This window comes from Filicampus tigris, chromosome 16, assembly GCF_054856515.1.
Source record: "Filicampus tigris isolate MCC_2025a chromosome 16, RoL_Ftig_1.0, whole genome shotgun sequence".
Lineage (NCBI taxonomy): Eukaryota > Metazoa > Chordata > Actinopteri > Syngnathiformes > Syngnathidae > Filicampus > Filicampus tigris.
The window spans coordinates 16,203,413-16,265,326 of record NC_141232.1 but is presented as its reverse complement, the minus strand read 5'-3'; the positions used below and the strand labels follow the sequence as shown (position 1 = coordinate 16,265,326).

Below are 61,914 nucleotides of genomic sequence, written 5' to 3'. Positions count from 1 at the left end.
CGTTCTGTACATCTTCAAACCAAGACCAGTGTGCTCGATAGACCAGTGACAAAGACATGGGCTTCTTTCTGAGGCAAATGAGTAACAATGAACACATACTGTATGTATGTTTCTAGAAAATAAAACCAGTAATTTTTGTCTTTTTTTTTTTGTATTTCTCGAATTTGGTTTGACTTTAATGGCTCATTATGATAAATGATTGTGAATTGGTTTGTCCTCTGTCAGACCCCATTAGGGGTGTCGGTGTGTACGAGCCATTTCTGTTATGTCGATTTATTTTTTTATTCAAACGTCCCACCACTTGGGGGAGCAAGAGAGTCAATTTGCTACAGGTCTATATAATCAGTCGAATGATCATGATCAGACCCAAGTGTTGCTAGTGTAGAACATCACGTGTGTAAAGGCAAAGGGTTTTGAAACGTGGTGGTGATCGAGTTTGACAGCAAGTTATCGTTTGTCCATATTGGAAAATAGGGAAAGGACAAAAAGGACTGTTTGGTCCCGTTTCATTTCATATTTATATTAAAGCAGTGAACAAAATCGCAACGAATTGGAAGTAAATATTCGCTATTAAACCGAAACCAGTGGAGTGGACGTTTCCATCATCTAACCACGCGTCAAAACAAGCCATCAGCAACCATGACGACCATTTTGGATAGGCAACGGGGTCACTACACATTTAAGTACAGCTAACTAGCGGTGGGATGGTTTGTGAAAACTGTCCGAACCGTTCGTTTTGACTGTGGCGTTTTCGTTTGCATATGGAAAAGATCCCCCCGCCCTCTTTTTAATAACGAGGTGAAATGCTGTGCACTTCGAAAGTATAGCTTTTATTCATCAAAACATATAAACCGGTGTCACCGGCATGTTGCTAACATAGAGCACTATGAGTCTATGCAGAGTGCTTCTCTGGTCGTGAGCATATCCGCCATATTTTATGTGGCAGCGCCCCCCTAAACTAACGCACGTCAACTTCAATGAACTGCAAAACGCGACAACCTACAAAGTGCGCAAAGTTAATGCCTGTCGTTCACCCATTAACACACACTAATTACTGATTTGGGTAACAAATGAACCTGAAACAAAGTATGTCGTTTTAAAATCTGATTATACACATTTACAGCCTCATTCAGCATATATCAGTATTTATCACCAGTTTCATCACATTAACAGTGTGCCACTCATACTGTATAAACGTTAGTAGGAAAAAATAACAGAAATAACTGTAGATATTAATTTTATGAGTTAGTTTTTCAGTTCATTTTTTTTAATAAGTAAATGTTTATTATTATTTTTTTAGATAATCTACTTTTTGTACTTGTCAATGTCAGTGTTAATCATCAAAGAATCTAAAGGGAAAAGTCGGCAGCCAGTAAAGGAATTAAATAGATTTATGGCCAATAAACAGTAAATATCAAAATAAAAAACAAAAAGGAACTTGTCTCTGAAATTCCCGCTCACTGATAAAAATAAAACACTTCAGTTTCAGAGTTTAAGACAAAAAACAAAAAGACATGATTCAAAACAAAATAGTCCAAAAGGTGTTAATCTATGCAAACTATTTCCTATGGAAAAGAAAAAACAATTCCTTAGTTATAAAAAATTCACTGCTTGAAAGATGAGTCTAATTTAGGTGGAGTATTGATTGATCAGGTCAACAAATACTAAAATATGTGAAATAAAACAAATATAGAAGTTTCTCCAAGTTGGGATATAATCACGACGTGCTTCCTGAGAAAATAGGCCCAAATTAACAAAGGTAGCCTGAAAGGTTGAGAGGTTTGAATTGCTGTGTGGCTCTACTGTTGTCCTTTGGAGGTAGTCCTTCTAGTTACCTTCGCTCATTTTGAAGACTTTCAAGCTTGTCATAAAAGATAAAATTTCCATTTTCAGGCTCTCAGTCTCTTGTACTAAAAGTATCGGTTTAGCTGTCAAGAAAACTTGCACCCTTACAGGGACAACTTTATGATTAGATATGTTAGAGGGACCTTCCTCTCCCTCTTAAAGGTCAACTTCTGAGTGATAGAAAGACTAGTTATCAAACAGTTACCACCCAGCCTTTTGAGAAGTTACATCCTCTTTTTGAGATTTGTAAATTTTCTATGACAGTTTGCTCACAGGCTGCAAGTGCTTTAGTATTGCTTCTTAACCAAGCAACCCCTATACAGAAGGGAATTAACGGGGGATCGGTGGTTTGGGTTTACGCACAAGCAGTCACGTCTACATGTTAAAAGTACTGCATAGAAAAAACATGCTAAAAATGAACAATGGATTAGTCTACACCAAGGTTATTATCGTAAACGAAAACGAACGAAATAACGAAAACTAATATTAAAAAACATTTTCGTTTACGAAATAAAATAAAAATGAAAATGTTTTTTGAAAAACGATCACTAACCTAAACGACATTGTCTGCTCACAAGACTAACTAAAACGAACGATAATCGGAGCAAAAATACCATTCGTTTTCGTCTTTGTAAACTTTTGTGATCATTTACCCGGTTTTACGACAGTTGTACAGCCGTACGGCACCTCGACGTCTAAGTGACGTAACGCGTTTACTATTAGGTCTGATGGTTATAAAACAAAACTAAAACAACATTATAATGGCGAAAGTTGCAAGAAAACGACAGAGCCCCATTTGGGATTATTTTGATTATGATTGCGTCTCGGACAAAAGCAAATGCATTGTCACAGAGACGGGTCTCGTGGGGCATATTTCTCGAGGGAAAAACCTCTCTCTCTCTCTCTTTCTCTCTCTCTTTCTCTCTTTCTCTCTCTCTCTGTCTTAAATGGACTTAAATGTGTTGACATATATTCTGATGTTACAAGTCTGCACTCTCCTGTTCAATTGCCAGGTTTTTATGTTATGTGTTAGGTTGCTTGTTTCATCTGCATTTTCACTTCAGAAGCAGCATTACTGCACTGCACTTTTCTTGGCCTTATTGCACTTAAATTTAAGTGGACAGTGGATAGATAGATAGATAGATAGATAGATAGATAGATAGATAGATAGATAGATAGATAGATAGATAGATAGATAGATAGATAGATAGATAGATAGATAGATAGATAGATAGATAGATAGATAGAAAAACACAGACAGGGCTTGTGTAATAAAAGCAAAATATGTATTGATCAAGTCAAAACTGACCTGACTAAAAGTTTTTTCCTTTTTTTTAATTTTATTTTATTTTTTATTTTTTTCTATTTATAATAATTGAAAGTTCAGTTAATTCTAATATTCTTTTACTGCATGGAGACAAAGTTTTGAGGTGATTTGAAAAAAAAAAGGTAAATAAGAAACGAGCGCATCAGACTCTAATAATGGCGTCTATTGTAGTTTGTCCGATTGATGGTGTCGTAAAATGACGTCATTTGTCACCGGGAGATGATTTGCATTTTGATTGCGAACAGCCAATCAGAATCACTACGTTTTACATATGGCAATTGATGGCACTAAGTTCTATAAATCATATCTAAAAAGCACAGTGACTTATTTTTTTGCAGTTTATTCGCTTCGTTTCACTTAGGTTTGTTGCTGCTTGTATTTTGTCTATGATTTGCATTTTATTTTATAAAACCGTGACAATGATTATTGTCACAAACAGTAACTTCTCAGCCCTTTTGATTATTGTCAATGGTGCAATGTCACTTGAATTGCCTAGCAAAGAGTTAACTCGCGCACCTGCATTGTTACGTAAAGCTCCAAATAGACAAGAACTTTTTATTTGAGTATTGTTGGAAGTAATAGCTTACAATCAAGTGATGTTGTGAACTGTTCTACTTGCTAAATGATGTCAACATATGTATTATGTTCCTGAAATTTGTAACGCGTAACCAGTCTCAGTAACTGTAGTATCCATCCATCCATTATCTGTACCGCTTCTCCTCACAAGGGTCGCGGGGCGTGCTGGAGCCTATCCCAGCTGTCTTTGGGCAGTAGGCGGGGGACACCCTGAACTGGTTGCCAGCCAATCGCAGGGCACACAGAGACAAACATCCGCACTCACAATCACACCTAGGGGCAATTTAGAGTATCCAATCAACTTACCATGCATGTTTTTGGAATGTGGGAGGAAACCGGAGTGCCCGGAGAAAACCCACGCAGGCACGGGGAGAACATGCAAACTCCACACAGGGAGGCCGGAGCCGGGATCGAACCCACGACCTCTGAACTGTGAGGCGGACGTGCTAACCAGTCGACCACCGTGCCGCCATAACTGTAGTAATATTACCAAAAAATTGGTGTAACATGTTACATTACGTTACTGCCTAAATGTAATGTATTACTGTACTGCGTTACTTTTGTAACGAGTTACCCCGACACTGCGCAGGAGTATGTGGGTGAACACGAATGGAGGAGCCTCCAGCAGCGCGTCACACTGGCTGTCGTCGATCCATCCAGCGCTGCCACCACATGCAAGTATTTTATAACATTCTTCGGTATTCCTCTCAGCCGGAACTGGGCATCGATGTGCTGAAATCACTGCCATGGGTTGCATTGCCAAACGTCCTCTGATCCAGAAAACTAAAAGCTATTTTTGTTTTGACATCACGCGAATACTGAGTGCGGTACTGGGAGTGCTCTTGCTGCCCCAAAATATCGAGGTACGGTCGGCGGGGAAGTGGAACAAAAAGAAAAGAGGCAGCATGGAAACAGTTTGTGCTGCAGGGACACAAGTGCGGTCCGTGATAGATGTGCATGACAATGTGACGGACTAATGACGGACTTGCTGACGGTCCTAAAAGATGTTACAAGTCTGCACTCTCCTGTTCAATTGCCAGGTTTTTATGTTATGTTTTAGGTTGCTTGTTTCATCTGCATTTTCACTTTAGAAGCAGCATTAATGCACTGCACTTTTCTTGGCCTTATTGCACTTAAGTTTAAGTGGACTGTTATGTTTTATTTGTTGATAGTTATTCATACATTGTTAGTAAGTTAATACATTTTTCAAATGTTATCTTTATTTGAGTCCGCTGATAGTGTAGTGGTACACACGCCTGAGTTGTATGCGGGCAGCGTGGGATCGATTCCCGCTCAGTGACAGTGTCTATGTGTGCCCTGCGACTTGCTGGCGACCAGTTCGGGGTGTAGTCTGCCTTCGCCCTTTGACGGCTGGGATAGGCTCCAGCAACTCCCCGCGACCCAATATAGGATAAGCGGTTTGGAAGCTGACATGACATGACATGACATCTTTATTTGAATAAATAACACTTGTTACTGTAAAAAAAAAAGCTGCACCTGACAAATACATCAAATTCTAAAAAAACTAAAACTAATAAAAACTAACAAATCTATTCTAATAACTGATTAAAACTAACTGAATTAGATATAAAAAGTGAAAACGAAATAACAACTAAACTAAAATGAAAAATCCCAAACTATAATAACCCTGGTCTACACTCAGTTAATTAAAGATGCTGACTAAGGAGCAAAATGGGTTTTTGCTGAATAGAGCTCAATGAGAGCAAGAGGAAGTAGAACATGCATGTTTACACAACACACAGACATGTACAAAGATGAGATTTGCATTTATTTTGATAATGCCCCAAATATAGTCTCAAGAGCAAGAACATTAAAGTGATTGATTTAAAGCAAGTCACAATGGTCTCCATTTTTCAACATAAATCCTCAAAGAAAATTGCATGCATTCACATGCTAGATCTGTGGTATGTGGTTTAACAACATTTTTATGGTGCCCATTTAAAAACCTAGAGGCACTGGGGCACGGCAGATGTGTAAAGATGAAATAATGTACTGGTAGTACGTGATATGAGCATTGTAATGGGTGCCTTGATCAAACTTAAGGCAATGAAGTTTTTTTTCTTTTAGAATGGATGAATTACAATGAGACGTCACAGTGTTGACTGGAAATGGATGGATAGATTTTACATCAAAGCTGTTGGAGCAATCAATAGTTATGCACAACATACAAACTGATGTTGAATAGTAGTGGTAACCATAGTGATTGTGCTTATTTGTGAAGCCCAAGCAGAGCCCACAGGTGGTGATTTGCCATAAAAGGCTATAGATTTTTGAAATTACTCCTCTCAAGAATAATTTTGATTGACAAAACAGAATTTGTTAAGGGACGTGGAATAGTGGTTACTAGCACATCTGCTTCACAGTCAGGAAATGCGTGTCAGTGTTACTTTCCCACACTGACATGATACTGCAATAACTGTTACAATACAGCATACGGTCATATGCTACACAAAATACATCCCAATGAAGGCAGTCAATATCGGTCGTGGAGTAATCAACTGCCAGTTGACACATTTTCATATAAAAATACTGTAGCCTCTACACCAATGTTGACGTCAATGAACAGTACGTGTCACTTATCAGACGGTAACGCCACAAGTTGTAAGAGGGTGTGCACACTTTTGCAACCACTGTTTTTGGCAACTTTTGCATTCACTTCACAAAAAAGAAGCCTATGCATTGCATAGGTTATACAGTTGGTCACAACAATGGAGGAAAACGTTTTTATACATTTTTTATATCACAAAAAGCTAGCATTTGAACCGTGGTGTGCACTTTTTATGTCCACTGTCGATAGCATGTACCATAAAATAGACTATATCGACCATTCATTTCAAGTGTAAACAAGGGGGATGTAATAATTCCCTGATTCTATGCCTGTTGCCTGCCTTGTGGCTATACTGTATATCAACAGGACTTTTCCTATTTAATTCTTGACTTGGGTGGATATTTTAGTAGTACTGTGGCATTAATGAAACTTTTTTTTTCAGATCATCAAACTTGCATTCAAATTATAAAAGATACTGAAATCTAAGCTACTGTCCATAATATTTGTAAACAATCATTTATTTGTGTATTTTTTCTTACACAAATCAAACAAATGATAACTGTCAAACTTTTTGTACATTTCTAAATGCTCTTCAAAATATTCAACACATTTGAACCACAACAATAATACCATCTTAACTTGTAACTTGTGTAAGTTAGTTGTGGAGGACTGAAATAATTTATGTTGCCAATTTTTTTAATTTGGTGTCTCACAATCACATTGAGGACAACCTACACAATGTTTGATAAAATACAGTATGATTTGAAGTATGATAATACCAAGTACTAGTATTGACCAAATGGTGCCAAAATATTTTCAAATTACACATAAGATCCTTAAAAAAAAAAAAAGACAAAAGAAAAAAAAAAACCCGATGGGGTGTCGGGAATAGTGGCGGTATGTTGTGCAGGGGTCCTCAGGAGTGCCTGGTCAGCCTCCAGGTGATAAAACTTCCTATAGCGAGACCACTGCAGAAGATGATGACGAGGCTATAGAGTTGGGAGTTGAATTCCACGGTCGCCATGGAGGATGTTGCCAAGTCCGAGAAACTGTTTATCTGTTGACAAAAACAACCCTGTTGTTTACCCTGACTACAAACATCGTTGTTTGAACACCAAGTGTAAATACAGAAACTTTGAGGCAATACGGGTAACGTTAGCGCTATTAAATGAGATGGATGAGTAATGGTGATTGATTAGTATATTCAATGGGACTGCATACTTCACGAAATGTGGTAACAAAGGCAGTTTTCTGTGAGAATAACAGTCTAGGCTAAGAAGTGTTAGAAGAGCAGCAGGAGTCCATCTTTATCCAGACAATTTAAGATATTTAGGAAAAAGGTGTCTTGAAAGGCTGCATAGCAATTTGAATTGTAGGAACTTTTTGTTGTAGCAGATTTCCAACACGTCTGCATGGGTTCTTGTTATAAAACTGTGAGAAAAAAAATAGATTATTTGTGTTGAACTAATTTGATGCTAATGACATTGATGTTCTTTCAATTGAAAAACTAACTAGGCAAAAAGAAGCAAAATGGAAACATTTCTTGCATATTACCAATACCGTATTTTCTGGACTATAAGTTGCTCCGGAGTACAAGTCACACCAGCCATAAAATGCATAATAAAGAGGACAAAAACATATGTAAGTCGCACTAGAGTATAAGTCGCATTTTGGGAGGAAATTGTGCGCTTAGTACACATCATTTCCACCGAGCTACGATGGTAACATTTAGCTAACATTCACGCATGTAGCATACAAGAGAGTTACTGTAAGATAACTTTAAACTCACCAAAACGGTTGTAGATCGATTAAATAAGTCTTTTATTTATTCGCGACCATGTAGAATGTTTCCAAGTCTCCAAAAGTATTTATGTATTCGGTCATAATTATGTCTTCGTCTCCTCTGTGCTTGGCTTCTTACGTGTGTGGCTGCATGATGCAATACCCCAGCCAGAGGCAGGCAACTGCCTGTTTGTGGTTCATTCTTGCTCAACCATCGTCTGTAAGTAACTTAGACAACTGTGTGTAATGAGCATGCAACATTTATATAGGAGCTAAATTGTGGATGATTGTAGGTTGTTGACTGAACATACTAATCGCTATCGCTAATGCTAATTGTGATCGCTAATCGTTGGCGTAGGCTCATCTTGTTCATGTCTATGAAAATACATGTGTATGTAATGCATAGATTGATATTATTTTCTGTTTCTTATGCAGTTTCACAATATAAACAGACAACTTCGCTGCACACCAAGAGTCTGTGGCGTTTGTTTGTGAATGTTTAGCTGTTTGGATAAGCTGGCTTCCTCGACTAGCAAGGCCTTAACAGTCAAATTGTCTTTTTATCATACAATTTTAATTACTTATTTAACAAAATAGACTAGACTTTAGACTTTAACCGTTTAAATTATTCATGCATTTTAATAGCTTTTAGGATGTATCTTATGTTTCTTTATGTGGGTTACAAATAACATGTGAAATGATATAGAAGTAATTGTCATGGCTTGTTAGCGCTGACTTGTATTTATGATGTTTTGTAAAGCGCCTGCAGAGGGAGACAAAACATCCTAAATACAAGTCAGCACTAACAAGACATGACAGTAATAATGTGTTAATAATTTCACACATAAATCGCTCCAGAGTATAAGTCAAACTATGAAAAAAAAAAACGAGACTTATAGTCCTGAAAATACGGTAATTATCAGCAGTGAGAGAGATAATAATGAAAATCAGACATGAACACACCCATCCACCATGTTCCCGAATCCAGCTGAGTAGGTTGTTCCGAAAAAAATCCACAGTGCAATTAAGGATCTCCCTCACTGACTGAGGCAGATGAGCCTCCACCATCTGGTGGACACAGAGAGATTGACAAGCATATAAATTATACTTGTTACCAAATTTCAACCGCACAAATGCTATCATTTCCGCTTTTCAATGAAGATCAACTTCAAATATGGGATCTTGTATTGCATGTCTGAGCTCTAAAGTTCACCAAGACAGGTTTATAAGATCAGCAACAGTCATCAACATTTTTAACTATTTTTTTCCTCTCTACATAATCTGATGAGATCCAATACAAATGCTGTATAACATTCTGCTTTTACAAAGATACACAGTAGTAAAGTTTAGTTTTGAAATTTTCAAGTTAAGAAATGCTTCAACAGGAAAATATTGACTCTTGTTATGAAAGAAATTTCAGGATACGAAAGGTAAAAATACAGTTTGGGCTGCTACTCGCAGCTCCAGATTTTCCTGAACGCAATATACTCAAATCTGCTCTGCCATTGGCTATTACCTAGCATCTTCCTGGCATCCGATTGGCTAAGAGGGACCCCTACCGTACGTGTATATGTGTGTAGATAGACAGGTAGATAGACATATATGTGATAAATATGTGATAAATATGTCTATGCAGCGTCCACGTCATTCGCCCCTCAGGCCATGAGGTGTTCAGATAGTTTTACGTGAATTAGAAACGAGGAAAAGGAAAAAAGAAGAAAATGGTTTTTTTGTCCATACCAACAAAGCAAGAGATAATAGAAAAGTATGAAAAGGGGATGCGTTTGGTTGATCTCGCCAAAGAATATGACCGTAATGTATCGACAGTCGCCACGTGATTAAATCAGTTGTTTACAAAACGGCAGGCAAAAACCACTACATAATCTAATTGTAACATGTATTTGTTACATGTTTTGATGTATTTTTATGCTTTATTTAAGATTTATGTCTGAATTTTGGGGGACTTGGAACGGATTATGGCAATTTACATGGAAAACACGTCCCTACTTACAAAATTTTCTAGTTAAGAAATTTCTTCCAGAACCAATTCATTTCGTAAGTAGGGGTACCACTGTACACGTCAACAACACCGGGTTGCTGCACAGTACATTATTTCATCTCAGAGCACACAACCAAAAGTAATGTCACGCCCACTACAGCTCTCTGTTACTCACCAGAGAAAGGAAGAAAAAAATCTCACATTCAGTATACAGCACTACAGCAACACTCTTCAACTGAAGGTATCTAGTTTTGGCGCTTCTTTGGAAAAAGTAAATCCTTACTTGGGGCTGAAAAGTCAGTCAATCTCGCAACAAAGTCATATGGAAACAATGGGCCGCAACATTTAGAACTGTTCTAAGGGAATATGCAATTGGATTGGCAGGTAGTGTCAGTGCTTGTGCTGGCTCAAAGAAGAGATGAAGCAGAAAACTGCTACAGCTCAATGTTGCCCTTTGAAGGCAGCTAAAAACATACATACAGGTACATGTCTGTTTAACCAGTTTGCGTAACCTCACAAGGCAGGGTGCAGACGAGGGAGAAAAACAAATTTTCCATGACAACTCAAGCTTTTCCAGGACATTTTACTTTTTTTCTCATTTTCCGTTTTTTCCAATTGGTCAAACATTTTCCAGGTTTTCCAGGACACATATATGGGGCTGCATGTGAGGTAAAGGCAGCGGGGAGATGGCTGTCATTACATCTTTGATGAATGCACAAGCTAACGTTGACATTTTGGACACTTTTCTTATACCATCAATTGAAATGGCGTTTGGGGATGATGAAATGCTAATGCATCTAACCATCAGAGAAGGCACTTTACCCTATTTTGCCGGTCCGCCCTCCACCCGCGACCTGGGCACCCTTCCACCCTCGTCCCTCCGTCCTTATTCATAAAAATAATCATCCTCCAACCCCGTCCATCATCGTCCTTTTAAAGAGATTCTGTCCTTGTATTCCGTCAGTACACTCCCTTCACCCCCCCCCCCCCCGATAAAAGAAGGCATCCGTGCAGTATGCCGTAGGAGAGATACTAACGGCAGAGGTTTCATAATTCATAAGCATTATTTAAAGCTCATTAGCTGGCTAATTTCCCATTGTATTGCGAGGGGATTGAAATGTTCACAATTGTTTAACCAAGATAGAATTTATCTGCCAACACATCCACGTCGCTCACGAGACCAGAGCCCGCCAGGGAACATCACGAGAATAATTGCGATTGCTTTATAACGCAATACTATTGCGTTTTATTGCCAAACTTTTGCGTTATAATGCAATACGTTTTCAGTTTTTATTACGTTATTTCGCAATAAAATAATTATTACAAAATAACGCAAGGTTATTTTAGGAGGAAATGAAAGACTTCCACTTCCAGGTGATACGGCGGCGCTGACAGAGATATTTACGCTCTAGAGATGTCCCAGTCCTAGAGAAGAACATACTTCGCACGCAAAGGGATAAGGTATATAAATGTAATGTTAACAGTTAGTTAATAAAACAAAATTGATATCCACCAACAAAGCACTAATAGTGTGCTGAAGTATATCTTTTCTTCCTCATGATTCCACTGTTTTTTTCAGTCTGCTTGATCTAAAAATGTAACTGTGACCTACTACTACTTTTGTTTCCCCTTGATTTATTTTATTGTCCCTTAAAGCCAGAAAGTTGCCATTTGAAATCACTTTAGTTTTGTGTCATGTCTGTAATCTGCTGAATGAACACCCTCAGAGTCTAGTGATTCCATAATTTTTGCCGGACATTGCATACAAATCTTTGCATTAAGGTGGTCTTTGGTTTCGTCTTTTTTTTTTTTAATTATAAAGTTTCCATGCTGAAATTAAGCCAACACCCTGACCCACATGGGTGAGCTTGGTATTCCCTTAGGCACAGAAAGGCAACAAATGGCTGCTTTGGTAAACAGGAGACAGCAAAAGTGTGGTGGGGTGAAAAAAAAAATGCAGACCCACCTTGAGTGCTAGCTTCCCTGCAACATAGAAGAGCACAGCTATTCTCTCCCAGGTAATGCCCTGTTCAAAGACTTTATCGGCCACTTTCTTGAATTTCTCCCACTTTGATCCTTCCACACAGGCTACACCATCAATTGCACTGTTACGCAAAATGAAAACATCAATGTGATGATGTTGGAAAAAATATATACAATTTTCAATTTCATAGGCATTTATTCAACAACATGAAAAGGAGAAGAAACTTACTCCTGGAATTCCTTGTCATCTTTGACCCTGTCACCAATTATTCGGATCATTTTGCCCAACTGGGTCACGATCTTCTGCTCCTGACTACTTCTTACTTCCACAGCCAGAGGAGTGAGAGGAGGGATATCTTCTGAGGGAACATCCTTTAGCTCTTCCTCTATGACCCTGGAGAAAGAACATGACGACACCACTGAAGGAGCCAACAACACTTTACAGGATGCAATCTATCCATTAGTTACATTACTTGATGGCCATTGTGGTGGGCGGTGCCAATTAGACAAGATGGATAGACACATACTTTATTCATCCTGTGTGGGAATTTGGATCGTTACAGCAGCAATATCCACAATTAGACCCCCCCCCCAAAAAAAAACGAAAAGTTGGGTAACCATCAAGACAAAAGAAAAAAAAAACAAAAGCAACATTTGAGAGGGACCAAGCAAGAATTTACTTAAACATCAATCTGAGCCAGAAGTAAAGTAGACCGAGATTTCAGGTGTTACCTGTACCTGAATCAAGGCAGTGATATAGAATAAATGTAGTCCAATTGCCACCTCAATGACCAAACTACTGCAAGTATTGTAATTACAGTAAATATGTAATAACATGTTGATCAATTACATACATCTTTAACGTTTTAAACATTAACTTGAGAACTTGTTAATACGCATTGTATGTGTGCATGTATATATTGCACACTGAATATTGATTACACATCTAAAAAGGTATTTGTTTAGAGCTGTCAAAATGTATCGATAACAAATCAATTAGAAAATTCAAACACTATTTTAATAATCACAATCTTTTAGAACCACTGTTTATTGGGGGAAAAAAGTCAAAATCCTGATTTCAGCCTCTCAACAATACTTATTGTCTGATTTCTGTAGTCCTTCACGAAAGTAGACTGATTATATTTTGTGCTCAATCAAAATAAAACATTTGCAAACATCTGCTTTTACTTTGGAAAACAATCACTGAAGCAGTAACTGAATCAATTTCAAAAAGGTTGGCAAGTACAGTGGTGCCTCTACTTCCGAACGTCTCTTCTGACAAAATTGTCAAGTTACGAAAGGCCACAACAGCAAAATATTTCCTCTTGTTACGAAACAAATTTCAGGATACGAAAGGTAAAAATACAATATGGGCTGCTAGTCGCAGCTCCAGAGTTTCCTGAACGCAACATACTCAAAGCTGCTCTGCCATTGGCTATTACCTAGTGGGACCTCTACCGTATGTGTCTATTTGTGTAGATAGACAGGTAGATAGATATATATGTGATACATACGTCTATGCAGTGTCCTCATCCTCGTCATTCGCCCCTGAGGTTTTCCGATAGTTTTACTTGAATTAGAAATGAGGAAAAGAAAAAAAAAAGTAGAAAATCGTTTTTTTTTTGTCCATACAAACAAAGCAAGAGATAATAGAAAAATATGAACAAGGGATGCGTTTGGTTGATCTCGCCAAAGAATATAACCGTAATGTATCGACAGTCACCACGTTATTAAGCCATTAAGTCCTAAAGCGCCTTTCTCAACAGCTCTCTGAAACGGCCCCCTTTGGAATTACCCTTGAAAACCTGAAGTTCTCCCAGAAATTCAACACTTACAAAATGATTAGTATCCCAGCCCCTGTAGCAGACAGAAATATAATTCCAAAAGAACTAAAGAGCTTAGACATGTGGCTTTCACACAGGCAGAATTTATTATTATTTACTGTTTCAATCGAAGTTGTAAAAATAACGTGTCAGTGCAAGAGAAGCACTATTTTATTTTATTTTATTTTTTAAATCGAGTGGTAATTACCATCCTCTATTCTGTTACAAAGATGTCAATATCGTAATTGTCTACAAATCATATCATATCACGTTCGACTGGTTCCACTTCATAAGTAGAGGTACCACTGTAATTTCAAGAATGTCATTATTTTCCACCCGAGGTGTATTTGTATTTGAATTTGGGATAAGTTGTCGAACATGCTGTGTATCGGTTGGCTTCATTCTAACCACAGAGCATTCAGTAACTTTGATGTATGAGGATGTCATCTTTTTCATCATAGTGTGTTGACCTGTTTTTTGTTTTGTATCTTCTGCTGGATGGAATTCATCTGCATCCACGTTGAGTTGCTGTTGAGATTTTTCCTTTTTCAGGTATGAGTTCATTCCATCCGAGGCTTTTGATGTCCTTCCTCCACTTGATGTGCTTCGTGTTTTTAGTATGTTTAATTGTGCCATTTTCTCAGCAATTTCAGTATTCAGTTGTAATTTTTCTTTCCTTCTGCGAAGTTGTTCCTCCTCTTCTTCCAACGCATGTTTCTCGTCCAATAAACTTTGTCTTGTAGCTAAAGCAGCCAGTTCAGCTTCAGTTCTTAAACGTGCAGATGAAGTTGTTGAATGCATGCTTTGAGATGTCTCAGATGATCCAAAATTATTATTGTTTATTTATATAAAAAAAACTTTGTGAAACTGCAACAAAATTGTAAACAAATTAGAACAAAAATATTAAAACTTAAAGAGCAGGTGCATTAGTCCCCTGAGTTGTTCACAAGAATATAACAATAATAACTAAAACGGTCTGTAAAATATATTGCATCCGTGATTTGTCAGTGCTGTTTGGACTTATCATCATAAGGAGTTATGCTGGCGAAGGAGTCTGTAATCGTTTTTCGAGTAGATGAAGTTTCACCTCGGGTCCCACTTCTTAGTTTGAACTGCTCATACAGGTGCTTGTGACGGCGTTTGCAGCAACAACGGCAAGGCACTGTTGGCAAAGGAGGTTTTGTTCTTCTGGCTCTTCCTTTTTATAGCCGAAATACTTTCATATTTTGGATGTTGACTTTCTTTTGGGGACTAAGTGCACTGCCGCTTCTGCCGCTGCTCCATGTCGCCTGTTATTTTCAGAGCAGACAGCAGAGTGGAGGGGGAGGGGCCGGTGACTGATTAGCAGGAAGGGGGGGGGGGGGTGAGCTATGTAAGGGCACGGAGTAGCTTTCTGCTTTTTTGAAGCAAAACCAAAGTTTGTGTGTTCTAAGAAAAAAAAAAAAAGTTAAAACATCGCACGTCCTACGATGTGACTATCGCGCATGCGCACATCGCAATCGCGACGTTCAAAAGACACATCGTGCAGGCCTAGTGCACAGTGTTCCCAGGGTCAGTAGAATCTCTTATAAAGTTCACTGAAAATTTAAATAAATACTTCCTTGAAGTTAACACTGTTTTAAATTGATTTATTATCAGCCATCAGATTTTTAAAAAAGGCTGATACCGATATTCGTCAAAATACTTATTTTCACACAGGGCCAGATAAGAGTGGATTTTTTCGCCCTTTTTTGTACACTGAAATGCAGTTCCTTCGGTTAGGCCTATGTGACCTACAGATTTATGTGATACATTTAAATTAAAGAATTTTACAGTACCTAAATGCCATTAAAAATTTTCTTAATAATAATAAGAAGAACCAACAATTTTGTCTGTGTGGGTATCTCTGGTGTGAGTTCAAGTAAAACCGCAAAGCTGCTTGTGAAAAGTAATTTTACATTTTACAATGATTAAACATTGGCTGGAGTTGACAAAGTTTCTAAATGTGTTTTTTCCCCCAATTGCATGTGAAAACTAGAAAACCTACAGTATGTTACTAGTGGTCCAGATGCTTGACAGCATGATATTGGACCCTCAAATGTTATTTTTTTAATTGACATTACAATGCTGAGAGTCGAGACACCTGACACCTCATTAGTACACCTACCTGTGCACAAAATAATGGAGTGTGTAGTGTGTGTGCAGACCAAACCACCCCCCTTCCAAAAAAAGCGGGGGGACTGTGAATGACAGATTATCAAGGTTGTATATTTGCCAATGGGCGTAGTTTTTGATGGCATATGCTTTCTTATTGCGTTATTTAATCTATGCAACTAGTACAAATATTTCCCTTATTGGCCTGTAAGAGCACGTTGTCAATCAAAACTGATATCATTGTTGAAAACTGTTAACTTTCATTTAATTGACAAACATCACAAATTGGTTCATTTTTCTTTTCTTTCTTTTATCTGTATCCTCTTACATAATTATACTTTTAAAAAGTTTTACTCAGTTTCGTGAAGAGATATGTTTTGATTAAATGTGCTTTGTTAAATGTGAAAATATAATCATCCCTAACAATCATCCGTAACCCATGCATACTGTACAATACGGCTAGCCAAGGTTTAGTAGGGGTGTGTGAATGAACACGGAAGAAAGGCACTTACTCCTTTATCAGGGCTTCTCCGATTCTCTCATCTGTGGAGGAAAACAGCACGTTTAAGTAGGCAATAGTTTTTTTTGTTTTTGTTTTTTAATCTGTCATGAGAGTGTAATACTTTGGGCGGTTCATTGGCACACTTTAATTCACTCTGGTGCCGCTGCTATGCTGTTGTAGTAGTTGGATTGTGGACAACTTTACCAAATAGAAATAATCTAACTTTACACACTGTGGTCTGTCGATATTAAACAGTTTGCGTGTCGATTACAGGCTTACCTGATATACCGTTTCCTTCGCACGCCATCGTACTAACATAAAACGAAAGTAACGATGTTCTTCCCGTTGTTTGGCACAATCACACAAATGATGACTCCAGTCAAGTCGATGATTCTGAAACGAACATATAAATAGCTGCGATTTTCTGTGACACCGGTAACTACTCAAGTCAACCTAACTTTGTCGAGAAATGCCAAAGTTATCTTCTTCGTCCTCTGTAGTTAGAGGTGGTCGACGGATAAACCCACAACAACCTCTACTGCTACCCTGAGGACGGAAGTTGCTACATGTCTCTTGCTCCGTCCTATCGCCTTTGGCTCTTTTCTAGGGTTAGTTTGCAACTGAAGCTGTACTTTAAAATTATTACCAAATTGTGATTTTTGTAATGTGTGTAGAGTATTTTGTGCAGAATTTGCCCCTAATTTTTGAAAAAAAATGGAGGAATGTTTTTTTATGGCAATTCAAATGTGAAGGAAATTATGATTTCTCTACTGCATGTACTGTATTTTGTGCAGACTTTGACTCTTGGCATGCTGATAGTCTGGGCTTTCCGGAGGAACAACCCACTGGAATTATTTTCTACTTATTGGACAATTTTTTTTTTTAGGGCAGTTCAAATGTGAGGGGAATGATGATTTCTCTACTGCAAGTAATGGGTTTTTTACAGACTTTGCCTCTGATTAAAAAAAAAAAAATGTACAGTAAAATCTGTCCGAACTTGGCATGCTGATAGTCTGGGCCCTCAGGAAGAACAACCCACTGGAATGATTGTCTACTTATTGGAGGAATGTTTTTTTATGGCAGTCCAAACCTGAGGGAAATGATAATTTTTGTACTGTTTGTAATGTGTTTTGTGCAGACTTTGCCTCTAATTTTTGAAAAATCTATACAGTAAAATCAGTCCAACCTTGACATGCTGATAGTATTTCTCTTCAGGAAGAAGAATCCACTGGAATGATTTTCTACTTATTGGAGGAATGTTTTTTATGGCAGTTCAAACTTGAGGGAAATGATGATTTGTCTACTGCATGTACTGTGTTTTGTGCATACTTTGCCTCTATTTAAAAGAAACGCGTACAGTAAAATCAGTCCAAACTTCGTATGCATATGGACCACCTGGAAGAAGAATCCACTGGAATGATTATCTACTTAATGGAGGAATCTTTTTCATGGCAGTTCAAACATGAAGGAAGTGATTCATTGTGCACTGTATTTTGTGCACAGTTGTGACATGCGGAAAAGTATTTACCGTAAGGTTTGAAATACGCGCGCACTCAAAAACGTAGGAGCGTTAAGCTTGACTACGGGAAAAAAACGAGAGCGTGATAGCTTGACCGCAGCGTTCACACGGCGTAAGTGGTTTCTCAGAATTAATCTTACACGTGTGTTTGGACCCAATTTAAATCTAAAAAATTAAAAATTACTATGTTAAAATTAAGTCCCAAAAATGTAACCCTGAAATGTTAGCACTCCAATTTTTGTTGTGCAGTTATTATTTACACACTGTTAGGTTTTGAAACTGGTTGAAACATTTGACTTCAGATAGCTCACTTATTTTTCAATATTCTACCATGAGCCAGCTTTCCAATACTGTACTCCCACCTTCACTTTAATCCTGCTGACACTTTCAGTCTAATTTCATGCCTTTTATGAAGAATGTCTCATAGAGTTGCCTTCTCAGATTTTTTTTTATCAGACCTTCTAACTTCCAGCATCTCAAAGAGATTGCCACACATCATACTTGTAGATAAGCACACTAATGACACAGTGTCAGGAAAATTGGTCGAAGTTGTCTTCCTCAAGGATGCTTGTTCAGAATTAAGGCGAACCCAGAATTAAACATTTAACCCTCCCGTTATGAGACAGATACTTTGTTTACATAGGCTAGTACTAAAAGATTAAACAGAAGTGTACCTTCATCTTTAAACACTTGATGGTGGTAGAGTACAAGACATAGTCAAACACTGCACAGTACACAGCTTTATCACAGCTGTCATACAAGCCACAGGAAAACGAATGTGCACAAGCTGTTCAAGCACTAAAGTCATTTAAAAAATGCTTCTTATGCTTGTGCCTTTTGGCCAGCCATTTTTATTGTGTGGACCCAACATATACAGACCAGGCACATTGGTAATCCATTTATGCATGGTATTAGTGATATAAATCATTCATTTATTTTCTACCACTTACCGGTACTCTGTTCAGGTTCACGGGTAAGCTGGAGCCTTAACCTATGCTTGCTGACTGCCAAACATGCATGTTTTGGCAGCAGGCTGGAGTGCCCAAAGAAAAAACAACTTGTGGAATTACACTGTAAGTAGAAGCATATCTAATGGCATGTGACACATTCAATGTATATTCCAAAAAAAAATACCTCCAGAATACAAATAGCATGCTTTTAACTCAGTTTAACTCAGCAGTCACGTTTTTGCATGTAGTGCAACTCCATTATTATCACACCATTCCTTTTTTGCATGATTAGAAAAGACACAAACCTCTAGATGACTTTATGTGTGTATGTTTAAAACACAAATGGGCGCAACAAAGCACAGTATAGACCTACTAAAACATCATCTGTGAGCATATGAATGTGTGTGTGTCTCTGTTTTATATTGTGCTTTTGTTGTCACCACTACCCCTAAAATATTTGTCGCATCTTTAATACCACAAATAGTCGTGTCTGCTCAATCCTCGAACTTCATGACTCCATCAAAGCCATTGTATGTGAAGGGTTCCAGCACAGGGCTGCAGGTCTCTTGAGCAAGGCAGCCCATCCTGTTGTATTCACAGCTTTCTTCACTGCCTGGAGTGAAGTGCACCCCATCAGCTGAGTGAATGGAAGGGTCCTCATCAAAGTAGTTATGGGGTCGAAGCAAGACGCCGCCACCATTGCCCACAGTTACTGTGTTTGGGATATCTTCGGCATGCGGGATGTGGAGAAATCCAGTGGTCACCCAGGCAACAAGATCCTATAATAAACATTGAAATATTTAGGCAAGATATGTCCACCAACAAAACCAGAGCTGCATACTCAATGCCTTAGATCAGGGGTGCAACCACACTTTTTCAGCCTGAGAGCTACTTATGACATGACCGAGTCAAAATGATCTTCCACCTACTAAAAATGCAAAACACATTATTTATAACTATATTGAGAATTATTTTTATATGTACCGTATATGCTGGTGTACCTTGCATGACTGCATCAACCTATATACCACAATACAACAACAAAAACGTTTTGTAATTACTTTACTCTGATGACTTGCACTGAATGGAATCAGCCAGGGACGCATAGTCCGGACAGTAGATGCTGATAGCCAGCCTCAAGCAGATTTGTAGCAACAACAATCCGCCCATTCGCTCCATTCGGCGCATATAAAACAAGTCAACATTTTTGCCATTCCGCCTCGCGGCAGCCAATCACCATCGGGCATACTACGTCTCACACACAGCCGCACAGCGTCCTGTTCACTCTGCGGCTTTTTTTTTTTTTTTTAACAGTTCTTGAACTTTACCAAGACAGCAATATTGATAGCATTAGCATAGTGTGCAAAAAAGTTGACTTGTTTTATACGTGCCGAATAAAGCATCTAGTGGAGCGAATGGGCGTTTTTCCAGTGCTTCGCTCCGCGTCCCACCGCTTCAAATGCATCATTCGCGCCACCCCGCATGCAACGGCGCCCGCCCGCAAGAACTACATTGACTCCAATTGAAACGCATCGCCAGAAACGCTCCCAACGCAGTTGGTGTGAACGTAGCAATACAGTAGTGAGGACGGATTATGGGCTGGTGATCTACCCACGATGCCTTTGTGATGACCGGTCGATCGCGAGCGACGTAATGGGCACCCCTGCCTTAGATGAACATTTCAATCAATATTTGAGAATTCAGTCACAACGTACCTCATCTTCAATGCTTTCATTGTCTTCGATGTACATGCTGAAGTCAACTGCTGGGGTCCATATACTGTTTTGATTATACAAACTGCTGCTGGTCTGCTCTAAGTCTTTATACTTAGTAATGGCAACCTTATACCTGCACACAAAGCAGATGAGGAATGGGTGAACCGGAAATGGGAGAGATAGACAATACAAAACAACCAACCTAAAAATATATATATATCACATTTAATAAATGACGTATTTCCAGAAATAATGGTGGGTTACAGTTTATTTATTTATTTTTACAAATGTATTTTTATAATATAGCATTTCACAATTCTATTAGATACCGTTTTATTATTGTACTATTTTTCATCACATACATAACTATTCAATGATACATATTGAAATATGTAACTATAATAATATACAGTTTTCTATATTATAACGTTCTCATTCCAAACGCTCATAATATAATTTCTGCCCCTCAAGTGAGGCATGCTTTTTTTTTTTCTAAAGTCAAAAAAGGGAGGTACTCATTTGAGATTATAGGCCAAGAGATTCATTTAGGCACGGCATCTATGAAACCACAGGGCACTATTGAACAATGACTTCACTGTTATATCACATTGTGAATTTTTAGGCAGTCCATGTTACATTAGTATTGCTGTTTAAAAAAGGGGCAAATGTGAAAGCGTTTTTTACATCTATATTTAAAAAAGTACACGTAATGTGACACATTTGTTTTTCTCATATTGTTCACATAAATGTCAAGATTTAATTGGAGCTGTTTGGTCTCACCTCGCCCAGGACATGGCTCGTTCCTCTGGCTCACTCTCTGGGAGATGATCTCCAGTGAAGCTTACTACTTGGAGTCTATAAGAACGCTGATGACCCCAAGCGTTGGTTTTGTTGCTTGCAATGTGCAGATAGCGAGGAGTTTTTGTACCATAACGCAGAGCTGCCTCCTGCAGAGGTGGCCACATTAGTACATCAGGTATGATCAAATCTGTTTTGGTTAGAATACTACATTTGACAAGATCTATAGTATATAGTTTATGGAAATTGTCTTTGAGTGCATTGGAATAATTTTATTAAATACACATACAACATTTATCAAAAATCAAAAAATGTTTTGACTTGTCCAACAAATGTAAAGCCTGTAGCCCATGTTATGGCTTTGCTCTGTAAAGCCTTGAATGTAGTCCATCCCTTGAATCATCTTATTTTTGATGATAAAGGTTTACCTTTTCTGTTTTAATTTGCTTCTCCACCAGCTGAGGAACCATAGCAAAGCGATCCGGCATCCATGGTAATGTCACATTCACAAACGCCATATCTTTGGTTTGGAACACATTCTTCACTCCTGAAGAAATTCAAAATTAAAAAAAAATATTTAGGACTAATGCTCCATAATGTGAAAGCACAACATTAGTAATCTCAACATAGTAGGGGAGAGCCTGGACAGTATCATGTAATACTAGCAATTGCTGCAATCAGGAACAGGTTAGGTCACCTGATACAGTACACCTTACACATGCTTAGTTTAGTTCTGTGAAAAAGAAGTGTCATAAAGCAGGCACAGTAAAAATGTGAAGGAAAACAATTTTGAGCTAAGGCTGTTTATTTCTAATTTGTTTATTTATTTATTTATTTATTCGGGGGGCTCAAATTATTTTTTTGACGCACCCGGGGACAGTTGTAGCAAATTTGCCTGGGCTCAATTGTAACATCTATAAAATTACCCAATTTGCCACAAGCTAAATTTGACTGAATGCATTCAGTACAAATTTGACCATACAATTCAGCAATATTTGACTCTACACAAGTAACTGATCCTCCAGTTCCAGCTCCAACCAAGCAAGCTTGTCCACCAAGCCTCTGTCCCAGGTAGCGACCAAGCTTCTGCTCTGACTATCGACCATATCTGCTCGAGCTATGAACTAAGCCACTCAAAAAAGCCACAGTCTCATATGAAGAAACACTGTCTTGGCTAAACTTTAGCTCAACATTTGTTGAGGTCTTACCAAAAGCCCAACAGAAATTCACTTTAACAAAAAGGAAGAGGAAACAAACAGCACCTGTCAAGATAGCGCTGGAAGAGGAGCTGAGAAGGTGAAAATAAGCTTGCCCCCAAAAAAGGCTACATTGTTGTCGCTAGTGCACGGTGGCAATTTTTTTTTATCGTTATTGAAAGCTTTTCAACAGAAAGTTTTCAATAACTTTAGCATCATGGCCTTTATTTCAGAATGTTACATTTGAACCCAAGGTATGTTACAATTGAGCCAGACAACAGGGTCAATTGTATCATTTCACTCCTTGTATTTGAGATGCAATTTCTGTTTGTATTGCACAAGCATTTTTTTTATGCCATTTATTAGTAGACACTTGAAGCTAGTTTACAATGCAGTTTGAAAAAAAAACCAACTGTACATGGCACTTATTTGAAGCCTCTTCGGGAAACACGGTCTCTAGTTCATATTGGTTGTCGAGTTGAGTCTATTGTTCAGATGGCCTCCCATGTATTTCTATTGCTCCATCATTTGTCCTCCCCATAATGATAATGGGCTTTGTGGTTTTTGATCCTCCTTAAATTGACCAAGGAGCACCATGATCTCTACTGATGCCGTTTATAATAGAATACATCCTTCTCTACCCCTCTATCAGTTCACCCTCCAGAAGTTTTCACTCCAGTTTGCGACATCTCGACGACTTAGAAGATAATTAATAATGCATGCAAGGCCAGCCGTTGGTAAAGTTAGTACTGAATCTTAATTATAACCTCCCTCTCGTTATATTTTTTATATGACCTGGCAAGTTATGTCTGCTTTATAAATTAATTCTAAATTTTAAATTCTAAATTAATTTTAAATTCAACAACATCAGTTAATTTTTACGATTTTGATTGAAGAACAACTTTGTGTGGTGAAGAAATCTGGCATTATGGACGATTTTCATTGCTCTTTTTTGCAGTATGTACAATGGTTGTAATTAATGCAGTTTTATAAGTGTTTCCCCAGAATTACGAACAGTAATTTAAATATGATAACAGTAACAAACAGTACAGAATGAGAAGTGATTTCTGGTTGAGTGCATGCTTTGCTTTTGCCAGGACAGAAATGCTTCTTGATATTTTGGATTGGATATGTTGTATGTGAGGTTTCCAACAAATTTTGTTATCAGTTATTATCCCAAGGAATTTTATTTCATTTACATTCTCTATATTTACACACTCTGTTGATATATTTATTGGATTACTTGATTTGACATTTTCAAATACCATTAAATTTGTCTTCCTTAAATGTATTGCAAATTTGTTTTCATCAAATTCTGAATGAATGGTCTCCAAAATCTGCTGCGTTTTCTCACCAGAAATTAGGATGTTTGTGTCATGTCTCTGCTCTCAGGTTTTGTTTTTTTCAGTGCCGAAGTATGTGATGTGGGCGGTTCCTCTTGCAACACACCTGCTGTCTATTTTCAAACAGCTGTCTTCATAGAGCAGCTGTGGCTGCACACTGGTGTCAGATTATTCACTTGCTTGACTCTGTATTTTGCCAGCATTAATTACTCTCAGGTTTAGTTCACACTGCTCCCTGTTTTCATCTGAGTACATTTTATTGCGTTTTCACTAGTTCTCTTGGTTTGTATTAACTCATTCCCTGCCAATGACATATTTATTTTCAAAATAAAAGGCATTAATGTGCATGTATTATTTGGTAAGTTTTTATTTTGAAGTTGGCCTTCAAACCGCATTGCTGGCCTATTGCCAAAATTGTTGCTCTGACTGGCTGGACTTCACTTCCTGACACTCACTCCAAATAAACGGTTACGGTGTAGTGTTCGGCATTCCTGAATGTACGCCTATGTTACGTGATGACGTAATTGAATGTGATGTTGCGTACCCGGAAGAGTGTGGAATAAAGTGGGAGTAAGCACGGTGCAAGTCTGGTCACAAGCACAAGAAGAGTCAATGGACAGTTTTGTGAGCAGATTGAAGAAACTTGTAATGACGTGTGAATTTGGAGACAACAGAGAAGATTTCATTCGTGATCAAGTGATTGATAAATATGCATCAAACACGTTACGTCGAAAATTACTGAGAGAGAAAGACCTAAAGCTCTCAGGGCTTCTTGAAATTGCAATATCAATGGAGGCTGCGTATCATCAAGCTGCGAAAATGGAGAAAGCATCAATTAATGCTGTTGCAACGGCTAAAGGGAGAGGCAAACCCGTGAGAGACAGATTTGATGCAAGTCAGGAACAACCAACCAGTGATTCCCACTACATGAAATGTTACCGTTGTGGCCGTGAAGGACATGGAAGTCGTGAATGTACCGTGGCAAAGGATCAAATGTGTAACAGTTGTGGCAAAGAAGGACATTTTGCTAAAATGTGTAGGACAAAGAAAACACATAAAGTCAATAGGGTTACGACCACAACTACATCCGAAGAAGATAATGACAGTGACACAGATCATGTGTTTGCAATTACAAATAGTGGACAAGATGCAACTCTAACAGTGCTAATAAATGATGAACCGGTCAAAATGTTGATAGACTCAGGGGCTTCATGTAACATCATAATTGTGGCCAGGTTTGATCAGTTGAAGTCTAAATTACATTTGAAATTAAAGCACCCAGAAAAGCAAGTCTATCCTTTCGGCTCAACAACACCCCTCCATGTAAAAGGGACTTTCAGAGCTAATTTGAAAGCAACCAAAGAAAGCGTCTCTGCGAAAATCCAAGTAATCAAAGAGGCACAGATCAGTGTGCTGGGAAGAGAAACCGCTATAAAGTTAGAAATTCTTCACATAGGTCCCATCGAACAGGTTAACACCATCCAACCACAAGACACAGTGGCGTTCGCTGCAGAAATAGAGGAAAAATATAAACATTGTTTTCAAGGCTTAGGAAAACGCAAAGACTTTCAGCTACGGGTACATGTAGACGCCAGTGTAAAGCCAGTGGCGCAGCCCATACACAGACTGCCATTCAGTGTGAGAAAACAAGTAAAAGAGAAACTCAAGGAACTCGAAGAATTAGACGTAATCGAAAAAGTAAGTGGACCAACGCCATGGGTTTCACCATTAGTTGTAGTACATCGTGGCAGCAAAGAACCAAGACTCTGCGTAGACATGCGCAGAGCAAATGAAGCGATAGTGAGAGAAAGACACCCTATCCCTGTTATAGATGAAATACTGGAGGATATGAATGGAGCCACAGTATTCTCCAAATTGGATCTGAGGTGGGGATTCCATCAAATTGAGTTGGAGCCTGAAGCAAGAGTAATCACCACATTTGTCACACATACAGGGCTATGGCGATACAAAAGACTAATGTTTGGGATTTCGTGTGCACCAGAGACCTACCAACACGTCATTGGACAGGTGCTACATGCCGTTCCTGGAGTCCACAATATAGCAGATGACATCATTGTTTCAGGAGAAACTACCCAACAGCACGATGTAAGACTACACCAAGTCATGCAGTGGCTGCAGGAAAGAGGCCTGACATTCAACAGGAAAAAGTGCCAATTCTTAATGTCACAACTTGAGTTCATAGGCCACGGGCTGTCAAAAAATGGCATCGGAGCGACTCAGTCCAAAATTGAAGCAGTAGAAAACACACGTCGCCCAACAAATGCAACAGAAGTCAGAAGTTTCTTGGGGCTCGTCAACTATTGTGGCAGATTCATTCCCAATTTGGCGACGACGTCAGAACCACTGAGAAGGCTCACAAGACAATCTTGTAAATGGACATGGGAGTCCGACCAGGATCAGCGTTTGTAGAGTTAAAAAAGCAGCTTGCAAGTTCACATGTGATGGCATACTTCAAACAGGATGCAAATACACGTGCGATTGTGGATGCTAGTCCTGTCGGACTAGGAGCAATACTAAGTCAAAAACAGACTGACGGGACACACAAACCAGTCTGTTACGCCAGCAGAGCCTTGTGCGATGTGTAGCGTCGCTACTCTCAGACGGAGAGAGAAGCTCTCGCCATTGTATGGGCTTGTGAGAAATTTAATGTATTTCTCTATCGAAAAGATTTCGTGATGGTCCCTGACCATAAGCCACTTGAAACCATCTACTCACCAAAGTCCGAACCGCCAGCAAGAATCGAAAGATGGGCTTTAGCCATATCGCTTCAAAGTTGTGTACAAGCCAGGTCCAGAGAACGCAGCAGATTCATTGTCACGTCTCACAGTCAGCCCGCCAGTACAGAAAGGTACTATGGAGGATCACGTCTACTTTGTGGCCAAAAACGCAGTTCCACATGCGTTCTCTGCACGCCAAATAGAAGAGCTGTCAGCAGAAGATGTCACTCTAACCATGCTGAGGAGATGTATTAAATCGGGTGACTGGAGTAAACGTGAGACTGCTTATAAGACTCTGTACTATAGGAAAAATTGTGTTAAGAGGAACCCGGATTGTTATTCCTCAGGCTGCGAGAAGCAGAACGCTGATGCTGGCTCACGAAGGTCATTAAGGGGTCGTCAAAAAAGCAGAGACTGAGAACAAAAGTGTGGTGGCCCGGTATTGATCGAGAGGCAAAAGAATTAGTCAGGTCATGTCACGCATGTCAACTGAATAGTTGTAATTCACAGAATGTTCCTATCACAAGAACGGAACTCCCCCCTGGGCCATGGCAGACATTAGCACTTGACATGTGTGGGCCATTCCCCACAGGAGACCATCTACTGGTACTGATTGACTACAACTCCAGATGGGTGAGTGTCGATGTCCTCCGAAACCCCACTTCTGTAAACATAATAAAGTGTTTGACACACTCGTTTGCAATTCATGGCATTCCAGAGATGATGGTGACCAAAAATGGCACTCCGTTTTCATCAAAAGAATTCGCACCGCAAGTTCACTCCTTACTGGCCTCAAGCAAATGGTGAGGTTGAAAGGCAAAACAGGACGCTCTATAAGGCCATAAGGGCGGCTCTCGTGGAAGGAAAAGACCGGCGCAACGAACTTGAAGTCTTCCTTTTAGCCTATCACAGCACACCCAATTGTGTCACGGGACGTAGCCCATCGGAGTTGCTGTTCAATCGACAAATCAGGACAAAGCTCCCTGAACTGACAGCGCTTCAACATTCGCATCATTCGGTAGAGGACACTGACGTCCGCATCACTGACGCTGAACAGAAGAAGAAGAAGGGGCGTGTACACGCAAACAGAGTAAGGAGTGCGAAAGACAGCGTTGTGAAAAAAGGAGACAAGGTCTTACTTCGCCAGCAGAAACGGAACAAATTTTCGACACCGTTTGAACCTGAACCTTGCTCTGTGGTGGAAAGGAAAGGACAATCAGTCATTTTTGGAAAAAGAGGGCAAGACAATGATGCGACGTGTCATTTGTGAAGCTGTGGATTCAGCCTGACAAAGAGACATTGGTGCCAACCAACGTCGCTGGAGAGAGTATGAACACTCAACCAGCACAAACAGCACCAAATGAAACCGATCAACAGAACAGTCGACCTCAGAGAGCCAAGAAGTTGCCGAACCATCTTATGGACTATCAGTTAGACAGACGGTGCCATAATGGAGCAGAATAACCTCCGGCACTGGTCTTCCTGGCAGAGTAGTCTACTCCTCGCCAGTAGGTCATGTTTTCACAATGTTTAAAAAATAATTTAAAAAAAGGAGAGAGAGAGAGAAACAGTTTGTATAACAAATGTTTGATTGAAAAGATTTGAATAGACAAAATTTTGGTTGACGTTTGATAAAGGTAAATAAAAGTTTCGTGAGTACGAATGCAAGCTAAGTTAAACGTCAAGTTTAATTTTAAGCACGAGGCTTATGTTAGTGCCACTTTAATAAGAGCGTCATGTGGAATACTAAATGTTGAAAATGTGTGTTATGATTTAATGTGATGGAGGATATTGTCTAAGAAAAGGAGGGATGTAGTGTATGGCACTCCTGAATGTGCGCCTATGTTACGTGATGACGTAATTGAATGTGATGTTGCGTACCCGGAAGAGTGTGGAATAAAGCGGGAGTAAGCACGGTGCAAGTCTGGTCTGCTCAGTGGGGTTAAGAAGAGGTAAAAACACTACACCGAGCCAGAAAAATTCCTTGATCATTTTTTCTTCCAAGGACTTGAATTTAACTTGAGCACTCGTTTCACTCCTTGTTCTTTTAATGTGTCTTTTCACTGCAGTCTTAGATGATATGATATAAAACAGAAAATAGTAACTCAATATAGAATGCAAAATCTGGGGTTGAGGATCAAAAAGAACAGTTTGGCATGTAGCATTGTTTCCAGAATGATTATGGCAGTGCCTGTCTGTTCATTATCCTCCATGAACCGCAAAGTAGTCAGCTACTGCAAACAAATCTTTGGTCAAACTAAAACATGCTTGCCGGTCCACATTTTTTCCTAAGTGTTTACAGAACACTTCCTGAAGCAATGTAGCGAGATTGCAATCTATGCCCCATTATTACTTCTAAGTTCTTACTGTACTTGTTTTTTCATCATCACTTTTGACGTGTCAATAGAACCTGTACAAAATACTTGCTGGCACCATTTGGAATAAAAGACCTGACATCAAGCAGTCTTTGCTTTTTTTTTTTTTACACAGTACCCAGCAAAACTGGGACATTGGAGCAGCCTTGTAGCATGCTGCCCAATATTACCTTATATGCAGGCGACATCCATCTTCCTGACCATTCTGCTACTAACTGTAATGCCTGGAAAATGTCAGGAAGCAACATGGCAGCAACTAAAAGAAGGCAAGACTACTCCATATTAGACTTAGACTTAGTCTTAACTTTATTGATCCCTTTGGGATGACTCCCTCTGGGAAATTTGTATTTCCAGCAGCAATAAGAACAAATAGGCCAAAAAAAAACGAAAAAAAAGGGATAAAAAATAGTCATGTAGACAGGAAGAGGAGAAAATAAGTAAAGAAACACTTTAAAAATTTAAAGGAAAAAAAGGATAAAGTAAAATTTTAAAAATTAAGATAATCAATAAATCACTAAATAGATTTATTACACATTGAATAAGTTAAATGCCCTTTATGTACAGTGTAGTGCAATCTACGCTCTCCTCCCCCCCAGTGAGGAGTTGTATAGTACGCTAGCACAGTGGATAAAAGAGCTCTTTAATCTGTTGGTCCAACACTTGGGGAGCAACAGTCTTTTACTAAATAGGCTCCTCTGGTTTTTAATGACAGTGTGCAGAGGGTGGCTGGTATTGTCCATAATATCCAGCATTTTATCCAGAATCCTCTTCTCTGCCACCGTCATCAGAGAGTCCAGTTTCATGCCAACCACAGAGCCGGCCCGCCTGATAAGTTTGTCCAGTCTGGAAATGTCCTTCTTGGATATGCTGCCCCCCCGCCCCCCAGCACACCACGGTGTAGAAAAGGACGCTGGCAACCACAGACTGGTAAAACATTTGCAGAGGTTTGCAGCAGATGTTGAGGGAGCACAGTCTCCTCAGGAAGTACATCCTGCTTTGCGTCTTCTTGTACAGGTGACTGGTGTGTGTTGTCCAGTCCAGTTTGTTGTCCAGCCACAGCCCAAAGTATTTGTAACTGTCCACCACATCCAACTCAGCTCGCTCTAACAGGACTGGTCGCGGTCCTGGTCTGGACCTCCTAAAGTCAATGACCAGCTCCTTCGTTTTAAAGGTGTTAAGATGTAGGTGGTTGGTGTGGCACCATGTAGCAAAGTCTCTGACCAGTCTCCGATACTCCTCCTCTCTGTCGTCCTGGATACACCCAACAATGGCTGTGTCGTCGGCGTACCTCTGGATGTGATACAGTTCTGAGTTGTGGCAGAAGTCCGAGGTGGACAGGGTGAAGAGAACAGGGGCCAGCACCGTGCCCTGGGGGGCTCCTATGCTGCTGACCACCGTATCAGACGTGGTGTCCTTCAGCCCGACGTACTGTGGTCTGTCAGTGAGGTAATCGGAGATCCAGTTTACCAGGTGGGGGTCCACGCCCATTCTGCCTAGTTTGATCCGAAGCAGAGTGGGCTGGATGGTATTAAAGGCACTAGAGAAGTCCAAAAAGAGAATCTTCACTGTGCCACTTCCCTTATCCAGAGGGGAGATATAGAAGGTGCCTTGAGTTGATAACATTTTAGTGACATCCTGGAAAGGGGATTCTCCCATCTGTGGTGCCTTCTCAAGGTTTCTCATGCACTTTTCCCCAGACGGGGTTTTTTCAGTTTTTCCTTGCCCTCCTGGGGCTTAAGATCAGGGGATGTCGTGTATATGATCTGGCGCATATGTGAAGCCCTTTGAGACTTTCCTCTGATTAAGGGCTATATAAATAAATTTGACTTGACTTGAAATTAACTGAACTAAATTTAAATTACCGTATTGGCCTGAATATAAAACGGCCCTGATTATAAGACGACCCCCTCTTTTTCAAGACTCAAGTTTGAAAAACTTGAACACAACATTTATTTTTATACAGAAACAAATGATTATAACAATATATTTGAGAGAAAAATCATATTATTTTGCCTCATCAAATCTTAATATCTGAACATGAAATAATAAATATGTAAACGAAAGTGCAATCACATTCGTAAATGAATGGCTTCTGGTTTTTGAAATGTAAATAAACCAATCTATTGTGATCAAACAACAAAATTGCAATAACTTAATTAATTAATTTTTATACAGAAAATAATTACAGCACATCTGAAACAAATGATTATAACAAATAGTTGAGAGAAAAAGCATGTTATTTTGCCTCATTCAAATCTTAATATCTGAACATTTAAATATGTAAACTAAAGTGCAAGCACATTCGTAAATGATCGGCTTCTGGTTTTTGAAATGTAAATAAACCAATCGATTGTGATCAAACAACAAAATTGCAATAACTGCATTAACCATCACAGTGAAGTCTAACTGTAACTGTAGTCTTGAAACAAATCTGAATAAAGAAAAACATTGCAATAAAATAATGCAAACTGGTTTAACTTGAGAGTAGCTGAGATCTGTCATGACAGAACATTACTCTTCACAAACATTATCTGCCTCGCAGTGCGCACGTCATCCCCACGTGACAGGGGTTCCTATGCATTCGCTTCAATGATATCTGGCGCCATCAAGCGTCGTGAATGGGTATAATGTCTAGACCCCGAATATAAAACGACCCCCACTTTTTCAGTCTTATTTCAATGCAAAAAACACAGTCTTATATTCGGCCCAATACAGTATCTTTTACAGTCAAACACTTGTGTTTTCTGCCGCTATTGTGTAATGCACCAGCGAGTGGAATGTGGTTAGAACAAAGTCCAAATGAACATACGTACAGTATTGGAACTCTTACTAAAAAACAGATATCACTTTCAAGTTAAATTGTTTCAAAATATTAAAGATGAAGTCAACCCAAGAATGTTCTTTACAAAAATATGTTCTATGCACCTCCACTAGTCTAAACACAGTATTCTGATTAATATTGTGTTTGTGGAATGAGTTACGCAGCAAATTCCACCAGTTTTTAGCCAGCTCAGGGAATTTTGCCACTTTCTGTTGACTGAAAATGACATCACAGTTGCTCAGGGCTCAGGTAACGCCCAATCATGGCTCACCTGCTTTCTAAAGCTGAGTCATGATTGGTCGTTACCTGAGCCCTGAGCGACTGTGATGTCATTTTCAGTTGACAGCAAAAACGGGTGGATTTTATTGCTTAACGCATATTCCACAAACGCAATATTAATCAGAATGCTGTGTTTAGAGTGATGGGGCTGCATAGAACATATTCTTGTCAAGAAAATTTGGGGGTTGACTTCCCACTTTCGGCATGTTATCTTTGTTTCTTTGGTGTGCTAGAATTGTTTAAAGCTCTTTGTGACCCACTGCATGTTTCACCATCAAAAAACGTTTTTAAGAGTTTTTAATCTTCCTTTTTTTCCAATTTTTTTTCTTTTCTCTTATTTAAACAATTTGCAATGGGCCAGTATGACCCACTCTAACAGCAGGGTTAATGTCTGATCATTTTAAGAGCCCAAGGATGCTAACCCTGTAACCTTGCAACAAATGCTTCTGTCAAAAGCTGTTATAAGCATGACAGAGCTAATTCCCACGGTAGGTGAAACAAATACCAATTAATTCATTGACAAGAGAGCAGGGGTTTTCCTTTTACAGTAATATGCGAATTGACAAAACGTGTTCCTTTAACATTGCATATCGAGCAACATTTTGGAATGTTTTGTATTTTCAAAGTAAATGTAGAAAAGGGAAAATGTATGAAACGTTTGCTCCACTGTGACTGCCAGTAGGTTTCACTAATATCTTTCTTTCGACATCAGGCCAAATATAAATTACTGCAGTTATTTTGGACTGGTTGCTCTTGGGAGAGATCCTCTACAAAGCCTAAAAGGAATAAGCTCATGGGAAACCAGGGACCCCCACTACTGTGGGAGGAAAATCAAGAGTGTCTTGAATATCTATTAGACACAGACCATGAGCTGTTACCACTAGCGTAGATGACATGGGGATGGTGGGTTTTGTAAACCCATGGGCCCTCTTGTGGTCGAACTTCTTTTTTTTTTTTTTTTTTTTTTAGGTAATGTTGCCACCGTTGACCCTTGCAGCGGCAGGTAGCGCAGAGTGTAACGTCAGACCGGGTCACTGCATTGTGTTGGGGGGATATGAGTGCAAGATAGAGGACAGTTGCAATTGCAAAGATACTTAAAAGACACACCACCAGAAAGGGAGATATGTGATACAGATAAACAGAGGGCAAAAAAAGAATTAATAATTAATTGAGGATGCGGCCAAATGCACAAAGCTGACGGATCTCTTCTGGCATGGTGGGAGCAGGGACGACAAGGGTCTGCCAGCAGCACGGCCATAGCTGGGAAACAAGCACTATCTGCCTCATAAAATCTAAACAGTTCTTTCACCAACTTTTAATCAGAAGGGTTCACTCTCTTTTGTGTGCTTGTTTGAAGCTGATACAACAAATGGCCCCGGAGGAGATAATGTTTGAAAACAGGCAACACAATTTTTACTTTCTAGGGGGAACTGCAAACTTCCTGTTGAATTTAGCTGTGAATTGTCAATGTATGAAATGTAGGTCTTATCAATACCTACATTCAGGCATTTACCAAAATTTCCCGGCCCGTTCATTGCCTTCCGTCTGCAGCCGGGGTACCCTTCCTCCATCCGTCTATCCGCCTTTTTGTCCGGCCGCCTATCCACTGGTTTTTGACAGCGTTTCCATCTACCAACTTCAACTAACTTCCACTAACTCCCCCCACCGCTGAGCAGTTTTCTGTCCTCTATTTGCGTGTGTAATGTCAGGCCCCTTTGACGTCAAAGCCCTTGTGGAATACAGCCCAGCTACGCCACTAGCTGTTACAGAGTGCAGGCTGCTAAATGTTTGTTTCACTGTTGTCGATATAACTGACAATTAATCCACAAATTCTACATTATAATGATTATATTCACCCCAAATTTGTACAGAACATAAAAAAACATTAAGAAAAAGCAAAAAGCGATATCGTTTACTCAAATGACTCCTTTTTGATTACCATATAAGGCAACTTCAGACTCACCCAACACATCCAGATCCACCTTGAAGTTGATGAAGTGCGTGTGGATGTTCCCTAGGACATTTTCCGCCACCTGGTGGCCGTGTTTCAAACTGCCGTCCACCAGATAAGATGACGAGATGTATCCTGTAGCGTGCACCTTGGTTTCGACAGATCCACTCTGGTAGAAAATGAAATCCCACATGTAATCGTAATTTCCTATCGCAGTAATAGTCCTGAACACCAAAGCGCTGTTCACCATTCCTCCATAACTATTACTAAAAAAGTCAGAAAAATGTCTCCTCAGAGGCTGGCCAAAGTTGTGCTCAAAGATGCAGATTGAATTCCTGTATCTAACCGGTGATTTGACGTCGATGTAGCGGTATGTGTCAACATAGGTGGCTTCATGGGGGCAATCGGTGCCTCGGACAAGTTCATGTGCGAAACGGCCAATTCCGATGCTCGAGTCCAAAAACTTGGTGACAATCATTCCGGGCGTCACTGACCCGTACACCGACATGGCTTCCTGGACGCTCAGCTCATAGGCAATCCGCTCTCCCTTAAAGCGCACGTCGAAGACTCGCATGCCAGTGAGGGAACTCAAGCCAAAAGCAAAGCTCCAGTCCAGGTAGAGGACGTGGTTACCGCGGACGCTGAAGCGTTTTCCCTCTGTGTAGTACTGCAGCGGGCTGAGCTGCAGAGGCTTGTTCCTGGGCTTCAGAGAACCATAATCAGGTGTTTCTTTGTAAATGATTTTTTTAATAGATCCGGCAGCATATTTCTGTTGAAGTTCTTTTACCGTGTCGAAATACTGGCCGTTATACTGCAGTTTCTCCACTTTCCATTCGGATTCATTTACGCTCTCGTGATTGACGAGAACCTCTAAACCCACCGGGTGGATGTACATCCCGCTCATGTTCCTGAAAAGAGACACCCAGGTTTTTCTGTCTCCTGATCGCAGTCCGCGGGGCATTTGCTCGAACGGCTGTAGCTTCTTGTTGGCACCGAAGCTCTCTTTCATGAGATCCGGCAGCTGGGAGAACAATTCTCGCTGCAGAAAAGGGAACAGCAATTCATACTCTCCGATTGTGACCGTGCGCGCGTTGATTGGCAACTCCGTCTTGTACTTCTTCGTGGTGACATCGTGGTGGTATGTGGGGTTAGGGAGTGGCCCCACAACATACTCCTTAATGAGGCCCCTGGAACCGTAGAAGACCACCACGGTGGCTTCGCGTACTGGCTTGGAAGCGCCCCGGTCCAAGTAAGACAACACGTCCATCTTCTTGGGCAGAGAAAGGTCTATTAAGAACAAGTAGTTTTCGGAGGGCTTGGTGAGCTGCCTGGTTGAAATATCCAAGTCCTTCTGTTTGAGCATGTACCGTTGAACCTGCAAGTATTCATCTTGAGTGAGATCAGCGAACACGCGGCTGCGCTCGTCGTGGTTTCCCCTCAGAGGATGCGCGCGCTGAGTGGAACATTTGGGCACCCGGTTAGAATATATTCCAATCAGAATAATATTCAAAAGAAGAGATACTAGGACAAAAAGAAATAGAGCCCATTTCACCAGGGAATTCATCTTTCCTATTAGAGGCAGTGGTTGGAGAAAATGAGAAGTGCGCACTGAGAAAAGTCGAATGGCGAGAAGACTTTGGTGCCCCTCCCCTTCTGCTCGAGACCCTGCCTCCTCATCATGTGGGGATCCGGTGGTATAGCGTGGGCTGCCAGCACCCGAGGCAAAGGAAAAGGAGGAGTAAAGTGTTTTAGTCCCCTAATCGAGGGGTGGGCAAATTATGGCCCACAGGCCACATACGGTCAATTCCCTCCTTTGGACCAGCCCACCGAATATTACACTATCAAGAGATCACGTGTCATGTAATATTGATGGTGTTAATTTTGTAAAAAAAAATCGGCTGTTTTGTACAAAGCAACTCAAGAAGGTGGGTCAAATTGATCCAATTAGTGGATCGGTCCACTTTAAACCCAAAATTGTGTTATTTTTAACTGTTTTAAGGGTGTAGATATTGGAATTAAAGATGACTTTAGTAGAGGTTGAAGTATCAACTACTGCTTTTTACTGAATTAAAAGTATGAAAGTAACAGTTTTAAAAGTACTTAAAGTACAAAAGTAAAATTAATGCAAGGATTAAAAATGCATTGAAGTAGAAATCAAGTCACACATTTTCTTTTTAATATGCTCTATATGCCCTGACAGTGTAAACACAGTTTTCTGATTAATCTTGCGGTCGATGAATCCATCCCACCCCAAAATGTTTTAGTTGACTTTAAGAACAAAATCATCACAGGGGATAATTTCGGCTGCTTATATGACCATTAAAAATGATCACATTTAGTACGCCAACAAATAAAGTACATTATCATGTCCTGCTGTGCATTAATGTGTGTTGTGTTTCATGGAGCGGAAGATATGATGACTGCTGGGAGCTCAGTATTGTAATGGTGTAAAAAGTCCAATCTGAACATACTGTTAATATGATATAAAACTACAGCTTTTGCTATAGTTACTCTGTGTATTTGTGCATTTTACATCAAGGGGCATAGTTTTGTACACAGTTTCACAAAATGTCTTTGTGGATTTACTTGAAGAGGGAAATCAACACAAACATATTTTTTTTCTAGAATATGTTCCCAGCAGGCCCACTAGTTGAAACAACCATCAACTATGTCTGTGGACCTCATGTATCTATCCCCACCCCTGATCGTTTGTGTGCTGTGTACCAACCAGTTGGATGGCCCATCCATCCATTATTCGAGCCACTTATCCTGACGAGGGTCACAGGATAATCATGAAAAAATAATATTAAACATGTGTTCAATGTATTGATTTCTACAGTGATTGAGAGGGTTTCATGCCCACTGTTGTCATATTTATGAAGGAAATACGATGACATCCATGCACGTGTCTGCAAGGCTCAGAATCTACCTACCTGTGCCCTGTTCATTCTCCCAAATCGTATCTAGATGTGGTCCCAGCAGGCGTAACTTGAGACCGACTTTCTGCCACCAAATTGACATTCTGCCCAGCATATCTGCAAGGACACACCTTTGTTGCACAGAAAGGCCCAGCATGGCACAGGGCGGTCTGCCAAATCAGCAAACAGGTGCAACGAGCCTTTTTGCTGCATGAAAAATCAGAATATGCCAGCATTTACGCAAGTGCCATCTCTGAAAATAGACCCATAGTGTTTCAACGACTTAAGGTTTGTAGTTCTCTTGTACTTAAACTTTAATTAATCTGGAAAGTCTCTTAGAGAATCACAATCTCTTATACAAGAGAGTTCTGGCCAAGACCGACAAGAGAGTTTAGTGCGCCAAGTGAATGAATGTCTGAAAAGCCTCTGTTGAATTGGGAGCGGAATACTCCCACAGAGCTCGAACAGAGTTAAAAAAGGATTAGGGTTGCCAAGATATACTTCCTTCCCCAAGGTAGCCAAACATTTCAGCATGTTTGTCCCCAAACCAACAACAGATGTTGATTGTACTGTTTCCTCAAGGCCATGGTTAGTCTACCTCTAAAGAGAAGTTATTTAAAACCAAGACCTCACCCCATTGTTCTTGCGTCCTCAAAACACGGAGTGAAAAAAATTCTGTTCCAGGATTTAAGAAGTAAGAAAATATATGGTTATTTGAAGTATATAGGTACAGTATAGTTACATATCGCTGGCAGCGGGCCAAAACCTCATATGACAAAATGGTCACTTTTCAGGAGACCCAAAAAATGGCAAGCATTGTGAAAGAGAGCAAGACTTATTCACACTTTGGATTGGTCAATGAGGGGTAAAAAAATAACACCCACATGCGTGGATTGACCAATAGTTTGGCCCGACGCCAGTGCTATAACAATAATAATAATAATGATAATTATTATTATTATTATTATTATTATTATTTAAAAAATAGTATAATTATTATATGTAATTATTATTATTATTATTATTATTATTATTACTATTATTATATTTACATGGGGCGGCACGGTGGTCGACTGGTTAGCACGTCCGCCTCACAGTTCAGAGGTCGTGGGTTCGATCCTGGCTCCGGCCTCCCTGTGTGGAGTTTGCATGTTCTCCCCGTGCCTGCGTGGGTTTCCTCCGGGTACTCCGGTTTCCTCCCACATTCCAAAAACATGCATGGTAAGTTGATTGGACTGTCTAAATTGCCCCTAGGTGTGATTGTGAGTGCGGATGTTTGTCTCTGTGTGCCCTGCGATTGGCTGGCAACCAATTCAGGGTGTCCCCTGCCTACTGCCCAAAGACAGCTGGGATAGGCTCCAGCACGCCCGCGACCCTTGTGAGGATAAGCGGTATGGATAATGAATGAATGAATGAATATTTACATGGATGTTGATTCACTTTGCCCGTAAGTACTGACACATTGTCATTAATTTATTTCGCCATTGCATTGTATTGTGTCAGTAAAAATGATTCATAAAAGTATGATAATTTTTCATGGCAATTTTTCACATTCTTTTTTTGTTTGGTCATGTGTGTGTGTCTCACGTTACAGTGAATGCACACCCTGTGATAGTCCATCATCTCTGGTTCATCCCAAAAGATTGCATTTCATTGGAAGGCATTTTGAAGATTAGCTGGTCAAGAATTACAGGATTTTGATATATAAAATGCCCTTTAAAAAATATTTTAAAAATGCAAGTCAAAAGGAGCACATCAGATCATAAAGGGAAATCAGAATATTAGCGAATGTGAGAGGAAGTGAGAGTTAACACCACACTACACCGTGGTTGATGCAATTACCTCCGATAGATAGATATATAGATAGATTGAAATGTTGTGGCGCATTGATGAAGCACAAAATACGTCAACAGACTTTAAGCACCAGAATTTGTAACTCAAGCAAGAATGGTAAAGAATTACACCTCCAAAGCTTCAACAGTTAGTTTCGGCAGTTCACAAACGGCTATTGGGGGTTGTTAAAAGGAAAGGTGTTGAACACAGTGGTAAACGTCCCACTGTCCTATTTTTTGAGAACGTGTTGCAGACTTCAAATTCAACATGAGTGAATATCGGCGAGAATAAAAACAAGGTTTTTCAGTTGTGCATTAAAAATCTTGTCCTTGTAATGCATTTAATTGAATGTAGGTTGAAAATGATTTGCAAATCATTGTATCATTCAATCATTCTGTTTTTTTTTTTACATTTTTCACAACTCAGCTTCATTGGCATTGGGTTTGTATCAGTAAATAGGATTAACAAATAGTACAATCTGATGTCTCATGTTACAGTAAATCTCACTCACTCAATAAGATTGTTCATCACCTCCCGTTCCTCCCAAAAGGAAGTGTGACGGCCGAACTATGGCTGAACGCAAAGATAGAAACACCAAAGTTCATATAATCAATTCTTTAATGAATAAAGTACAACTACAAAAAAACATTCAGAAATGGGAAAATAATATACTGTTTACAATTAACAGTAAATCACTTTATTGGGTAAAAAAACTGTTGATTATAACAAACAATACAAAGTTTGGTATTTTGCAAAACACAAAACTCAAACTGACAATTATCTTAACTCTTGGCACAAAATTTGAGCTTAGTTGGAAATTTACATGGAAAACAGGGCTTTATTCCTTTGTGTCAGCAGACAAGAGGGGACCCCTGTTATCTGCGGGGGATAGGGGCCGGGCCGGCCTGTGAATATCGAAAATCGGCATATAATTGAAGAGAGGACTCTGACAGCTATCTCAATTGGGATTAATTACTACTGTACTTGAATATTTGAGAAAATGCAAATCATGCAAAATCTTTTTTTTTTCAACCAGGACAGCCAAAAGGTAAAAAAACCCACTGAAGTATATCTGCGATAACTCTTCACTTCACTTAAAATATTAGGGTCACTTGTGAGCTGGAACTTTGGGAATGAGGCGGGGTACACCCTGGACTGGTTGCCATCCAAGCACATACGAACAATTATTCCATTCGCAATCACATTCACACCTAAGGGCAATTGAAAGACTTCAATCAGCTTCAGAATTGCGAGGCGGAGCCGCAGAGGTCTTAACTCGGCCACCGAGCCACCTACAAGAAATTCACATGTTAAATTATTTTTTTAACTTTGCCAATAAACAGTCTGGGTTTCTGTCAGGTTTATCAGGCAGACATTCCAAAATGTTCACACAAAATAAGGAGACGAAGACACTCCTTGCCTGCAAGGAGAACGGAGAGGAACTGCAGATACAATTCTCGAGTGCGTTCTAAAAGTCTCTCCGTTCCCTTTGTTTTTATTGATTCACGTCCCTAGATACATGGGCGTTCCGGCTCTAAAGGATGAGGTGAACGAAAGGGCAGTCGGAACGTCTTGTACGTGTCTGTCTATGTGTATGCATGTAGGTGGAAAATTACTTAGTACATGTGTGGCAAGAAATGTTGACACTCTTTAGTAGAGAAATCAATCTAGCAAGATATTTCAGCAGTCACCTTCATATTAGCAATCGTTAGCATGGCATCCACCTGACATCCTTGCGGTTAGTTTATGAAAGCATCATGAGCAGCAAATGAATGATTACCAAATGATTATTGTAATAATAATTATTCAGCTGACATGAACGTTTTGTTAATACAAATAAAACCACTGGAAATGACCAAGATGGCAAGAAGCCTCAGACCATCAGAAAAGCCTCTGTAAATCTTGTTTTTTGTCTTTTCGCTATATTCATTCATTCATTATCCATACCGCTTATCCTCACAAGGGTCGCGGGCGTGCTGGAGCCTATCCCAGCTGTCTTTGGGCAGTAGGCGGGGGACACCCTGAATTGGTTGCCAGCCAATCGCAGGGCACACAGAGACAAACATCCGCACTCACAATCACACCTAGGGGCAATTTAGACAGTCCAATCAACTTACCATGCATGTTTTTGGAATGTGGGAGGAAACCGGAGTACCCGGAGGAAACCCACGCAGGCACGGGGAGAACATGCAAACTCCACACAGGGTGGCCGGAGCCGGGATCGAACCCACGACCTCTGAACTGTGAGGCGGACGTGCTAACCAGTCGACCACCGTGCCGCCACTTTTCGCTATATTATAATTCTAAAACAGAATTCTTAGGTTACTTTCACATCATACATAAAATTCTACTTGCAGTTGTGTTCAGATGAAACATGCCTTCGTGTGAAACTTTTCTTTTGCAAGGCCTATCAGAGATGGTGAGTGGGAAAAAAATTCTCTTGCATAAATATTTAAAAGAATGATTGACAGTGGAGTAAAGCTACTGAATTTATGGGCAACACAAGCACACACAGACACACACGCACACACACACACACCCACACACGTTACAAGCAAGTGTTGGGAAATGTTTATACATGGTATTGGAGACGTGCGAGATAAATGCTTTTTAGGGAGTAGAAACCATGCTCCCTGTTGGGGAGAAGCATTTGAATCTTGCACACACAGATGAAATTTAAAGACTTCCAGGCGCACTCACACACATATGTTTCATATAAGCATTGGCATATGTTTATATATGGTAATGGAGATATAGGAGATAACTGCTTTGCAGTGATTAAATCCATGCTCCCTGTGGGGGAGAAGCATTTGGTTCTTGCACACACGGCATCTAGGCACGCAAAGTTTTCATGTTATTTTTGGTGTCCATGGCGAAAATGCCACCGTGTATGGCATACAGTTGTACCATTAAGTCTGGGAGAAGTGCTACAAGCACATTTCATCGGTAAGAATGCAATTTTTAATGTTCACTTACTGTATAAGGTAAGTCTCTGAGTGCTACATAAATATCCGAAATGAAAGCAAAGCCCATCAGGAAAAAAAATGCCGTGAAATCTAAGCCTAACCTCTGCAGGTCACAATTCATGATATTGAGGTAATATACTCTGAATGGTCACAAATAGTGAAGTTCGTTCTTTGAGAGGCTATCATTACTCCATAGAGGGATCCAAGTCTAACACTGTTTTCAGGGAAAAAATACCAAAAGTTCTCAGTAAGAGTAGTAACGTAAGATGGCTATCCTCTGGCTTCAGCTGCGAGGGGCCTATTGATAGTCCATTCATATATAAGTCCATGCCTTACGCACTCAAAAAGCAGACTGGCTAACCTAAACTGACAACAGTCAACTACACTAATTTGATGACTCCCACGTCACTCAACAGGACAGGCTCAGCCACACACATTCAAGGTCACATACCACAGTGCAGAGGGTGAGGATGGAAAAAAGTTGACAAAATAATACCTGGACTTCATATGCATATTTTGTATAGGTAAATATACAATACATCCATCCATCCATCCATTATCCATACCGTTTATCCTCACAAGGGTCGCGGGGAGTGCTGGAGCCTATCCCAGCGGTCTTCGTTGGAGTAGGTGGGGGACACCCTGAATTGGTTGCCAGCCAATCGCAGGGCACACAGAGACAAACAAACATCTGCACTCACAATCACACCTAGGGTCAATTTAGAGTGTCCAATCAACTTACCATGCATGTTTTTGGAATGTGGGAGGAAACACGGAGAAAACCCATGCAGGCACGGGGAGAACATGCAAACTCCACACAGGGAGGCCGGCTCCCACGACACGATTGAACCCACGACCTCTGCACTCCTTGACACGATCGAAACCACGACCTCTGCACTGTGAGGCGGACGTGCTAAACTGTCGACCACCGTACCGCCCATATACAATACAATACATCCACCATCCATTATCAATACCGCTTATCCTCACAAGGGTCGTGCTGGAGCCTAGCCCAGCTGTCGTCGGGCAGTAGGCGGGAGACACCCTGAATTGGTTGCAATACAACACAATAGAAATAAATATATGGTTGCTACTTGGCAGATTTTTGTCAATCGCGACAGGTTCTGGAACCTAACCTCTTTTGATAAAGCTTTCTGACTTGGCAGAAACAGATTGCTGGCTCTGGTCCCACCCACCAGAACTTTGTAAACAGATTTGATTGGATGAAGATCAGGGCGAAGACCTGTATCGTTGGCATTATACGGAGTGCACGCCACTGTTGACAAGATGACATGAAGTAGTTTGGTTCAAGTGATGCGGCACGGTGGTCGACTGGTTAGCACGTCCGCCTCACAGTTCAGAGGTCGTGGGTTCAATCCCAGCTCCGGTCTCCCTGTGTGGGGTTTGCATGTTCTCCCCGTGCCTGCGTGGGTTTTCTCCGGGTACTCCGCTTTCCTCCCACATTCCAAAAACATGCATGGTAAGGTGATTGGACTCTCTAAATTGGCCCTAGGTGTGATTGTGAGTGGGGATGTTTGTCTCTGTGTGCCCTGCGATTGGCTGGCAACCGATTCAGGGTGTCCCCCGCCCACTGCCCGAAGACAGTTGGGATAGGCTCCAGCACGCCCCACGACCCTTGTGAGGATAAGCGGTATGGATAATCGATGGTGGATGTATTGTATTGTATATGGGTACGGTGGTCAACAGTTTAGCACGTCTGCCTCACAGTGCAGAGGTCGTGGGTTCGATCCCGGGATAAGCGGTATCGATAATGGATGGATGGATGGATGGTTCAAGTGATGATGTGTGCACTGGTGTGAGCGCACAGCAGGTTTTGTTCTCAGCTTAGTGTAAAGAAAAAAAAGTCACTTCCGGTATCGATATCGGATGGGTATGGAGATATTTCGTCCAGGATTACTTGGTATTGGATCCAAATCCGAATCCAAAATCACTGGTACCGCCCATCTCTACTGTGCCACACTTCAATTGTGTCAAGGGAGCTGCCTCAGACAAACTTGTTGTGAGTAAACCTATTTGGACAATTATTACCTAGTCGTTAAATTGCACTTATTCTGTCCTCATAATAATAATAATAATAATAATAATAATAATAATAATAATAATAATAGCACTTGTGCGTATAACACATTTGTCATGTTCTGTGGCTGATTGTTACTTTTTTTCAATCCCCGAGTCTGGTGGATGGGCGGAGCCTCCAGTGCACACCTGTTTGGCATGACAATCAGCTGGGTATATAGGTGCTGGAGAAGTGGAAGCTAGTCGCCGGAATACCGGAATGTTGTTGCTCTGTTACCTCTTTGTCGATTGCGTGCTTATTTCCACAGCCACACAATACGTTGTTTAACAAATTTTGCGTGCTCCCTTGGTTCAATAAAGCATTGTTTGTTCATAGGTTTTGTTTCGCTCTGTTTTGGGCACGTGATCAGTGCTGTTGATCTTGCGCTGTATTAGCCATCACCAATAATTTCTAATAATTGTATTTTGTTGTTTTGATAAGCGGTTTGGAAAATGGATGGATTAGAAACGGCTTGCAGTAAAAATGCAATGCTGTTCTGAACCACGGCAAACTACAGACAAAAGTAAGAACATCCTTTCTGACAGTGTCCATTAAAACAAAGCATTTCCTTTGCAAAGGTTTATTAAAATAAATATACTAAAAATAAAAAAGGTATTTTATTTTTCCAGGCATGAAAGCGAAGCGTCTCTCGTTCTTCCGGGCACAAGGTTCAACGTGGGCGTGGCCAGGATGCTGATGTAAACACAACATACGCCTCATCCTCTTCCTGGATCTAACTGGCGAGATTAACCCGAATCGCCCTTGTCTTGCCCGAGAAAACGCTCGTGGCTTTCAAACATAATATGTATTAGTGCGTGAAGAGTAACAAAATGGACTTCTGCATTAACGTAAAGGTGAATTTCAGGGGAAATTCCAAGAATTTCCTCCTGTCGGGATCCGAAACCAAGAGCTGGGACTCGATGGAGGCCATGGTAAGCTAACAGGAGAATTGCCGGGCCGCACACACCACCTATTAGCTCCTAGGTTTCCCCCCAATTGCTTCGCTAAACCTGCCAGGTGGCATTATGACCCTTGGGGTTGTGGAGTTATTCCTTGAGAAAACAAAAGCCCTGGCTGCTCAAAATAGAGGCGCAACTGACCCATCGTATTCATGTTATATCGCAGGACCACCACACTGTCTTGACAATTATTGCGAATTTGCAGTGTAGTGAAATTGTTATTCTTTTAAACTATGTTTACCAGCTCACTTCCACTTAATACTGGTAACATTTTAGCACGATAGAGGACATGCATTGTTTTGGGTTACATTACAGGTAAGCTTTGATTGTAGCGTTCCCAAAAACGTGAGAGGCTACTGTTAAGGACAATATTAGAATATGAAAAACTCAAACTTTGTGGTTCTAAATAGTACATGACCTGAACTAAGGCCTTACATCCTGCCAATCCTCAACTATAGCAGATCCTTTTGACGGCATAATGTTGCTCATACAACACCACTACTCACATGGAAACAAGCACTCAGAGTCCTATCATAACATAAAACAATCTCTTGGTCTTGATTTACTCAATAACTGATCATGGAAATTTAAAATGACACAAAATACCCAACAATCTCATTCTATTACAGTCAGTTCTAGACCACTGTGAACTATACACAAAATATTATGCATAGGCTATTATTAAATTATTATTATCAAACTAATGCCAGTAAAAATGAAAATTGATCATTATTTACTTTCTAGGGGCATTATTTGTGAGAACTCTTGTATTGAATCTCCTTAATCCGTGTTAGTGTTTTTATTGTGAATTGTTTTTTTTTTTCTGTGCCATAGAAAATTGTCACATTTCTCCATCTAGATATGCTTAATAGTTTTTTTCCTGCCATGGTTCATTGACTCAGATGGCACACATAAAAAGACAGGCTGACTTTGCTGTTTTGATGTCCCAGAAATTCACTCTTCATAGCTTCATTAAAAATGTCAATTATGGGTTCATACTGACTGAGCTTGTATGTGTATATGTGTCACAGGTTAAGCGTTCCTTCAGTTTGTGCAGCCTTCAGCTGACCTATTTTGACGAGGAGAACGAAGAGGTGAGATATTTTCTCTGCATTCAATGTTTTAAATCAAAGCGTGCCACTGATGTACATGGATGAATTTTGAATGTTAGCTGACAGTGTTACACTGATTTGGGTGCTTTTTAAAATTTTTTTATCAACAATTGATTTGTCCTCAAAAATGAGAGAATTGGACCAGCTTTTGAAAAATACATTTGGGTCATCTTTAAATGTCTCTCTGAAACAAACATGTCACACTAAAAAATGAGGGTTGAATTGAAGGAAATACAACCAGTCCTCTTCTTGTTTGTTGTATTTTTTTCACTAGTTAAAAATCTTTAAGAACTAAGAAGTTCAGTTGCCTTCCATTGAACCCTTATGGATTATCATAATGTGTTGACTGTGAATCTACCCTGTTATTTACAAAAACTTCTCCCTTTCTGCCAGGTTTCTATTAACAGCCAAGGTAAGAAATCCCGACACCCTTATTGGTAAAAAATAGGGCTGAACGTTTAATTGCATTTGCAATATAATCATAATTTTTAAAAAATGGGATTAACTGAAGGCTGAGGTTTAAATGGTCATTATTTTCTTGACACCGGAGGGGGTAGGGGGATTCACCGAACGCTAAACTAACGCAGCTACAGCATACTTGATCCTTTTCACCTCGCATGGTTAAAACTTCCCGCGTGTGGGGGAAAAAAAACCCTTATTGTTTATGTGTGTTGTCTATTTTGGGAGGTTTTGGCTGCCGTCGTATGTCGGAGTGTGTGAGGAAGTGTCTGTCATGGCATTGGTGCGTGCCGCCGTTGACTTCGATTTACGTGTGTTCGAAGTTTGAGCACACAGACACAGACGTGAGGGTGCGGCTCCTTGAGACACGACAAATATAAATGCATTAGTGCTAAATTGTCAAATATTAAGAGGATGTTTTTGAACCAAAAGACAGACGAGAAGATGTTTAATAATGAGACGTTATCACGTCATAAGTAGTCATTCTTTTCTTACCGGGCGGCGTATGTGATGTTACTACTGGAGATCGGGTAAGATTTAATTTTATACATGTACTGTATTTTTTATTTAGTTATCCGTCTAGATGTTAAGTTGAGTGAGTAATTTAAGAAGTGCAGTCCACGTTTACATATCACATTTCATGAAATGAAGTGGCGTGTAGGGAGTGGTAGAGCCACTGGATTGTTTTTCGGTCTATATAAATTGAGGGATTAAGAAGGGCAGTCCTTACATCATGTAATGAAGCAAAGTGATATGTAGGAAGTGGCAAAACCACTGTTTTGTTTACATTATTGTAGTAATCTGCACTTAAGTTTGTGCCTTTACACTATTGTACACAGGGGTCAAACTCAAGACCATGGCCAGATCCGGCCCGTTACATCTTTTTATGTGACCCGTGAAGGCAAATCATGTGTATTGACTTGTTGTGTTTCTTTGAAATTGTCGTCACTGTTACAATACAATACAATACAATTTTACATAACAGCTAGAGCTGTAACAAAGCACTTTACATACAATACAAGTCGTAACGGCCCTCCGAGGGACAACACAACTATATACCTGCTATAGTATATACTTCTGTTTACACCACACGTGTGGCAGAATTATGTTGTCGTGGTGAACACTTACCAAACTGCACATCAAAATATTTAGTAACTATATACCTCTAATTGTAGTAGATAAACTCTCTTACATATTAATTAATGCTTCAATTGCCTTTACCTCAATATTCTGTAATGCATTACAGATTTGATATTGTTTGCTGTAATAAAGTGTATTCGTTGAAAAATACATTAGAAAGTACCTTGAAAAAAAAAAATCTCAACTCAAATCGCAATCGCAATTTGGAAAAAAAGTCACAATTACATTATTTTCCATAATCGTTCAGCCCTAGTAAAAATACATATTCACACAAATGTGTACATTAGGTCCTATTCCAACTGTCCTTTCTGCTTCCATTGCAGTAGAGTACGAAGAGGCACTCAAGGTATGTTTAATTTTTTTAACACAGTAATTCAAAATAAGTAAAGAAAATGTATCAAAATAAGGAGACTGGGAACTGTACTCTCAATTTTACACTGCCCTTCAAAGGCGTTTTTTTCGAGAAGGGTCTGGCTTTAGCCCCCATTCTCAACCCCTCCTCCGCACACCCCTGCAGACCTCAATTCTCCACCACCGTCAGCCCGGAAATTTTGTCATTTATAGAGACGCTCATTTGAACATAAACGGAAGAAAACAATAAGTGACTACTCTTGTACTAATCTATACTTAAAGTGGAAGTCAACTCCGAAAAATTATTTGCAATAACATATTCTATGCGCCTTCACTAGTCCAAACACAGCATTCTGATTAATATTGCGTTTGTGTAATATGAGTTAAGCAGCATAATGCACCCATTTTTAGCCATCTCGGGGGTGGCCACTTTTTTACTTCTGTCGACTGAAAATAAGAATAAGAATAAGAATAAGAATGCCTTTATTGATCCCACAGTGGGGAAATTTTCATTGTTACAGTAGCAAAGATATAGGTCACACAGGGGCGGCGGCATAATGTGGCCATTAATGTATAACATTGACGGCAAACATTTAGAATCAAACCTATGTAGATATACGCAGTAACATGTGTATATACACATGTGTATACACACCAACCTACATCTACATAAAAAATATGAGGAACACTCATTTCGGCCTGTACATAGTACAGAGGAAAAAATACTCTAAGTGACAGTGCTGCAGTGCTGTAGTGAAATGTAAGGAACAGCATTGGATAAAAATAAAACTAGACTAACAGTAGTGGGGAATGTTGAGTATTGCACGGTATTACAGTAGTGGGGAATATTGGGTATTGCACGATACGAGCTCAGGTGCAGGACTGCACAATTGCACTAATGACCGCCAGTTTGTAGAGACTACACAATGTTCTTGTTAAAGAGTCTGACAGCAGCAGGCAAGAAGGAACGGCGGAATCTCTCCTTTGCACAGCGAGGGTGTAACAGTCTGTCACTGAAGGTGCTGTGGAGTGCTGTTAGGGTGCCCTGGAGGGGGTGGTCCGGGTTGCCCAGCATTGATGACAGCTTGGCCAACATCCTCCTGTCCCCCACCGAGTCCACAGAGGCCAGGGAGCAGCCCAGGACAGAGCCGGCCCTCTTGACCAGTTTGTCCAGCCGCTTCTTGTCCCGGGCCGAGACGCCGCCTGCCCAGGTGACCGCTCCCTGGAAGATGACCGATGCAACCACCGAGTCATAAAAGTTCCTGAGGAGTGTCCCCTGAACCCCAAAAGACCTCAGTCTCCTGAGTAGGAAGAGTCTGCTCTGACTCTTCCTATAGAGGGCGTCTGTGTTGTCGCACCAGTCCAGTTTATTGTTCAGATGAACACCCAGGTACTTGTAAGTTGAGACTCTCTCAACATCTGTTCCCCGGATGTTCACTGGTGCAGGTGAAGAGTGCTGGCGCCTACCGAAATCCACCACCATTTCTTTGGATTTCCCCGCATTGATCAGGAGGCGGTTCTGCTGGCACCAGTCCACAAAACCCTGAGTAAGTTCTCTGTACTCCCGATCATCTCCGCCTGTGATGAGGCCGACAATCGCAGAGTCGTCAGAGAACTTCTGCAGGTGACAGGTAGGGGTGTTGTAGTTGAAGTCCGAGGTGTAGAGGGTGAACAGGAAGGGAGCCAAGACAGTTCCCTGTGGGGCCCCCGTGCTGCAGAGGAGCACGTCAGACACACAGTCCTGTGTCCTCACATACTGTGGCCGGTTTGTGAGGTAGTCCTGGATCCATGTGGTGAGGTGGTGCGCCACCCCCGCCCGCTCCAGCTTGTCTCCCAGTAGGGTGGGCTGGATGGTGTTGAAAGCACTGGAGAAATCAAAGAACATGATCCTCACAGTGCTCCCCGCCTTCTCCAGGTGGGAGAGTGAAGTGTGGAGGAGGTAGATGATGGCATCATCCACACTGATGCCAGGCTGGTATGCGAACTGGAGTGGGTCCATTGAGGAGCTCACCAGGGGGCGCAGGTGGACAAGGACCAGTCTCTCCAGGGTCTTCATCAGGTGAGACGTCAGCGCCACCGGTCTGAAGCTGTTGAGCTCCTTCGGGTGGGGGGTCTTTGGCACCGGGACCAGGCAGGATGTTTTCCATAGCTGGGGGACCCTGCCCAGCTTCAGGCTCAGGTTGAACATGTGCTGGACAATTCCACACAGCTGGTCTGCGCAGGATTTGAGGAGCTGGGGGCTGATGCCATCTGGACCCGCTGCCTTCCTCGCCTTCATCTTCTTCAGCTGGTTCCTCACCTGAGATGTTGTGAAGGCCAAGGCTGGACAGGAAGGAGTGGTGGCTATCTGGTGTAGCTGGGAGCTGGAGACTGTGGAGAGAAGAGGGGAGGGGGTGACACGCCCAGCAGGAGGAGTAGGTGGAGACTGCAGCAGGAGAGACGGAGTGGAGGCAGGCATCTGATCGAACCTATTGAAAAAGAGATTTAGCTCATTTGCCCACTGCAGGTCCCCCCCAGTCCGGGTCTTGGGTTGTCCGTGGCCTGAGATGGTCTTCAGGCCCCTCCAGACTCCCCTGGCGTTATTCTGCAGCAGCTGCTCCTCCATCCTCTTCCTGTAGGACCTTTTCCCCTCTCTGATCCTCCTCCTCAGCTGGCGCTGCACAGTCCTCCGCTCCTCTATGTTGCCTGACGCAAAAGCCCTCCTCTTCTCCTTCAGGAGAGCTTTTATGTCTGGTGTGATCCAGGGTTTGTTGTTGGAGAAACACCTTACTGTCCTGGTGGGTATGGTGTTCTCCATGCAGAAATTTATATAGTCTGTAACAGTGTCCGTTAGACTAATGACATCACAGACTTTGTTTCCATGGACAAAATTTCTTTAATCCGATCAGAGTTGGGATTAAAATTCTGATAGGATGCACTGTTTTCATGGACACAAAAATACTGATTAGGACTTGCATATTCATGCATCACACTTTCCAGCAGAACAAATTATTTTGACATGCGCAGATACCGGAAGTAGTAGTAGTAGAAGAAGCCGTAGTAGCTGCTTCTGTGTCAACAAATCATCGCTCCATCCATTTCTACTTTAAACGTTAGAGTTGTTATGCGTATTCTTACCGTTTGCGCTGTTCCGTCGAGTTAACACTTCGTATTGGAACTGCAAATGTACCAATTCAGTCTTGTGCCCGCCACGCCACGTCTTTTGCTTGCTCTGCTGTTTTTTTCCCCCCTAAACGTTATTGAATAAAGCAACAAACAATAGGTCTGTGGGGTGAGGGGCTGAGAATGGGTGCCTTCAGACAGACTCTCTTGCTTTTTTACCTTGTTGCTGTTGTTAACCCTCAGTTTTATGTCTTCAGTTGCAACTTTTCACCACTTGAAAATTAACAATGAGGACACAATATATGTAGAAATTAAGGAACTCTGTGAAATTGACTTTGTTTAATTACCATACTTTTTGTATGACTGTTGTTAACTGCAGTGGAAATGATAGCTTTCAGTATTTGTTACAACACATATTTGTGTCAATACAGGTTCAGCATCAGTTTATTAAAACAGTTTGTGTTTGTGCTCCACAGAGTGCAGCAAGGCAGGGAAATCGACTGCACATGAATGTGTATGAGACCCGTGGTCAACCAGCAAGGATCTCCACTGGCAAGGCGGGTGCAGAGCCAAAGCGGGGCTTCAGACCCCCTCAGCACTGTCCTGCTCTTGCCCAGGTAGTCAGTCGCAAGGTTCAGGTGGCGGTGCCAGAACAGGGCATGGTAAGCACCAAGTTACAATCATTTTAGACATCTTAGTATCTTCTTCTCTGTTGTGCAGTTTAGTCCAGTATTCAGTTTTAAGTTGCAGAAAAATTATATTGTCATCCTATTGTTGAATGTTGAAATATGAATGCTGTTTTCGTATGCTGTACTGCAAAGCATGATTTGTGTTGTCATCAACAGTTTATAAACCCGATGTTCACATCAGAAAAATATGATGCTGGAATTTAATCAGGTCAAGGTCAAGTAGGGATGTTTAGGGTGTGGACTTGTAGTAAAGTACAAGACATCTTGCGTTAGGCATCTAAACTGGGGTTTTTAATGATGAAGGAATTGGTCAACAACAAACAAATCAGTCAAACAACGGTTCCGTTTTTTTTTTTTTTTTTTTTTTTCTTTTTTAAAAGGCAACAGCAGCTTCCTGAGTCCATCTTCATTGTCATTTGGCAAGACAAGTCCTTCAGTTTGGATTTGTTTGACTTCTTTGGTTTCCCTTTGCTGGTCAAAAATGACTGGAATCGACTATAATGTATTCCATGTATTATGTTACATTCCATTATATCTATATTATCAGGTGATCATGAAAGAAGTGAAAGGGACAAAAGAAGAAGATAAGACTCCCCCAGCTTGGTTCACCTCTTACATGGAGAAGGTAAGTTTTACTGGTAACAAGCCCAAGTTTGGCCACTTGACCTCTTCTTTCCTCTCCTTCTGTTCCACCAGTTCAAGGACCAGGTGGTCCGTGAGGCTGTGGAGAAAATTTGCAGGGAGTTCTCTGGACAGTGCTGCATCCACAAGCCCCTGAGTGGAGTAGGGGGAAGTAGAGGGGATGCATTAGCTGGGGCCACCGTGGTACCTGAGGTTTCTTCCTCTACCCTGCCCGGAGCTCCGTCCTCTTCCACACTTCCCTGCTCCTCCTGCAGGGGACAGACCACAGGAGGAGGCTACCAATGCAGGTACTGTGTGTGTTGTCAACTTTTAACTGACTTCACTTTTCTCCAAAGGCTTGGCTGTTAATGTCGGGTGCTTGGTCACCATGTGCCAAACCCGTTTTAATGGCTTATTTTTTTCGCCTCATTTGTAAGCCTCACCACATATTAAGTGGATTTGGTGTACGCAATCAAACTGTAGCAATAAGTCCTTACCTTATGTACTCTAGGACTGCTGAAGTCGTCTCCTAAACACACTTTCTTTTTCTTCCATGTTGTAGCTCTTCTTCTGTCTCGTTGCTTGCCCCTTTTCTCATTTTTTAAGAAGTTCTCAGAATTACTCATTTTGAATTAATTTTTGCTAGCTTTTGCTAGTTTTTGCCATGTCATGTGATCACGAAGAGAATTTTGATAGATGCACAGGTGTGTGTCTCTGATTTTCAAAAGAAAATTTACTTCACGTTGTAATGATCAGTACAGAGCTGGGCAGTCCGTACCGGGGCCGCACTGGTCTGACCCTTCGGCCCGGCCGGATGCCCATTTTCGGGGCGGGGGATGGGGGTTGACAAATTCTAAAAAAGGGCTCGACTAAGCAAGGCCGGAAGTGGATTTTAGTCCGGCTCATTAATCAGCCTTCATGTGTGTGACGTGGTCGCGAGGCCGCCAAATTTCATCTCTAATTTTTTTTAATAAGGGTGGGCGGTCGAGGCCGGACTGGCACAACAGGGTCAAGGGCCCAGCTCTGGATCAGTGCAATATATTTTGTCCTGTATTTCTTGTACCAAATGTCCCACGGATCAGTGGTTGAGGTCCCCCTGCCATAGGAAAATTTTTCAACCTAAATACACTAGACAACTACACATCAATTTGAATTTGAGAACAATCGATATGTGTTTTCTAGTGCCAATATCAATTATTGATAGTCAAGGTCAATATTTGGAGCCAATAATCATTTTCAGTAAAAAAGAGAAATGTTGGCGTCAAAATCTAGAAAAAAAAGAAAACTCTTAACTTTGTTGAAACATCTTCAAGCATATGTTTATTGAACATATTTTCAGATTTGTGTAATGTAGATGTTTTTCTTATGTTTATACATTTTTGACAATATACATTTTTGTTAAAAAATTCCAACAAAAGGTTCAGGGAACCCCCAGGGTCATCAGCATGTTTTAAAAAGTTAAATGAAAACTTAAAGCAGGAGTCAACCCAACTCAGATTCAGAACCTGGGTCAGCCGTGATTGGTCGTTGTGAGCAGTTTGTGATGTCATTTTCAGTCGACAGAAGACAAAATGGCCGCCCCCAGAGATGGCTTAAACGAGTGCATTTTGCTGCTTAATTTATATTTCACAAAGTCAAAATTAATCAGAATGCCGTGTTTCAACTATTGGGCCTGCTGGGAATATATTCTTGAAAAAAATGTTTGGGTTGACTTCCGCTTTAAACAGTAGCACCATATAGTTTTCTACAGTAAATGAAGTCCTCCAAAACTTAAAAATGACAGAAATGTTAAAATTTCACTTATCTTTGTTTGGATTTCAGCACAGTTTTAAATTGATTTATTATCAGCCATCTGATGTTTAAAGAAGGCCGATGCCGATATTTGTCAAAACGTTTTCGTTTTATTCATGATTACTCTTCATTAACACTTTCCTTACATTTCACTACAGCACTGTCACTTACTTAGAGTATTTTTCCTCTGTACTATGTACAGGCCAAAATGAGTGTTCCTCATACTTTTTATGTAGATGTATGTTGGTGTGTATGTACATGTACACGTGACTGCGTATATTTACATAGGTTTGATCCTGAATGTTTGCCGTCAATGTTATACATTAATGGCTACATTATGCCGCCGTCCCTGTGTGACCTATATCTTTGCTGCTATAACACTGAAAATTTCCCCTCTGTGGGATCAATAAAGGCATTCTTATCTATTAAGGACTACTTGACTTAATGATTTATTAATTTCTAGCTTATCATTCTCTCTTCCTTTTTTTCCCCTTTGTGCTCTCTGCAATGGTATGATACAATCTTTTTATTTTTTCCCCCAACAGCGTGTGTACATCTTGTACTCTGTGTGAGCCTTGCAGTTTCTCCCATGATCCTAGTCACAATTTGGTGAGGGCCAGAACTCCTCTCTCGATACCAGAACATGGATCCCCTGCCCCTGACCACAGCAGGTACAACACAAGACAAACGTTATAATTACAACAGAAAATCATTACAGCTGAGTTCATACTTGTGAAATATTGTTCTACTTCAGTTGAAAGTTTAGTGTGATGTTCTTTTGCCTCATTATTTAGCATTGGCCCGTCCGTCTTTGAGCCTGGCAAGCTTAACAGGGAGTTTTCTGTAACATCTCAAGTTTGAGTGGTCCACATCTGCTTACCATTACTTATGGCATAACTGCTTTCAGGTTCTACAGGCGAGGTGACCGTAGCTTCCGAAAGGCCGAGAAGCAGCGGCTGAAAGCAGAAAAGCGCCTTTTGAAGGCTGAAGTGAAAGAGATCCGAAAACAGTTAAGGATGGAGAGGCGTGGCATACAGTGGAGCTCCTCCCAGAGGGATGGAAGTTCTTCTCCTGTACTTCTTCAACCTCGAGCCACCCAGCACAACAGCCCTGAGTAGGTTGCTCAAGAGTTTTGCCAAATCACTGCATTGTAGAAAAAGTCACATTTCTTGCATCACATGTTATGATCAACCCAGATGACCATGAATTATTGGTAACTATTAAAGAGGAAGTGAACCCCAAAATTTTCTTAACAATAATATGTTTTATGCAGCCCCACTAGTCTCAACAGAGCATACTGATTGAACCTGTTTTCTGAAGCTGAGCCATGACTGGTTGTTATCTGAGCAAGTGTGATGTCATTTTCAGTCGACGGCCAGTGACAAAATGGCCGCTCCCTGAGATGGCTAAAAACGGTTGGATTTTGCTGCTGAACTCATATTCCACAAATGCAGTATTAATCAGAATGCCGTTTTTAGACTAGTGGAGGCGCATGGGACATATTATTGGAAATAAAAAATTGGGGTTGACTTTGACTTTAATAAGAACAACTATGTATTCGGTTGGAGTAGGGCCGATTGATATGGACTTAAAATCAAATCTCCCGATTTCTTGAACAATTCCATTATATGAAAGGCAAATGATAATGACGTTATTCAAAGCAAATTTTGCGTTCGTTTTTTTTCCCCCTTTTGGGATTTGTTTTATTTTTCCTAATACCAAACAAGCTTTCTAAGCTTTATTCAGGCAAGTTCTCCCGAACAAATTAACTTGTCAACTTCTACGGGAATAATAGAAATCAATTTTTATTTCTTAACATAATAATGTGAAAATACAATGAAAAAATGTAACTTTCATCAAATCATGTAGGTTACTCTCTCCAAACACAATCCTATTTAATTAGAATTTCATGTGGTCAACAATTTAACCTAATAAAATGAGTCGTTCGACGGCATGCCTCTGGTGGTGCATATGTCTGCTGCCAGCACTCTCATAGTCTTTTCTTATTGAACAGGTAATGTAAGATGACTATGGAAGTATGTACCCTACATCAAAAGTTAAATAACAGCTTTTGCAACATGTAAATGGTAATGTTCAGTTTGATTGATCGTGTCATTACCATTCACCGGACTCCTTACAATATGGGGAAAAAAATGAAAATTGTTCCGCTCATGTTGTTCTTTACTGGAATTAAACTCCGTTGTCGCTTTTGGGGAAAAATAGTCTCTTGATGTGCCATGAAAAGTCGCCTGTTTGGCAACATTGACTGCTTTTGTGAACTTGTTTCTCTCTATTCGTTTCTCTCTATTCGCTGCCATGCCTTTAAGTGCAATCAGTTCACGACAGTGTGGAAGTGCTTTAAACTACGAAAGAAGCAAAAAAAAAATATATATATATATATTTTTCGAAAATAGTTGTGACAAATGAATTTGAATTAATAATTAATCAATTAATCATCCAGCTCTGAGTGGGAGTAACATATTTATACATCCACGTGTTTAATCAAGCAGTATAACAAGAGGGCACTTTCTGTAGCTTAATGCAAAATTGTGGATTCCACATTTTAGATTTATTGACCATGTAAGTGAGTATAAATGAATTAAAAAAATATATATACAGTATATACAGCAAACTGATTAAACATAACCTGTTAGTCGGACTAAAATACATACAAACTCAAAGTATTAAAGAATTTCATTTGTATTAAGGCGACCAAAGCGACCATGTCCCCTGATGGTTCCAACCATGACAGCGACATTTCTGGATGAGAACCTTCCAGATGGGACCCGTCTACGACCTGGAACCAAGTTCATCAAGTACTGGAAGATGAGGAACACAGGAACAATGAGTTGGAGCTCTGATACTAAGGTAAAATTGAACCATTTTCCTGCTCTTGGGTGTGCACATGATTCTTTGGACTTGTTGAATGCATGGTTCATCTTTGTGGGCCGTAACACAAGGATACATTTTATTTTCCAGTGCCCCAAAACTCAGCCTCAAGAGCACTTCAGTGCTGGTCCCAGCCCTTGAATAATGGGAGGGTTGTGTCAGGAAAGGGCATCTGGTATAAAAACTTTGCCAAACAACCAAGATATGCTAATGACTTGATATGGCAAACCCAGATAGGAGGAGATCAGACGTGACAGGAGTCAAGTTCCAAATCTTACTATGGACAAAAAGACATTTCAACTACCAAGAGTTGCTAGTCCCCTCATACTCATTCCTTAGATAATCGACTTGCCTCAATGCATGTGTGTGACTTGGTTCTATGTGGTGAAACACATGCAACAGAATATACTATAATCATGACATGTTAATCCAATCTAAGATGCATAAAGTAGCTGGGATATGAAGCCATTAACTGTATGTGCGAAAGGATTTGTTTTTGCGGTAAAACCATTTGCAACTTTTTTATGGTAATGCCCATTGAGTATTTTTTGCTTAATTGGAAGTGTAAAACATGATCTGCGTTGTTCCAGCTGATATTATTTGCTTCCTCCAGCTGAAGTTCATGTGGGGGAACCTAGCAGTGGGATCCGGGGATCGTTGGAGAGAAGTATCTGTTCCTTTTCTCCAGCCTGGACAGGTGAGACCCTGAAATATTTTCATGTATACTCAATTTCTCTAATCAGTAAGAAGTCAATCTGCATAATTGTGGAAGATGCATCAAGGCGTTATTCATTGTTTCTCTTTCATTCATTGTTGCAATGAACTCCCTTGTTCTGTGCTGCTAACGTCAGTGAACTCAAACTGTTTTTCCCCATATTTCTTTCCGTTATTTTTGTAAGTAACCTATAACTTTTAATTTTCCTCTTGTTATTTATAAGGAGTTATATATTTGTGGATGTTTTTATGGTAGTTATTCTATTATGTTTCATTCTAATATTAAATTTTGCGCACTGGTAACTAAGTAAAACAAAATTGGAGTAAAAAAAAACCTTTGTTTATTTCTTTCAAAGTATATTGATGCCTGCATGGACATTTTCTCGCAGTTTATCTCTTGCATGCAGAAAATGTTTTGATAAACATGCAAGAGAAACGTGCAATAGCAAGGTGCAATCTGTCATTACTCTCTGTCTGTCCAGGTTGGTATTGTGAGTGTAGCGTTATGTGCGCCATCTGTGGAGGGTTCCTACACCTCCCACTGGCGCCTTGCTCATGCTGGAGAGCAATTTGGACCCAGGGTTTGGTGCAGCATTGTGGTTGACAATCTGGCCCCTGCCCCTATGATGGCTGATGGGATACTCGTTTCCCCATGTGTCACACCACAGGTATGAAAGTGTAGAGAATGAGTTGCATGTAAGTGAAACCAATCCATTATGATGTGAACATTACAGGTAGAATACTATTGTTATGCTAAAGTAATACTGTGCCGATGCCAGCAGGGTAAAAACCCAGTGCAAAAGGATGGAAAAGCATGTGCAGCCTCCCGAAAGCAGCCTCCACTGTCAGTAGACAGCGGGGAAGAATACTACATCCCCTCTGTGGACTTACTCACTGCACAGGTAATGAGCAATAGTGATTAAGAATGACACTCAACTTTTCTTCCTAGGGATGTGCACCTTCCCTACTTCTTGGAAAAAGATACGAAATCAAAAATATAACAACCTGTGTTCTTTTTCACAAACTCTTTTTGGAAAGAATTAAGAACGGTTTATAGTGTAATTAGTACATATCAGTCATGTAATGCCTTCTAGCATCCTTGAGAGGTTCGTCCCACCACAGTCATTTTGGGGTAATGATACGTTGTTTCAGATAACATATGCCAGCGGCGCCTAACCTTTTTTGACCGAAAATCTACTTTTAAGCGCTCAAGATCGACCGGTTCATGTCTACATAGAAAACCCACACACCCTTTCCAGCCTGCAGTAACTAACCTCACAATGCGTTTTTCTTTCTTTTGATCAACACATTACCCAAATCACCAAAACCGCTTTCTTTCACCTCAGGAACATTTCTCGCCTCCGACCCTCACTTTCCTTCACTGCTGCTCAGACCCTCATCCATGCCTTCATCACCTCCGGCCTTGCCTACTGTAATAGCATCCTCTACGGCACAAGCTCCAAACTCCTCAATAAATTACAATACATCCAGAATGCTGCCGCCCGCCTTCTCACTCACACCCGTTCCCGTGATCATATCACTCCCATCCTTAAAAACCTCCACTGGCTCCCCGTTCCCCACCGCATCCAATTTAAACTCCTCCTACTCACCTACAAAGCCCTTCACAACCAGGCCCCCTTCTACCTCTCCTTCCGATCTTCTCCACTCATACACTCCTTCCCGCACCCTCCGCTCCTCAAATGCGAACCTACTTGCCATCCCCCCGACCAAGTACAAAACCTGGGGGGACCGAGCTTTCTCTGTTGCTGCCCCCAGCCTCTGGAACTCCCTTCCACAACACCTTCGTAACTGCACAGACCTCATATCCTTCAAAACACTCCTCAAAACTCACCTATTCCGCCATGCTTTTTAACATCACTTAATCTTTGCTATTTTTTTCTTCTTCCGTTGGTTTTAACAGTTTTTGTTTTAACAGCAGGTTTTATTTTACTCACTTATTTTTGCTGTGAAGCGTCTTTGAGTGATATGGAAAACGCTATACAAATAAAATGTATTATTATTATTATTATATAATTTCTAGGCATCACATCACTCTGCTCCTCTCTAATGCACGCATACTCGCACATCCACGCCCACATATGCGCGCCAATCTGCATTATGAGCAATAGCCATAACTGACCCTAACATAAACGAAATGGAAAAATAAATTAGCTACAAAACAAGCAAAATTTTTGAGGTTGAAAAAAGTAACTCTTTGCCTACGTTACTTTAAAGGAGACGTCCGCTGATAGTGTAGTGGTACACACGCCTGAGTTGTGTGCGGGCAGCGTGGGATCGATTCCCGCTCAGTGACAGTGTCTAGGTGTGCCCTGTGACTGGCTGGCGACCAGTTCAGGGTGTAGTCTGCCTTCGCCCATTGACGGCTGGGATAGGCTCCAGCAACTCCCCGCGACCCTATATAGGATAAGCGGTTTGGAAGATGATGATGACTTTAAAGGAGAAGTCAACCCAAGACCTTTCTTTTCAAGAAAAGCTTCTATGTAGCCTTGTGGCTCAAGGCATTCTGATTAGTATGGTGGTTGTGGAATTTGAGTTAAATAATAAAATCCATATCAGGCGGCGGCCATTTTGGCACACGTTGTCAAGTGAAAATTACATCACAGTTGCTCAGGGCTCAGGTAACAATCAATCATGGCTCAACTTCAGAAAACAGGTGAGCACTTATTGGTTGTTTACCTGAGCCCTGAGCAACTGTCATGACATTTTCTGCCGCCCCTAGAGGTGAATAAAAATGGGTGTATTTTACTGCTTAACTCATATTCCAAAAACGCAATATTAATCAGAATGCAATGTTTCGACTAGTGGGCCTTCATAGAACATATTCTTGAAAAGAACATTTTTGGGTTGACTTCCACTTTATCGACCCCAAACGCTGCCATGCTGAGGAAGGTGAAAGTAATATATGCCTCCAGACCTGAACCCAATTTAGCACCTGTGAGGCAACCTTAAGCAGAAAATGGTAGTGCAAATACAGCCATCTACAAGTACGGTCCACACCGTATCAGAGTAGTGGAAGAGGAGTCCAGTAACAATCCATGCAGCTCTGATGAATTCCATGCCTAAGTGGATTAATGTAGTGATGGATAACATTTCCATATAGTTGTTTTAAAATCAATGATGACACAATGTATGTCATTTGAAGTGATCTTATTTGAAGACCGGTTATAGAATTAAGAGTGTATTTCTTTCTTTTTCACATTACAGTTTATAGATATGGATTCGATTTTATCATCATTGCCACGCACAATATAAAGCAACACTTGATAACAGTCTTACAACGGAAAAGCCCAATGATGGTTGCATACTTACTTGCATAAAAATTCCACTTTTGCACCTAATTGCTTTGCATCTCTCAGGATCTTCTGTCTTTTGAGTTGCTGGACATCAACATTGTTCAAGAGTTGGAGAGTGTCCCGAATAACACCCCAGCTGGTAAGAAGTGTTGGAATTAATGTGCGTTCATGAATATTATGCGTTTACTTAGGCGAATACAGCAAACAATGTGGTATTTTAGCGGAGAATCTCTTAGTAACCTGACGTGATTGATCAGATTATCAACCTGCCGCCTTCTCTCTGCCATGCATTGCAGACATGACTCCCTGCATCTCCCCTCTTCCTCAAGATGGCAACCTACAGGACAAAAGCAGCCCTTCTTTGGGGCTGATTCAAGAAGAGACGGAAATTATCAATAGCATAATGGGTAACTAAAATGAATCTGGTGTTGCAGAATGTGGCTTGGCGTTGTCTTGCTGAAATTAACAGGAACGTCCCTGAAAAAGACCTTGCTTGGATGGCAGCATGTGTTGCTTCAAAATTAGCCTTGAAGAAGACTCTTTGAGTCAAAACGTGCCTGACAATAAACTCCTCTGCAACAGAGTGCCTCTCTTCACGGATGTGCAAGTTACCCATGCTATGGGCACTGACACAGCACAATTCCATCAAAGATGCTTCCTTTAGAACTATGCACTTATAACAATCCAGATGGTCCATTTTCTCTTGGGCTCGGCGGACACAACGTCCATGATTTCCAAAAAACCCGGGCCTAGAG

The 61,914-nt window shown here is 40.6% G+C and overlaps 3 protein-coding genes across 6 annotated transcripts in view; 1 reads left to right on the top strand and 2 right to left on the bottom strand.

Annotated features, from left to right (window-relative positions):
- Positions 1 to 5,516: 5,516 nt before the first annotated feature.
- On the bottom strand, positions 5,517 to 17,108 carry LOC147135001 (apoptosis regulator BAX-like). The gene is made up of 6 exons (XM_086056590.1): positions 16,819 to 17,108; positions 16,550 to 16,580; positions 12,311 to 12,475; positions 12,065 to 12,203; positions 9,063 to 9,167; positions 5,517 to 7,374 (listed from the first exon to the last, which is right to left on the bottom strand). The coding sequence occupies exons 1-6, from the start codon at positions 16,844 to 16,846 to the stop codon at positions 7,234 to 7,236; spliced, it is 609 nt and encodes a 202-aa protein (XP_085912716.1). The 5' UTR covers positions 16,847 to 17,108; the 3' UTR covers positions 5,517 to 7,233.
- A 1,766-nt stretch (positions 17,109 to 18,874) lies between these two features.
- On the bottom strand, positions 18,875 to 35,891 carry aoc2 (amine oxidase copper containing 2). The gene is made up of 5 exons (XM_086056695.1): positions 34,237 to 35,891; positions 21,950 to 22,068; positions 21,504 to 21,670; positions 20,724 to 20,856; positions 18,875 to 19,787 (listed from the first exon to the last, which is right to left on the bottom strand). The coding sequence occupies exons 1-5, from the start codon at positions 35,786 to 35,788 to the stop codon at positions 19,503 to 19,505; spliced, it is 2,256 nt and encodes a 751-aa protein (XP_085912821.1). The 5' UTR covers positions 35,789 to 35,891; the 3' UTR covers positions 18,875 to 19,502.
- An 8,513-nt stretch (positions 35,892 to 44,404) lies between these two features.
- The window catches only part of nbr1b (NBR1 autophagy cargo receptor b), a 33,085-nt gene continuing 15,575 nt past the window's right edge, over positions 44,405 to 61,914 (top strand). Inside the window, exons 1-16 of one of the 4 annotated variants that reach the window (XM_086055713.1) lie at positions 44,405 to 44,541; positions 44,648 to 44,950; positions 46,009 to 46,071; positions 46,483 to 46,501; positions 48,015 to 48,034; positions 51,618 to 51,803; positions 52,378 to 52,455; positions 52,527 to 52,759; positions 54,788 to 54,913; positions 55,150 to 55,356; positions 56,951 to 57,110; positions 57,745 to 57,828; positions 58,328 to 58,513; positions 58,625 to 58,747; positions 61,223 to 61,298; positions 61,456 to 61,566. In XM_086055713.1, the coding sequence (XP_085911839.1) occupies positions 44,849 to 44,950; positions 46,009 to 46,071; positions 46,483 to 46,501; positions 48,015 to 48,034; positions 51,618 to 51,803; positions 52,378 to 52,455; positions 52,527 to 52,759; positions 54,788 to 54,913; positions 55,150 to 55,356; positions 56,951 to 57,110; positions 57,745 to 57,828; positions 58,328 to 58,513; positions 58,625 to 58,747; positions 61,223 to 61,298; positions 61,456 to 61,566 (1,774 nt within the window). In that variant the 5' untranslated portion in view covers positions 44,405 to 44,541; positions 44,648 to 44,848. Of the gene's footprint in view, positions 44,542 to 44,647; positions 44,951 to 46,008; positions 46,072 to 46,482; positions 46,502 to 48,011; positions 48,035 to 51,617; positions 51,804 to 52,377; positions 52,456 to 52,526; positions 52,760 to 54,787; positions 54,914 to 55,149; positions 55,357 to 56,950; positions 57,111 to 57,744; positions 57,829 to 58,327; positions 58,514 to 58,624; positions 58,748 to 61,222; positions 61,299 to 61,455; positions 61,567 to 61,914 lie in introns of those variants that run through there. The other 3 variants (XM_086055711.1, XM_086055712.1, XM_086055714.1) reach the window with 3 other exon arrangements.

Bases quoted from the DNA above. Each gene is read 5' to 3' on its own strand.
- LOC147135001 (XM_086056590.1), bottom strand. From the start codon at position 16,846: ATGGCGTGCGAAGGAAACGGTATATCAG. The intron at 12,476-16,549 runs GTAAGTGCCTTT...TTCTTTCTCCAG, and splicing joins GGAGAAGCCCTGATAAAGGA to GGTCATAGAGGAAGAGCTAA. The intron at 9,168-12,064 runs GTGGGTCTGCAT...TGTGTCCACCAG, and splicing joins CAGGGAAGCTAGCACTCAAG to ATGGTGGAGGCTCATCTGCC.
- aoc2 (XM_086056695.1), bottom strand. From the start codon at position 35,788: ATGAATTCCCTGGTGAAATGGGCTCTATTTCTTTTTGTCCTAGTATCT. The intron at 22,069-34,236 runs GTGAGTCTGAAG...GAATTTCTTCAG, and splicing joins GGTGGATCTGGATGTGTTGG to GAGTGAAGAATGTGTTCCAA. The intron at 20,857-21,503 runs GTGAGACCAAAC...CTTTGTGTGCAG, and splicing joins CGAGCCATGTCCTGGGCGAG to GTATAAGGTTGCCATTACTA.